We start from the raw sequence: 71,211 nt of genomic DNA, 5'->3' as shown, positions 1-71,211 counted from the left end.
ACTGACAATAGATCTATCCTCAAAGCTGATTATTTCTAATGCTCAGGAAGATGATGAAGGACTATATACATGTCATTTAACTGAATCTTCAGGGTCAACGACTTATCGGTGGAATTTAACCGTGTCTGACAAACCTGAAGGTAAGTAGAGCTCAAAGCTGGTCTCCTCACTTAAATAAAAGTCATAATGAATGTGTAAGCTCTGATGACCTGCAACATAAAGTCATTCACATCTGATTTTACACAGAGGAGAAGCCATCGGGGTATTTCCTATACATACTCACAGCTGGGATCGGAGTGGTACTGTGTTGCATCATTTCAGCCACATGCCTCTGTAGGTGAGTAAAACGTTCTCTTTCTAAGCCTGTGAGTAAATTAGTTTTCTTCTTTCTGCTGCTTTGTTTCAGAATTAATTGATGTGGTTCTAAACACAGACATCCTTTTTCTGCTGTACACATTTAAACATGTCACTTCATTTCAGTTACAGATGTGATCACTCTGACTCTGACCCCTTTGTGGTCTCTTGCCATGTTGTAAATCTTAGTTTAAAACATGCAAGTTATCGGGGCGTGCTGGTGGTGCAGTGGTAGGGCGCGCGTCCCATGTATTGAGACTCTCGTCTCGAGCGGTAGGCCCGGGCTTGCCTCCACCCGTGGCCCCCCTCCGCATGTCATTCCCCGCTCTCTCTCCCTGGTTTCAGACTCTATCCACTGTCCTCTCTCTCCCTGGTTTCAGACTCTATCCACTGTCCTCTCTCTCTCTGGTTTCAGACTCTATCCACTGTCCTCTCTCTCTCTGGTTTCAGACTCTATCCACTGTCCTCTCTCTCCCTGGTTTCAGACTCTATCCACTGTCCTCTCTCTCCCTGGTTTCAGACTCTATCCACTGTCATCTCTCTCTCTGGTTTCTGACTCTATCCACTGTCCTCTCTCTCTCTGGTTTCAGACTCTATCCACTGTCCTCTCTCTCTCTGGTTTCTGACTCTATCCACTGTCCTCTCTCTCTCTGGTTTCAGACTCTATCCACTGTCCTCTCTCTCTCTGGTTTCAGACTCTATCCACTGTCCTCTCTCTCTCTGGTTTCAGACTCTATCCACTGTCCTCTCTCTCTCTGGTTTCTGACTCTATCCACTGTCCTCTCTCTCTCTGGTTTCAGACTCTATCCACTGTCCTCTCTCTCTCTGGTTTCAGACTCTATCCACTGTCCTCTCTCTCTGGTTTCAGACTCTATCCACTGTCCTCTCTCTCTCTCTGGTTTCTGACTCTATCCACTGTCCTCTCTCTCTCTCTCTCTGGTTTCAGACTCTATCCACTGTCCTCTCTCTGCATTAAAGGCACGAAAAGCCCAAAATAAATCTTTAAAAAAAACAAAAAAACATGCAGGTTATTGCAGATAAAAAGTCAAGTCAAAGTCAAAGTCAACTTTATTTTCAATTTTAAAATATGCCAGACATACAGTGGAATCGAAAGCAGTGTTACTTCATGCTCTTCGTGTTAAAATTGGAGTCAGGATGCAATAGTTTGTCTAAATTCAGTGATTCAATATTTACATTAAAAATGTTTATGGATCATTTGAATGCACAAGACGTTCTCATAGTCCACTGCACAGCTTCTACATTACACCTTTTGTGTTTTTTATATTTAATATTTTACATTTTTAAATCCTATTTTATATATTGTAATATCTTCTTATTCTGTATTATTTAAGTTGTTGTTAGTTCTGCTTTATTTCCTTGTTAATTGTTTAGCACCAATACACCAAGTCAGATTCCTTGTATGTGTAAATGTACTTGGCAATAAACCCAGATTCTGATTCTGATTCTGATTCTGATTCTGATTCTGATTCTGATTCTGACATATCTTGTGAGTGGAAAACGACATGTTCTTTGCCACCTGTAATTGAAACAGTTTAAGTTCATTGGATCTGGGGAGAGAGGAGTTTGTGGAGTTAATTGGGTTTAGTTGAGACTAGCAGAGAGTGAAGCCACACGTTCGACCTCTCTCTGTTTCTCTCTTGTTTATCATTTGGATAATTCTGTATCTGTTTTTGTTTATTTTTTTGTCAAAGTAAACACTTAAACTTTTATCTAATGGTCCTGTGGATGTTTTGGATGTGGATTACAGAAGAGGGGATTTTTTGTAGCATCAATCTATACGGCTTCATTCAGTGGAAACCTACAGTAACAAACTAGTTATAAGTGGACTAACTCAGAGGTGCCTTTAAAACAGATAAACTAATCCAAAGTGTACTAATAATACCAATAAAACATTTGAAACAACAGAAAGGTACAATAAGGTGGATTTTCATTATTGCAACTGTTTTAATTTCTGCAGGAAATGTAAGGCCAAGACAGCAGACCAGAACCCAGTCCAGGACCAGTTTCAGCAGCAGTCAGCTGGAGAGGTCAGAAGAACTGTCATCTGTTAAGAAACAACTTTTCTCTTTTTTATCACGCTTAAAAAACACTCAACTTTGTTTTATTTTTTTTCCAAAAAAAAAAACCCATGCAGATCCCTCAACAGCAAAGTGGTACAGACAGGAGGACAAATAACAAGCGGAAGAGCGAGTACATGGAGAGGCTCAACTCAATCTATGATGCCTACTGAGCTGTCTTTCAAATGAAAGACAAACAAGTGACACATGTAATTCATTTTTACAGTTTTAAACCAGGTGCTTACAAGTTTTATATATATAAATATAGATTTAAAGTTGATGTGCAATAGGCCTACGTGAATTAATAAAAAGTAGCCTATGTTAACATTAAAAAAAGAAAACATTTTGCCGCCTATGTGATGACGATTGTGACGTCAAGTCGGCAAAACGAGCTCCTCCTTCTTTTCCGAGTTTCCGAGTTGTTGTTCCGACTTGAGCAGGTGTTCATGTGCATTTTACAACTCGGGTATCGTTTTTCCGATGTGCCTGACACCCTGAATGCACCAACGGCCAAACGTGCCGTTCGATGACGTAACCACTGTTATTAGCCAATAGGAGCAGCCTCACCAAAAACAAACCGGAAGCTGCAAACTAGTAAACACGACCGAAAGGAGAAGGAACGTGCAGCTCCTGAAATAACTGAATTACAACAGGGCTATCTCAAAGTGCAGTTATCCCCAAACTTTTAAACACATTTCCATAAACTGTCACCCAATTTCTCAACACCTCAGAGACAAAAAAAAGAGTGAACTACTTTGTGAAAACTCTACAAATGTCTTACAAAGTGAAACAAAGCTAAAAACCATGTCCCCTCTTCTCTAAACTGATTCATTTAACCAAAACAATACACACTGATGTGAACAATTCAAAACACTACCATCAAAAGTGTTCATGTGTGTTTTGGATGAGAAGCAAAAGAAAAAAAAAAACCTTCATGTGCAAGCACCTAGTAAGAGAGAGTACCCTGCTGATGAATGTAGACACAGAGGGGTTTTCAAGTGGGCACTCTCCTTCCTCAGTGTTTTTGTTGTTGAGCTGACGACGTCTCAGGAGGGCTCAACAGCGCCCTCTGGTGTCCCAGAAAACATCCCCTATATGTCAACCTGGACTGCTACTTTGGGTCCCAGCAGAGGTCTTGCATCTTCATCCATAGCCATTGGCTGTTTCTCTCTGCAGCTTTGGTCGCTTCCTGCAGTTTCTGGCCTCCTAGGTCTCTAAGCAGCTTCAAACCTAAGGCAAGGTGAGTTTATTTATGTAGCACATTTCAACAACAAGGTAATTCAAAGTGATTCACACAAGACATCAAAAAGCATCATGACAGAGGAAAGAAAAGAAACATTAAAATAGAACATTTAAAAATCACTGAAATTATTAAATCTGAAAATATGTTCAAATAAAAATAATTCAAATGAAATTAATTGAAATAAAAAAAGTAAAAATATAAAAAGAGTTAAACGTTACAGAGCAGAGTTAAAGTTTAAAATCTTATTAAAGCTGTTTAATGAAAGGCAGCTGTAAACAGGTGAGTCTTCAACCTGGATTTAAAAGAGCTGAGAGTTTTCTGGGAGTTTGTTCCAGATATAAGGAGCATAGAAGCTGAACACTGCTTCTCCATGTTTGGTTCTGACTCTGGGGACAGAGAGCAGACCTGTCCCAGACCACCTGAGCGGTCTGGATGGTTCAGAATAATCAGGAGGTCACTGATGCTCAGGTTTCTTCTTCTGCAAAACTGATTCTCAAGTGCTACTTGAGTGACATCAATGGAGTTGTACTTTGAGTTTAGCAGATTGAATTCATGTTTGTGATACATGAGCTTCATCTTTTCAGGTTGGTGTGTATAGTTAATCTGTTTTGTGTATAAAAAAGTTAAATGTATTTGATAATAGGTTTTTCTTGTGTTTCTTTTTGTTGGCTATCCTTAATCTTTGCTGCTGTAACACTGAACATTTCTCCGATATGAGTAAAGGATTATCTTATCTTATTGAAAGCTTTTGAAAGTCTTTTTTTCATGTTACATTGACTTACTCTAGAATTTTAAATAATTCCTCCAGTGGTTAAAACTGGGTTTTGTTGTAAAATATCTACATTTATGAGAAAAACAACTTTCCTATTAAAATCATATTATTGAGAACAAAGTCTTAAGTTTCCAATTGTCAACAAAAATACCAGACTTCAAATTTTTTCACTTTCAAAGGCGGCTGCTGAACCTGAATCTGAATCTGCTGAAAATTTGAGTCAGGTCAGCTCGACGTGTTTTCATGACAATTTGTGTCAGATGTTTTTGTTTTGATGACAAAATGATTTTACCCCCCCCCCCCCCCCTCCCCCCCCCCTCAAATTTTGGTGTAAAAATGTTGAGCAACGACCTGACTCAAATTTTCAGCAGATTCAGGTTCAGCAGCCGCCTTTGAACGTGAAAAAATTGAAGTACAGTATTTTTGTTGAAAATTGGAAACTTAAGACTTTGTTCTCAATAATATTATTTTTATAGTAATAGAATTTTTTTATCAAGAAAATGTTGAAACCCCCAACCCCCTTGCTCCCTATCCCTCTTCCTGCATCTTATCCCATCTCTCCCCCTTTCCCTTTCCAAGCCCGGCGCAGTCTAGGCCTGTGAAGGCTGTTTCATCATGAGCTGGAGATCCGGTCTGAAGATTTCTGCCTTTTAATAAGAACGTTTTTTCTTACCACTGTAACTTTTGCTGCTTTGCTAAAGTGCTCATGATGGATAGACCGGATCTTTGTAACATAACAATGAGTAAGTCTTTTACCTGCTTTTTGTAAAGTGTCTCAAGATAACACTTGTTATGAGTCGAAGCTATACAAATAAAAATTGATTGATTGAATTGACCCCCGACCTGACTCACATTTTGATGAAAAAATGATGATCCATGTGCCTGACTTGATTTTGTTTTAGCAATAAAACATGTTGAGGATCTCTTTAGAGAGAGAGAGAGAGAGAGAGAGAGAGGGAGAGAGAGAGAGGGGGGGGGGGGGGGCATTTGTAAATGTTAGGTCACAGAAGTGTTTCCTTTAAAAAAATAATAATTTCTTTCACTCATTAAAACACTAAATAATTCTAGAAGCTGTCTGCTCCTCTTGGTAAATGCACCAGGTCATTTAACAAAGCTATGATTTCACTTTTTTAATCTCATAAACTTTGAGAACTTTTCACATTCTCACACTATTGAAAGACGTTAGCCATGACCTCTGTGGTTCACAGCTGACGTGACACATCATTTCCTTCAAAACAACAACCCACTTCCTCTTCGCCCGACTCTTTCACAGAAATATTTATTGGTGATGAACTGTCAGTCTGTCTTTTTCTCTGGCTTATGGTCATCATGTTTCATCCAAACCAAGCAGCTCTGCTCTCCTTATTATTTATGCACGGGGTCTTTGCAGGTAGAGTACAACTTTTGTGTTTTTTGCAATGCATGCTTTTCTCAAGGCTAAGTTTTGTATCTGTTGCATATGTATTAATTGTTTTTTCATTCTTTGATTTAAGCGGATCAAAAAGTCGTCCACACGGATGAAGAGGTGTCCAGGGGAGGCTCTGTCATTTTTATTTGCAACACATCAAGAGAAAATACAAAACAAATCAACTGGAGCAAAGGCAGATTTCGTTTTTTTCATTCAATGGAAGGAAATGTGACTGTTTCAAATTTAACCTCTGACAGACTGACAATAGATCTATCCTCAAAGCTGATTATTTCTAATGCTCAGGAAGATGATGAAGGACTATATACATGTCATTTAACTGAATCTTCAGGGTCAACGACTTATCGGTGGAATTTAACCGTGTCTGACAGACCTGAAGGTAAGTAGAGCTCAAAGCTGGTCTCCTCACTTAAATAAAAGTCATAATGAATGTGTAAGCTCTGATGACCTGCAACATAAAGTCATTCACATCTGATTTTACACAGAGGAGAAGTCATTGTGGTATTTCCCATACATACTCATAGCTGGGATCGGAGTGGTACTGTGTTGCATCATTTCAGCCACATGCCACATCCTTCTATGTGGCATCCCTCCAGCTGTTTATCTCTGCATGTAAGTTATAACTTGACTGTGTGACAATTTCTGCCAAATAAACAAGCTTTAGTTCATCTTGGCTCACAGTGACCATCTCACACCTGCACCATGTGTTGCTATAGTCTGAGCTCGTTGCAATTTTTTAGACATTTCTGTTTCATTTTGCTGCTTTTATATATATATATATATATATATATATATACACGTCATGCAATTAATACAACAGGATATTTGAATGTGTCAACTTGAGGGTTCTTAAGTTGATGTTTTTCGGGGTATTTGCTAAAATCTCATTTTCTCTAAAGGGCTATCAATCCATCAAAATAAATAAATAAAAAAGCAGATTAATCAATGATAAATATAATTTACCCGATACCCATTCTGTTTTACATAATAGCCTAGATGTTTCTTTTCTTTCTTTAAGTACATTTGGCAGATAATCTCCCTTTTACATTTGATCAAGAAGAGTTCAAAATGTGTCACATTGTTACATTTATGAGTTAGTTCAGTAAAGATTCTAAGACTTTCCTAACAATGTATTGGAGACAGTTGAAATGTGCCATGGAGTAATATTATTGGTTATAAATCCCTACAGGGAAAGCAAGAGCTGGGCCTCAAACCAGGACTTAACCTGCAGCAGAACCCTGATCTATGCCGTGGTTCAAGTCCCGTTTGGAGGAGGAGAGGTCAGAAGAACTTTACTCAAACTAGTGTGCTCTAAAATCTCTCAAACATTTTGTCCTGTGAGTTTATTTCCACATTTTTCCGCTGCAGGTGCCTCTGAATCTGCCCCAAAGCTGTGTGGAATACAAGATGATAAACACTTGAAGGGACTCGACTTCAATATTTTTCATTGAGTTCAGATTAAAACTGAGTAACCAGACAGCTGCTCGAATGGAATAATGACGGAACACATCTCTATGACATATATATATTTATATATATATATATATATATATATATATATATATACAATTTATATATAAAAAAACAAAACATTTCAGCAGGAAAATTGATGCCCTCAGTTTTCACCTCTTAAAGGGAACACATTTGCAACCCTACTTCTTTGAAATCAGAACATTTTTTTGGCATGCCTTTGCCTTTTATTAGAGGGCCCTGTAGCAGGAATGTAATTTCTAAATCCCGTCATATCATCTTATTATCTAATTCAATTTTCTTTTTACATTGCTGTACTCTATTTTTTCAGAATTATGAACTCTTCTTAAATGTTTTGTTCTATTTTATTGTGGTTCTTGTGGCTAACCCTTTTGCACCAATACACCAAGACAAATTCCTTGTATGTGTAAATGTACTTGGAAATAAAAAACAATTCTGATTCTGATTCTATTACCCTTTAAATTTGATTAAAAGAACTTTGGATCGACTTGTTTTTTAAATGTATGTATTGGTATGACAATAATAATAATAATAATAGCTAGGCAAATTGGTTTTGAAACCCAAATATTTATTAAGTTTAAAAATTAAATGCTGTTTTTATTATAATTATCATTTATTATTAATAATTAATTATTTTGGAGCAAAAAGTTGTATTTCATGATGAAACACCAAGTCAGCAGACATTATGGAGCAATGGAAACTTGGCTTTCAAGGAGAAAAAAAAGAAAAGATAGTTGCTGTTGCACACCTGACCACAAGAGGGACTGCGTTAAAGGTGAAATAATTCATGGAACATGGATAGTGGAAATTCCGATCCCCCCTAAAAGCAGCAGGATCCCTTTTTGTCACGTGCTCTACTTGTACTGGTATACTGGTATTTTAACTTCCAAATAAATGAGGAAACACTAAAGACACACAGAGAAGAATGTAACAATACACACTAGAACAAAAAGAAACACAAGCATAATATAAGAAATGACATAATGAAACAGAACAATAAATCTAAACTCTGAAATACACAAAATACAAAACTAATCAACTCCACATCATGAACACTTGCAAACATTGTTAATGTTGTTACACCGACTATTTTGTCATTATTAAAAACCAGTTACTGTATAGACATTTGAAAAAAAAATGTGTGTTGTCCCAAATACCGTGTTGGTCCGATTATAAGACGACCCTGATTATCAGACGACCCCCGTTTTTCTACACTCATTATAGAAAAAAAAGATTTGCAGACCAGATCTTGTTTTTATAAAGAATTTTTTTTAAAGAACTTCATTTTATTTGAAAATAACAATATTAAAAACACATTGAATTAAACACCTGTTGTATTAATAATTATAATAATAATTAACTTACCGTATTTATCGGTATAGGCCTACGGCACTTTTCAAAACAAAGTGTTTCACAAGGGCGAACTATGAACAGTATGATTCAACATTAAAATCGATTAACAATCAAACAATATTATCAACATGTTTTTAACATTTTGAAATAACAGAAGAAATACAGGCAACGTTTTTAACTAAACTACCGCTAAACTAAAGCTTGCCAAACTTCTCCTCCGATGTCTCCTATTCCTCACACACACACACACACACACACACACACACACTCACACACACACACACACACACACACACACACACACACACACACACACACACACACACACACACACACACACACACACACACACACACACACTCTGCCACATCACTCCCCTGCTCCTCCCAGAGCGCGTCATGTGTGTTGATATTTAAAGGGACAGGTGAACAATTAGAGCTGCGCTCTGAATACTAGACCCCGAATATAAGACGACCCGACTTTTTCAGACCTATTTCGATGGGGAAAAAGGCTGTCTTATATTCGGACCAATACGGTAAATGCTTTATAATGAAATCAACTGGTTGGGACAGCCTCACTACAGGAATACTAAAACATGTAACTGTATAGTTTAATACAAAAACAACAGATACAGATGCAAATAGCCCAGAGAGAATATAATGCAGTAAGAGGTCACTAAAATACTAAAGGAAATGTAGCTCTTTGGATAGTGAACATCTCTTCTATGTAACAACAGCACTTTCAAAGTCAGTCACAAGAGCTCTAAAAGACCTTTGTTTTATTAACAGTATTTGTAGATCATGTGTGAATGTAGAAAAGTTTTTCTGTAAATGTATTGAATGTATGAACAACCCAAAAAAGGGACTGAAAGATTACTTGGATCGTGTAAATTCCGAGTCCTCCTGAACGCATCCCGTGAGTGTCTGGTTTCGTCTCGTCCTCCTGTTTTGTCTCGGAGCAGAGGAAAGATGCTGGTATAAAGAAGCTGCACACATGGATGGATGGATATGAATAATTTGGACGTAAACTATGGATAGGCCTGTGTTTGGGTTTAAGGAGCACCACTATGCTTTTACTGGTGTTAACGTTGATGGTTCCCACAGTCACAAACGGTATGTTGGCTCAGTTCTAATGAGAAAGTACCTGTCACGGTGTTACCGTTTTCTAGGCCATTTCATGGTAAATAGATAACTTATTAGGCCACTAACAGAAATGTATACAGAACTGAATTATTAAAAACCTCGAAAGAGTTGACTGTGTGTAAAACCTTTTCTTTAAAAAGAGATCTTGTAAAACATATTTCTGTTATCCTACTTATAATAAGTTTAACTTCATCCTTCAACCTTTCAGACGGCAAATTATAAATTCAGACACAAATGTTCCCTTTATAGCCTACTAATCCTCAAAATGTTTTTATTAGTAATTTTGATATGATTTAAAAGCTGGTATCTATTTTGTGGGGAATTGTTAATGCAGACCTAAATAAACTAAAGGCCCACCATGAGGTTTGTAGGCTACTTTGTACCTTTCTCTTATGGACACAAAAGAAATACATGTGTTTTTTTGTATTTTCTTTAATTATTTCAATCAATCAATCATTTTTTATTTGTATAAAATGTATAATGGGGGGTGGGGGTTGTTCTGGCAGGCCGCCAACCAACGATCTTGAGGAGCCTAAGAGAGCTCAAGAGCTCTCAGGAAAGTAGGTGGTTAGTGACTGAGATTTACAGGTAGATACATGCAGTAATATGATATACTGTAGAAAGAGAGAGATAGAGAGAGAGAGAGAGAGAGGATAGCTCAAGGTGCCAGTTCCCCCAGTAGTCTAAGCCTATAGCAGCAAAACTAAGAGCTGGTCTACACCAGCACCAGCCCTAACTATAAGATTTATCAAAAAGGAAAGTTTTAAGTCTATTCTTAAAAATACAGACTGTGTCTGGAAGGCGGTTCCAGAGGAGAGGAGCCCGATATCTGAAGGCTTTACCCCCCATAGTACACTTAGAGACTGTAGGTACCACTAGCAGGCCTGCATTCTGGGACCGTAATGTTCTCGAGGGGCAGTAGTAGCTCCTTAAGATAAGATGGTGCCTGGCCATTTAGAGCTTTGTAAGTGAGAAGAAGGATCTTGAATTCTATTCTAGACTGTATAGAGAGCCAGTGCAGAGAAGCCAACACAGGAGTAATGTGGTCCCTTTTCCTAGTTCTGGTCAGTACACGAGCTGCAGCGTTCTGGACCAGTTGAAGAGTCTTTAGAGACTTACCAGAGCACCCTGACAAAAGAGAATTACAATAATCCAATCTGGAGGTAACAAATGCATGAACTAGTTTTTCTGCATCATTTTGTGACAGGATATTCCTGATCTTGGATATATTACGGAGGTGAAAATAGGCTGTTCTTGAAATTTGCCTGATGTGAGAGCTAAAAGACATATCTTGATCAAATAGAACTCCTAAATTCCTAACAGTGGTGCTAGAACAGTGGTGCAGGCTGATGTCATTAAGGACAGTCAAATCACTAGAAAAAGTCTCTCTGAGGTTCTTAGGGCCTAGCACAATAACTTCAGTCTTGTCTGAGTTAAGTAGCAAAAAATTTCTGGTCATCCAGGTCCTAACGTCCTTAAGGCACGTTTCTAGCTGACATAACTGACTGGTGCCATCGGGCTTCATTGATACATAAAGCTGAGTATCATCTGCATAACAATGAAACTGTGTGGAGTGTTTCCTCATAATATTTCCCAGAGGAAGCATATATAATGTAAAGAGAATTGGTCCAAGCACTGAACCTTGTGGCACTCCATGGCAAACTTTAGTGTGCATAGAGTACTTATCATTAACATGTACAAACTGAGATCGGCCTGATAAGTAAGATTCAAACCAACTTAAAGCAGTCCCTGTAATTCCAAGTGAATGTTCTAGTCTGTATAATAGGATCTGATGGTCAATGGTGTCAAAAGCAGCACTAAGATCTAACAAGACGAGCGCAGAGAGAAGTCCCCTGTCTGAAGCTAGAAGTAGATCATTTGTAACTTTAACTAGTGCAGTCTCAGTGCTATGGCGGACTCTAAATCCTGACTGAAACTCCTCAAATAAACAGTTGTCATGGAGAAAGTCACACAGCTGATTAGCTACCACCTTCTCCAGGATCTTTGAGATAAAAGGAAGGTTGGATATAGGCCTATAGTTAGCTTGAGTTTGTGAATCTAGAGTAGGTTTTTTGAGTAGAGGTTTGATTACCGCTACTTTAAATGACTGTGGTACATAGCCTGCCAGCAAAGACATATTGATCATATCTAATATAGAGTTGCTAACTAAGGGAAAGACTTCCTTAAACAGCTTGGTTGGGATTGGGTCCAAAAGACAGGTTGATGGTTTCGACGCAGAAATAATTGAATTTAGCTCTGAAAGGTCGATTGGAGAAAAACAGTCTAGACTAATATCTGGTCCTGGAACTGTCTCTGCCGTATCAGACGTATTCGCACCAGGTAAGGGCAGGAGGTTACTTGAGGTTAATTTTGTCTCTGATGTCTAGAATTTTGTTTGTTGAATAAGCTCAGGAAATCATTACTGCTGAGGGCTAAATGAATACAAGGCTCAATGGAGCTATGACTCTCTGTCAGCCTGGCTACAGTGCTGAAAAGGTATCTAGGATTGCTTTTGTTTGCTTCGATTAGAGAGGAGTAGTAGGCAGCTCGAGCGTGATGTAGAGCCTTCATATATCTTCTATGACTATCCTGCCAGAATAAACGAGATTCTACCGTTTTGGTCGAGCGCCATATTCTTTCAAAATTTTGCAACGATTGTTTTAGAGTACAGGTTTCTGAGTTGAACCATGGAGCTATTCTCTGCCGTTTGATAACCTTCTGTTTTAGGGGAGCAATCGAATCCAGAGTAACTCTCAGTGGTTCCACTGCACTATCAACAAACTGATCTAGCTGAGAGGGACTAAAGCTATCATAAGAGTTTCCAACTGGGTTGAAACACGGTACTGAATCAAAAGCAGCTGAAATAGCTTCCTTAAATCTAGCTACAGCACTATCAGACAAACTTCTAGAGAGCACATTTTTATTAAGCAGAGATAATTCTGGTCGGACAAAGTCGAAAGTAATAAGGAAATGGTCTGATAGAAGAGAATTTTCTAGGAAAACTGTAAGGTTTTGGATTTCAATGCCATAAGCTAAAACAAGATCCAGGGTGTGGTTGAAACGATGAGTAGGTTTGTTTACACTCTGGGTGAAACCAATAGAGTCTAATAATGACATGAAAGCTGTGCTAAGGCTATCAATATCAACATCCACATATTGAAGTCACCTACAACAACTAGTCTTTTACTGCTAAGGACTAAATCTGATAGAAATTCAGAATATAGGCCAGGAGGGCGGTAAACTACAACAACTAGAACTGGCTGAAAGGTTCTTGAGACTGGATGTGAAAGACTAAGAACAAGGCTTTCAAAAGAAGAAAAATTCTGTTATTTCTATTCCAGTGAACATTTATCTTGTGCATCTTTACAGCTCTGGAGGTCATTGGAGGAAGAACGACAATGGTGCAGGGAGGAGCAGCTGTCCTCCCCTGTAAACTCATTGGTACCACAGAGACCCTCACACAGATTTCATGGCAGAGATTGACCAGAGGAAAACCTCGGACGGACAATTTCTATACAATCTCGTCCGACGGACCAAACTATATCAATGGCCATGATGATCGGTTTAGGTTCATTGGGAGTTTTACAGATAAAAATGGTACTCTCCAGTTATCGAATGTCACACTGATGGATGAAGGCACCTACACATGTGTGTTCACTTTGTTCCCCAGCGGGATCCATGAGACAGCGATACCTCTTAAAGTTCATGGTATGATACATTCAAAATGCTGCTCATGTTGTGTTTGTATGTGTGAGTCATGAACATCTTAAAGGGATACTTCACCCGTTGAAACATGTCCTCTATTTCAGAATCAGAAATACTTTATTAATCCCAGAGGGAAATTCCATTGTTACAAAATATACAGTATAGCAGTAAAATATATATTAATAAAAACATTTACAGACATATTTACTTAAACACATGAGACCGTTTCCTCAACTGATTCCGAGATTTCTTTCAGAATTGATCTTGTAAATTCCTGTCAGAAAACAGACTCTATGTCTGTGGTCATAGACAAACAGTGAGAGCACCAACACTACCAGTCCGCCCCAGCTCCAGCCGGCCCGGCTCCTCGTCCTCCCTGCCGCCGACAGGCGTCCAGCAATATAGCCGCGAGACGGTCGCGGCGGCCCCGGTGGCCAGCAGCTGTCTTGCGTTATATTTCTATTTTTTCTCCATTATCAGCTTTCTCCATAGAGCCTGTTAGCATAGCTTCCAAGCAATATGACGGACGTTAAGTTTCGATTCTGGGAGTGAGTTCCCACCCACTGATCTGTGATTGGTCTGTAGCTTCAGTGGTCGAAAATATGAGGAACTAGCATTGTAGTTTCACCACGCTAACTGCAACAGCTTCCAATGATGCAAAAATCGTCATTTTGCATCACTGGAAGCTCCTTTTCAGACTCAGAAATACAAAGAGTTTACATCTCGGGGGAAAATGAGGGCGGGATGCACGACCATTCAAAAATACTACCAGGTTTCTAATGATACAAAGATTAATGCTAATGGGTGAAGTGTCCCTTTAAGAGTGTGTGTGTTAACTTTGTTGTTGACTGTCGCTCTCTTAGTGCCTCCGGTCACAAGCCTGAAGGATGCTCATCCTGCTTTGGGTAACGACGAGGTCCCTCTTATTACCTGCACGGCTGCTGGTTCCAAACCTCCTGCAGAGGTGAGGTGGCTCACTGGTACTCTGGGAGAGAAAGTGAGGCCGTCAACCAACTCCAGCCTTCATGCTAACGGTACGACTACCACAGTCAGCTGGCTGTTTGGAGTGCCTACCAGAGAACTCAACGATCGTTCAGTCCAGTGTGTCATCACCAGTCCTGCTCTAGAGAGAGAAGAAACCCTGACCTCCACCATACATATCCACTGTGGGTATATAAATACACTCTCCTACATCAGTTGTTTTATCTGTGGTTAATGAACTGTGTTTTTCAGAACATTTTTGAAGCTTCTGTGAGTGAATGGACACTGGTCATGTTTTATTCCTCCTCGTCATCCTCTTCTTTTTTTGGTTTTCATCGTTGTGTAAGACGAGCCTTCACCAGTGACCAATGGCTTAGCTAACTTTTTGTTTTTGTTTTTCAAATAGCCTGACATGTGATGCTCATAAGATTCACTTCTTTAAATTTTGCAGGATGGTCTTTGTAAACATTTATTTCCAAAAGAGAGATTTTTACTAAAAAAAAAAAAAAAAAAGGGAAAATGCCATGTAAATATTCCTGCTTCTTCTAAAGTTGTTTCTTTGGTTTTGCACGACCGCAGGGTTGATTTTATTTTTTTTCACAAAGGAGAATCTTTGATGTGGATATATTTCATATCATTCATACTTGTACAATATAAGCGACCTTCAACAAGTCTGTGAAATGTTTTCCAAATATTTTCACTCAGACACGCCCCTGATATGTTTTTCCACATACTCACATCAATCAGCTGTAATAATAAAGTTTGATTTGCTTTAACTTGCTCTTAACTGGGAAACGATGACATCAGGGCACATTTGAGTAACACATAAACATAAACAAATCAGTTTTTTGGGAGTTGCATCCTGATCATTTTGGGTCTTTTACCCGCTCTTTTTAAAGTGTCTTGGCGCTATACAAATAAAGATTGATTGATTTTACTAAATTAAACTCATATGTATTGAGTTTATATTAAATCATGGGAGTCCTCTCCTGGTCTTTGGAAACAGTGATAAAGGTTGCAGATACAGTAGGAGGGTCACACACTTACTGTTGTTGCTTTTGGCTATTAACTGCATCACGGGAGCCTGAATCAGCTGACCTAAAACATAATTTAATAACCAAAGCATGAAAGTCACAGACAGCCAGTCTCATATCATGTGAACGTATCATCAGGCCTGTTTCTTAATCCATTGGCCAGATTGAGGGGATTTTCTTTTCACAGTGGGCTTCTCTCCAAAAATGTTTAGAAATCAAGTACGATGAAATTTATTTTTCATTTATTTTGATGAAATAATTTTTAAAGGACTATTTTTCTTTTTTTTTAAGGTTTATTTTGGGGCTTTTTGGGCCTTTATTTGAGAGATAGGACAGTGGATGGAGTCAGAAATTGGGGAGAGAGAGGGTAGGGAAGGGAGCCACAGCTGGGATTTGAACCTGGGCCACCCGCTTGGAGGACCACAGCCTCCATACATGGGACGTGCGCACTAACCACTGCGCCACCAGCGGCCCTTAAAAGGACTATTGAGTTAGATTATTTGTCAACAAGGCCGATATAAACTGATAGTAATGGCTTTTTGGGATTTATTTTTTTTAATCGAGAAAAAAAAAATTAGAAATGAGATTTCAGCCAATTTGACATCATCTAAATAGCGTAGGTAACAAAACTTTGCTTTGTACGGATTTTGTTTCTTCCTCTCAGTCTGCAGGAACAGTTACGTCTCTTGTTTCTGATGGAATTCCCCCAGAAGCCCTCATGTGACACATACTGAAATGCTCCACCTAACTAATAACAAAAAGTCACAGCATTATCTGCAGGTTCTGGTTACACGTTCATTTATCTGTTTTCAGGCTTTATTTAACCTTCCAGTGGGAATGTTTGACCTTAAGTTCTCATCGTCCTGACAAACAACAGCCTCGATCTGAACAACAACATTTTTTTTTACTTACTGCTGATGTAGAGTGTGGTGTCCTGCTCTCACAAGTTTTAATCATCCCAGCTGAATAGGATCCAAAGATGATCTGTGTGTGTGTGTATATATAATTCACGTTTTAGAGAGAGTAATAACACACCTCATTCTGTCTTCCTGTTTGTTGCAGCTCCTCCTCTGGAAGTGAATATCACTGAAAGGTCGGCACACTCCTTTGAATGTCTCACAGAGGCATATCCAGCTGCGAGCTTTACTTGGACGAGGTACAGACATTTAAATAATCTGATTCCAGAGCAAAACATTTTTAAAATAACATTATTATTTCTGTTTTTTAACTTTGGAAGCATTTCAGACGCTTACAGAATTTGTTTAACGGTGAATCACTCGTGCTCAGTACCCAAATCAGTTGGATTGGTTTGTCTTGTTTGTGAAGCATAAATAAGATTGTAGTGGCTATTTGTCCAAAAAAAGAAAACTGATATCAAACATAATCAAATGAGCACTGATGCACCATGGGAATGAGATGTAAGCAGGCAAAATAAATCCAAGAGATCTGCAGTTTATTTGGTTCAAAAGAAAGGAAACAAAAGAACAAAGATAATCATGTCTCCTGCTGCCTCTCATGCTCTGGTAAAAAACCATAGGCCCACCCAGGTGCATGCTGGTCCTCTACCTGCTTCTGCCACAGTTCTACCAACCGTTTTAACACTAGAAAGACCAAGGCAGTCATTTTGACTGTTTTTTAATTTTGCAATGTAATAACTTACTTAAAATAAAACCTATGTAACTACAGGACCATGACTTTTCCTAAATGTGTCTATATTTTATTCTAGCATTGTTATTTTATCAAAAACACAAAACACAAAAGAGTTTTGAGTATTTCTACCTTGAAAGTCCATAGCGGGCATATTGACTGCATGCATTATAGCCAGTGTATCATTTCGGTATTCCCTACTTTTTCCCACTCTTGAAGATAGAGGTGGGCGATATGGGAAAAATATCATATCACGATTTTTTTTTGGGCAAAATCACGATCATGATTTTATCACTTTTTTTTTATCATTTTATCTATACTGTTTAGACAAATTTGTAAGTTGCTGACCAGTTCAACCAAACTTATTTCCCTGTATAATGTTTTTTAAATGCACAAAAACTGCACAGACAAGTTTAATCTGTTTGAAAAACATCTTTGTAGGAGGTCTGGAGGTCTCTCACCCAGAACATCTTTAGCAACAGAAATGTCTTTCCCTCAATTTGATCAATATTTATGCACAATTTGAAGGTTTTCCTCACCACTTTGAAATGATGATTTAGTTATGTGTCCTCTTTTTATGTTCATCAGGAACATTTTCACACAGTGATGCATTCACTTAAAAACATAGACTTCGTAGACTTCAAGTTCTTGTGTTTCTGTTCTGTTTTAGCCCTGCAGAGTTCCTCCAGCTGGAGCTTCATACAGGCTCTGCAGACTTTGTTGTTTTTTATGACATCATTGAACTAACTTTAGTTTAGTTTATATATAATCAAACATAATACAGAATGTGTTCATTCTGTGACACATGATCAAAGTAAGTTTTACTGACAGAAGAGTTTAATTCATAGAGGGGGCGGGACATCGTTGATTGATAGACAGACAGTCACCATGGTTACTCACTTTTACCTGCCTGCTGCTTTGTAACGTCATTTAGTGTAATCCCTATAGGTTCAGTCATCACAACAGGTGAGCTTCAGGTGGAGAGGATGATAGTAACTTTAAAAACCAAGAGAGAGCGGAAAACACCGACAGCAACATTTGAAACACCGGGGTTATATCTCCCCTCACTGTCTGTCTGAGCTCCGCCCTGTCTGTCTCTGACTGTTAACGTCTCTCTGTGTCGCTGTCTGTAGATGTAGACTAATCTTAACTGTGCACACTATGCAGATAATCGTTAACTGTTGCTCACAGCGTGTCGGTTTGGAAAAATATCAGAACAGTTGCATAAACCCGAGATGGAGTTGTTTTTACGGACTTTACTTTTAAGTTTCGTTTTCACTGCTGCGGAGCAGAAGAGGGGGGGGGGGGGGGGGAGATGTGTCTGTGTCGCAGCATAAACTGCAGCATGAGAGAATAAACACATCAGCCCGGTTCTACGATCTCTCTGCTTTGGCAGATCGTCAGCATGTTAAAGTCCTTCACGATCTAAGATCGTTATATCGCCCACCACTACTTGAAGGTGCACATCGCTGTTGTCTATCAACTATTGTTTATAACGCTCGAGCCAAGGAGGAAAGAAAGCTTACCCGCCTAAAACCATATAGAAAGAATAGGAGAGATACATTTGAATGAATCAACATTGAAAAGGCAGAATAGAGTAAATTAGGATCTGATTTAGAACAGAATAGAATGAAATGTCAGGAAGGAGGAGGATTGCTGCCACAGAGGCTCCAGAGCCTTGATGAGGCAGAGTCTGATGGAGGTGCAGGTTCGGATACAGAAAGTGATGTCTCCTGGTCTCTCTTCATCTGACACCGGCTCTGAGATTGAACCTGAGAATGATACAGAGATCATTCCCATTTGCAAAAAACGCCGGCTGCTGTTTCCGTGGTTGTCGATAAACTACTCAAATTTCAAATTCATTAGAATTTAATGTTTGTGTCCTTAAGTTTATTACCTTTCACAACATTACAGATCCATTTATTCTTATATTTGATACTGATTATTGAAATGATATGCAAATAATTCGTAAACAGTCAAAATGACCGCTATGGTCTTTCTAGTAGTGATAGAATGCCGATCGTTCTACTGTAAATAGATCAATAGAACACTGAGAAACATGTTAACTACCCTCTTATGTCACTATGGACAAAAATGTCCACTTCCAAAAAACTGCTATAAAAATAGAATACTTTTCTACTTTTTTCTGCATAAATCTCTTAAACAACTTCAGCCCTGCTCAAAACTACCAAACATTCAATCATTTTAAAGAATTTAACCCTTTAAATGCCAGTTTGATTACTTGATGTCACTGTTGTTATTTATGAAAAAACCCACAAAAATTAGTTATTTTCTATGTAACAAATATTTGGTGGCTGGGGGATTTTTTAAAAATCAGTCTTGGATATGTCAAAGATTATCCATCCATTATTAAGAGATGTATGCAGAAAAAAGTAGAAAAAATATCAATCTGTTCTATTTTATATCAGTTTTTTGGAAGTGGACATTTTTGTCCTTAGTGACTTAAGAGGGTCGTAAATTAATCTGATGCCTGAGGGTTAAGGGAGCTATCATCAAGTTCATATGACACTTTCATGATTCAGAAGGTTCTTCATCAGTAGCAGCCATTTTTTGCTCTTAATGAAAAGTCTCATCGGTGTCCGTATGGGAGAGATCAAATGCATCTACTGGAGCATGTAAAGCATTTGTTGAGTTTGCATAGTGGTGAGCTCCCAGCCTATATACTCTTTCACTGCACTATAACTTCACTTATCTGCACTATATCTATATATATATTTCTTTACCTAATCAGTCACTGCACAATAATAACTGTGTATATTCTTTCAGTCACCACAACTGTCTATTTATTATTATAATTATAATTATAATAATAATTATTATTATTATTATTATTATTGTTATTGTTATTATTATTATTGTTATTATTATTATTATTATTATTATTATTATTATTATTATCATTATTATTATTGTTATTATTATTATTATTATCATTATTATTATTATTGTTATTGTTATTATTATTATTATTATTATTATTATTATTATTATTATTATTCATTCACTGAACAGCAGTTGGCCACTCTGGCCACTTTTCACAAACATATTTGTCTTCATATTACCACAAATATATTTTTGTTTTTGTAAACGCTGCTGTATAGGATTGCTGCTAACAAAGTTTTCTTGTGTCCTTGTATACAATGATAATAAAGATTCTATCTTTCTATCTATGCCTTTAGAAAGGATTAAATAGTTTGTATTTGATTTCATGTCTTTGCAAAACTTTCGACAGATGGTGACCCTTTTTGGTTTTTGGGGCTGGAAGTCTTTGTTAAGCTCAGCATTGTTCTAACTTTCAGATCTGACCGGTCGTGGCCTCAGTCCGGGGTCCGAGTTGATGGTTCAACGCTGCAGTTTCTGAGCATCACCTCCGAGCTGAACGGCCTCTACCAGTGCGAGGCGTCGAACTCGTATGGGAGTAAACGTGCTTACCTCCGTGTGCATTTCACCTCAGGTGAGATCCCTTTTGACTCGCCTCCAGTTATTTCAGCAGCCAAATGAGTTTATTATAGCACGTTGTTCCCGTGGAATCCTTAAGGACATGGTGAGAGTTGAAATGCTGGATATACTTGATTAGGATTCCTCTGAGACTCCTCCATGCCGAGAATATTGAGATTTTTAAACGCAGTCTGAAAACTCATTTATTCAGTCTGGCTTTTATATAGCGCTTTATATAAATTCAAATCTTAACATTATTGTTTTGTCTTTTTTAATCCTACTACAATTTTAAATATTCCTCTCCTATGTACTAATTTTAATATCTTATTGCTTTTATGTATTGTTTTTATATATATATTAGTCTGTCAGTGATTTTATAAACTACTTTTTCGTCAATAACTTTTCTGCACTCTTGTAAAGCACTTTGAACTGCAATTTAATTTGTCTGAAAAGTGCTATATAAATAAAGTTTGATTGATGTGTGTAGATATTTCAGCTGTGTCCAACTGTAAGAAGAGGGTCCAGGATACCCTGGTTACGCAACAATAGCTCCTGCACATGGCACAGGAATGCCTTTAAAGTTGCTTTAGCCTCCCTCTCTGAGCCGCCCTTTGAAAAAAAAGGCTTTAATAACCGACAGTGAACACCAGCTCATGTTTGCAAAACAATTGACCTATTATGGTCAAACATTCCAACATGTGAGGATGAAGCTTGTTTCACAGCTGTTCTCTCTTGAGTTTTGCAGCAGCTGTGTGATTGAAAATATAACTGTTACTGTAGATCTGTTGTCTTTTAGGGCATCTGTACTGAAGATACTATCAAACCTGAAACCAACAGGGATCAGTATCATTTAAAAACACTTTGTTAAAGTATCAGAGTGTTAAAAACGCTGACATCCCACAATAAAGATAACTTGTTATGTTTAGTATGTTATTCACAGAATGCTATTTAGTCATTAACCATTAGCAGCTGATTTAATGCCTGGCTGGATGGCAGCTGTCAGCAAATTGTTAACATAACTGAGCTGGGTAGTTTTTTGTTTTTTCTGCCTGAAGCTCCCAGTGTTACCTGATCTGTCTGGATCTGATCTTAGTGCTGAAGGAAAAGGAGCTGAGACATTTAATGAGCTTCAAAGTGTGATTCACTGCAGGCCAGTTGTACTAATTCAGATTCAGACAACTTTATTAATCCCAGAAGGGCAATTCAGTTTCACAGCCTACTGAGTCTTGTAAAGAAAAAACAAAGACAATAAACAAAACGAGAAGCCAGAGCTAGCAAATCTAGAAATTCCAGATATGTATCTAATAAACAGATACATTCTACAATTCACTTATCAGACTCTTTTATCCAAAGCGACGTACATCAGAGAGTAAGAACAACACAAGCAAGGATCTAGAAAAAAGGGAACAATGTGAGTAAGAGCAAACGATCAGCTTTGAGTCTGATTGGACACACAGGTGCTGACAGGAAGTGACCAGAGGCAAAGCACAACATTGAGGGCAGTTCTTGAGAGCTCTAATCAGTATAGAAACCATCTTATAAGTCATCGTTATCAAACAAAAACCATCGTCATTACCATCATCATCATCAATAATATGGAGACCATCATCATTAAGTTAGTAGGTATTCATGAAAGAGCTGGGTCTTTAGCTTTTTCTTAAAGGTGCAGAGGGACTCTGCAGATCACATGGAGTTTGGAAGTTCATTCCACCACCGGGGGGCGACAGAGGAGAAGAGTCTAGTCAGCGTCTTAGGACCCTGTTGTGAAGGTTGGATCAGACGCCTTTCATTGGAAGAGCGTAGTGGGGGGGGGGGGGGGGGGGAGTGTAGACCTGGATCAGAGAGTTAAAGTAAGGAGGAGACGTTTTTGTCGCTGTTTTGTAATCGAGCAGCAGAGTTTTAAATTTGATGCGAGCAGTAACTGGGAGCCAGTGTAAGGAGGTGAACAGCTCTTTTACATAAATGAATGGACCTCACAGGTCACCTAAGGGTGCAGTAACAGTCCATTCAGTACTGGACTGCATTGGATTAAATTAACTGGTCGTGCAAATCTGTACTTCCTGTTACTTCTTCATGTTCTCCTCTGTCCTGTCTCTCTACAGGATCCTGCACTGCCAGTTGGACCCTCTTTGTTCTTCTGCTCGTCCTCGTTGTTGCTGCTGTCTTGTGTTGCTTCTATAAACGTATGGAAATTGCAAGGTACGAAATATGAAAGTATCTCAAACACTACAGTGAACTATTCAATTCTACTATTAAATATAAAAGCTTATACGGTTACATACTGTGACTACTAACTTTTACTTTTTTTATTACCTTGTAGATTCATACTACGGGAAGAAGGCGGCACACGAGGCAAGAGGCAAAAGGTTCCAACGACTTCCAGCTCACCTGAAGGCCATGACAGAGTAGAAGAAGATGGAGGGGAAACAGAGGTAAGACATTTGTTACATGGTAGGTATTCAGGGAAAGGTGAAATTCCATTGGTCATGTGACGATGACATCATCAGCTTCATGTTGCACTAACACCTCCAACATCTTCACCTGCATATACCTGCTGCTGTCTGTTTTCAACCAGTGCAGTTTGACCTGAGAGACAGAAGCTCCTGAATGCATCACAAAAAGGCCTTTTCCAATGTAGTGACTTAACAACCTAAGAACTCCCAATGGGTTTCCTTTTTCAAGTTATTCCAAGATTTATATAAAATTAAAAAAAGACTATTTGCAGACTGAGTGGAAATAAATCAAGTTTTAATGAAATGTTTTTGCCTTCTCTTCCTCAGGGAGAGCTTTGAAATCAGTCGAAGCAACAGAAGAGGATCACAGCTGGACTGAAGGTGATTTGCAGACTTCCAACACTATTCATTCCTGACGCAGCCGTTAGTGAAAATAGGCAGTATTCCTGGTGCTTTACATTTTGTTGATGTCATTGACATTGGTTTTAAAAATAGCCAATTTCTCAATTCAGATATTTAAAGTTATTGTTTCCAAATATTACAACTGAACAGCTAGTAGTATTATCAAAAAAAGAATGTCAAAAATGAACCTGAAGGTTAAGAGCTTTTCTGAAGAGTCACCAAAATATGAAAGTCAGCTACAATGTTGATGTAGAACTAACAAGGCAAAATTGGAAGAAGTCAAAAAGGAAGGAAACCGTTTAACTGTCACCAGTTTTTAAACATGAAGGCCTGTGGCTTTAACCGTCAGCCACCAGGAAGGTACTCTGTTTTCCCACCAACAGTATTAACTGCTGGTCACAGCAAATGAGTATGAAGCATGTGTACATGCACACAGAACAGAACAGGTTTTGAAAGGAAAGTAGGAAAGAAGATTTTGAGATTTGTTTTTGTGTCTTTGTGCCAATCTAAGTAGTGCCTATAAACGAGGTGATCCTTACAGGAAAAGTTGAAGCACTAACAAGCCTTACCCAGCATTTTGTAGTCAGGCTATCAGTCTGCTGCTGTGACTTTTCACAGAGTTAAACAACTGAAATACACATTCAAGCACCTAAATTATGTTGTTTACAGGTCATTAGCACTTCAGTTACAAAGCTGCTAAGAGGAGCTTTCATTTTGTGTTCAATTTGACTACTACCCCCTGGTGGCTGAAATGGGTACCGATTTGTGTGAAGATGTTTTTTTTTTATCTTTCCATGGCTATTTAAGATCGTAACTGTGATAACAAAATGCAGTTATTCATTATGTTATGTTATGTTATGTTATGTTATGGGGGCGGCTGTGGCTCAGTTTGTAGAGTCATCACCTCTCAACCGGAAGGTCGAGGGTTCGATCCCCAGCTGTGCAACATGTCCGATGTGTCCTTGGGCAAGACACTTAACCCCGCATTGCTCCTGCTGCTTCAGTGGCGGTGTATGAATGGATTAGTTTTGTACTTACTCTCTGATGTATGTCTTGTGTCTGCTAAGTAAATTGTTACATTGTAACATGTTTTGATGACAATAAGCTATCATCAATGTGTAATCAGTAGAGTGTTCTTTTAGACTGATAGCTGCAGTGTGTTTTTTTTTATTAAAGTCCTGTAAAGCCTTGCTTATCTTTTTTTACTGATGATGTTTTCTACATTTTCCCTTCATGCACTAAGCCTTATTTTATCTTACTTTGTTCTGCTGTGCATTTTATTGTTATTCTTTTTGGAAAGTTAAATCTAGATAACCAATGATGCTTTAACCACACTTTGCTGTAAGACACTTTTTGTTTTTTCTTTTTTAGCGGTAAAACATTTCACTTCCTGCTCTATGGTTATCTGTTCGCTTTATTTAGCATTTTATTTGAACTGTTAATTTATTAAAGCTTGTAGAAAAACATCACAAATTCTTCAATCCCATGTCGTTCATTTGTGTGTCTTCCTCACATACCATCCCTTATCTGTGGTTAGCTAGGGATCGTTTTTCTTCATGGGTTGGACTATGACACCTTTTTTTTACCACAAAACAAATACCCACAGTGAGGGCAAAGAAAGAGACCAAAGCTTGTCTTCATGACTGAATCAATGGAAACAGCACCTGACAGGAAGCTGGGCTGAAGGAAACAAAAGTCCCTTCTTCGTTGTGAGACAGGAATGAATGACTTGTTAAATGGGCTGTATTTCTGTATTTCTGCTATATTACAAAGACCCGGTCTATCCATCATGAGCACTTTAGCAAAGCAGCAAAAGTTACAGTGGTAAGAAAAAACCTTCTTATTAAAAGGCAGAAATCTTCAGCTGGATCCCCGGCTCATGATGAAACAGCCTTCACAGGCCTAGACTGCGCCGGGCTTGGAAAGGGATAGGGGGAGAGATGGGATAAAATGCAGGAAGAGGGATAGGGAGCAAGGGGGTGATGACGATTGATGACGATTCTGACGTCAAGTCGGCAAGACGAGCACCTCCTTCTTTTCCGAGTTTCCGACTTGTTGTTCCAACTTGAGCAGGTGTTCATGTGCATTTTACAACTCGGGCATCGTTTTTCCGATGTGCCTGACACCCTGAATGCACCATTTGCCAATTGTGCCGTTCGATGATGTTACCACTGTTATTAGCCAATAGTTTATCTGTTTATCTGGAACAGTGAATTTAGTTAACACATGCTTTGGAGAACGATCTAATTACTGTCTTCAGAGAAAAAGTTATGCAAGTACACAAAACACAAATGTGGTCAATTTTGTCCTGCAACCTCGTGGTGCCAATACATTAATGGACTAAATAGTAGGCTGCTGGCATGTACAACAGAAGAGGTCCACCGAGAGTGGATTGTTTTTAATTCTGCCAAATGTGCTTTCCTCCATCATTCATTTTGCCACTTGTTAAACTCTCAGGACCAGATTTACTGAGCTCCCAAGTAAAGAGTACTAAATTGCGCGTTCACTCCAAAAGTTTGCACGTTTGGTTGGTGGGCGTTTTGCGGGAGATCTACTAAGAAAATTTGCGTGAATGACACCAGGTGCAAACCTTGTGGAGGCGGAGCTATTTAAGTTAGGTTTTTGCGTGTTCTACTGGTTTACATCACGGAGAGTTTGGACAGAAAGCCAGATGACTGCAAGCGCAAAATAGGTATCAGTGAGAGAGGCAAATAAACGCACAATACTTTCGAGTTATAGAAGATAAATCTGAATATTACAAAGAAACTTTTGGTTATAAGAAAACCTCGGCGTTAAACAGGGCCTCTCTTTTCTTCATCTTAAGAATGAAGTGTCATACATTGAGCAGGAGGTGTGAGCTGTGTCCTCTGTGGACCGGACGCTCTACACTCCCTGTTGTTGCGCAGCAGACAGCTGGCCAGCGCTGTGTCTGATCGGACATAAATGCCCTGGAAAAAGGTATCGAAGACGGGGGTACAAACAGTGGTGAGGTCCCCTAATCCAAGCGTCCTACGGAGTAGCAGCAGCTTTAGAGGGAGGAGACGAGCGCATTATGGAGAGGAGCGCACCGGAGGGGGCGAGCTGGGGGAGAGACGCGCAACCCGAGAAAAAGGAAATCCCCAGTTTAAAATGTAATGTTGGTGAAAAGAGAGAAATAGGATGACATAAATGTCAATGTTGAAATTCTATAGAATTCAGAGGCTGTGAATGTTCAGTTTTGTTTGGCTAGATGGCAACAACAGACTGTAGTTTAATCACGTTGTTTATCTTTCTTAACAATTAGAATATTGAATCAAATTAAAAAATAAAAGCATGCCATTTATTTTTCTGTCATTTGAAAGATGGAAACACTGTGATGTTGCGGCCTTCTTTACCAGGTTTGTAGGTAAAATGTTCTCTGAATTTCCATGGCAAAAATACATTTTTGTCCTCCTCCTGGTCGTTTGTCTCATCCTCTGCCATTGTCATTGTGTGGAAAGTGCTCTCGCGCATTGACTTGCAGCGTACCTGCGCACATAGAGCCACCTGCTACCTGCGTGTAGTGCCGTAAAGTAATCCCTATAAGTAATCCTTTTTTGAGAAAGTAACTGTATTCAGAATACACCAATTTAAACTGTAACTATAACGGAATACAGTTATTCTTATTTTGTATTTTAAATACGTAACGCCGTTACATGTAATCCGTTACTTCCCAACCCTGCGTTTCAGACAGGGAATCTAAAGGCCAATATGACACAACAACTATAAAATAAAAAGGACAAGAAAGCCAAAAACAATAAATTCATCAATTAAATTAATTAAGAAAGAAATATTAACAATAATGCAATTATATTTCAACTTTTGTTTAGGTTTAGATTAAGTGAAATACTAAGGCATACATAAGGTGTAAGACATAAAAAGATCTTATACATCTCAAAGTATTTAGGAAGTCAAATAACTTAATTTAAAAATTCTGAATTTCCCCCACAGAGGGGATGAATCAAATATTGACTTATCTATCTAATATAGGGTAACAAGATATCTATCTATGAAATTTGTTAATCTTGAGATAAGCTTAAATAATTTAAATTTCTGTAAAAAAATACTTGGCAAGTGTAATCAAGTTATTTAATGATCAAGTTATTGCATTTTTTTTCTATAATCCAGGTAGAGACAGGCCCTTTAAAAATCAGGACATTTCCAGTCATACTCCTCAGGTTGAGTACATAAACAGGTACACAATGAGAGACGTTCAAATAAAAAGAGCCGTAAATAACTGAAAGCACAAAATATAACAAAGTGAAATAACTGAATTACAACAGGGCTATCTCAAAGTGCAGTTATCCCCAAACTTTTAAACACATTTCCATAAACTGTCACCCAATTTCTCAACACCTCAGAGACAAAAAAAAGAGTGAACTACTTTGTGAAAACTCTACAAATGTCTTACAAAGTGAAACAAAGCTAAAAACCATGTCCCCTCTTCTCTAAACTGATTCATTTAACCAAAACAATACACACTGATGTGAACAATTCAAAACACTACCATCAAAAGTGTTCATGTATGTTTTGGATGAGAAGCAAAAGAAAAAAAAAAAACCTTCATGTGCAAGCACCTAGTAAGAGAGAGTACCCTGCTGATGAATGTAGACACAGAGGGGTTTTCAAGTGGGCACTCTCCTTCCTCAGTGTTTTTGTTGTTGAGCTGACGACGTCTCAGGAGGGCTCAACAGCGCCCTCTGGTGTCCCAGAAAACATCCCCTATATGTCAACCTGGACTGCTACTTTGGGTCCCAGCAGAGGTCTTGCATCTTCATCCATAGCCATTGGCTGTTTCTCTCTGCAGCTTTGGTCGCTTCCTGCAGTTTCTGGCCTCCTAGGTCTCTAAGCAGCTTCAAACCTAAGGCAAGGTGAGTTTATTTATGTAGCACATTTCAACAACAAGGTAATTCAAAGTGATTCACACAAGACATCAAAAAGCATCATGACAGAGGAAAGAAAAGAAACATTAAAATAGAACATTTAAAAAATCACTGAAATTATTAAATCTGAAAATATGTTCAAATAAAAATAATTCAAATGAAATTAATTGAAATTAAAAAAAGTAAAAATATAAAAAGAGTTAAAAGTTACAGAGCAGAGTTAAAGTTTAAAATCTTATTAAAGCTGTTTAATGAAAGGCTGTAAACAGGTGAGTCTTCAACCTGGATTTAAAAGAGCTGAGAGTTTTCTGGGAGTTTGTTCCAGATATAAGGAGCATAGAAACTGAACGCTGCTTCTCCATGTTTGGTTCTGACTCTGGGGACAGAGAGCAGACCTGTCCCAGACCACCTGAGCGGTCTGGATGGTTCAGAATAATCAGGAGGTCACTGATGCTCAGGTGTCTTCTTCTGCAAAACTGATTCTCGAGTGCTACTTGAGTGACATCAATGGAGTTGTACTTTGAGTTTAGCAGATTGAATTCATGTTTGTGATACATGAGCTTCATCTTTTCAGGTTGGTGTGTATAGTTAATTTGTTTTGTGTATAAAAAAGTTAAATGTATTTGATAATAGGTTTTTCTTGTGTTTCTTTTTGTTGGCTATCCTTGCTCTTTGCTGCTGTAACACTGAACATTTCTCCGATATGAGTAAAGGATTATCTTATCTTATTGAAAGCTTTTGAAAGTCTTTTTTTCATGTTACATTGACTTACTCTAGAATTTTAAATAATTCCTCCAGTGGTTAAAACTGGGTTTTGTTGTAAAATATCTACATTTATGAGAAAAACAACTTTCCTATTAAAATCATATTATTGAGAACAAAGTCTTAAGTTTCCAATTGTCAACAAAAATACCAGACTTCAAATTTTTTCACTTTCAAAGGCGGCTGCTGAACCTGAATCTGAATCTGCTGAAAATTTGAGTCAGGTCAGCTCGACGTGTTTTCATGACAATTTGTGTCAGATGTTTTTGTTTTGATGACAAAATGATTTTACCCCCCCCCCCCCCCCCCCCTCAAATTTTGGTGTAAAAATGTTGAGCAACGACCTGACTCAAATTTTCAGCAGATTCAGGTTCAGCAGCCGCCTTTGAACGTGAAAAAATTGAAGTACAGTATTTTTTTTGAAAATTGGAAACTTAAGACCTTGTTCTCAATAATATTATTTTTATAGTAATAGAATTTTTTTATCAAGAAAATGTTGAAACCCCCGACCCCCTTGCTCCCTATCCCTCTTCCTGCATCTTATCCCATCTCTCCCCCTTTCCCTTTCCAAGCCCGGCGCAGTCTAGACCTGTGAAGGCTGTTTCATCATGAGCTGGAGATCCGGTCTGAAGATTTCTGCCTTTTAATAAGAACGTTTTTTCTTTCCACTGTAACTTTTGCTGCTTTGCTAAAGTGCTCATGATGGATAGACCGGATCTTTGTAACATAACAATGAGTAAGGTCTTTTACCTGCTTTTTGTAAAGTGTCTCAAGATAACACTTGTTATGAGTCGAAGCTATACAAATAAAAATTGATTGATTGAATTGACCCCCGACCTGACTCACATTTTGATGAAAAAATGATGATCCATGTGCCTGACTCGATTTTGTTTTAGCAATAAAACATGTTGAGGATCTCTTTAGAGAGAGAGAGAGAGAGAGAGAGAGAGAGAGAGGGGGGGGGGGGGCATTTGTAAATGTTAGGTCACAGAAGTGTTTCCTTTAAAAAAAAACATAATTTCTTTCACTCATTAAAACACTAAATAATTCTAGAAGCTGTCTGCTCCTCTTGGTAAATGCACCAGGTCATTTAACAAAGCTATGATTTCACTTTTTTAATCTCATAAACTTTGAGAACTTTTCACATTCTCACACTATTGAAAGACGTTAGCCATGACCTCTGTGGTTCACAGCTGACGTGACACATCATTTCCTTCAAAACAACAACCCACTTCCTCTTCGCCCGACTCTTTCACAGAAATATTTATTGGTGATGAACTGTCAGTCTGTCTTTTTCTCTGGCTTATGGTCATCATGTTTCATCCAAACCAAGCAGCTCTGCTCTCCTTATTATTTATGCACGGGGTCTTTGCAGGTAGAGTACAACTTTTGTGTTTTTTGCAATGCATGCTTTTCTCAAGGCTAAGTTTTGTATCTGTTGCATATGTATTAATTGTTTTTTCATTCTTTGATTTAAGCGGATCAAAAAGTCGTCCACACGGATGAAGAGGTGTCCAGGGGAGGCTCTGTCATTTTTATTTGCAACACATCAAGAGAAAATACAAAACAAATCAACTGGAGCAAAGGCAGATTTCGTTTTTCTCATTCAATGAAAGGAAATGTGACTGTTTCAAATTTCACCTCTGACAGACTGACAATAGATCTATCCTCAAAGCTGATTATTTCTAATGCTCAGGAAGATGATGAAGGACTATATACATGTCATTTAACTGAATCTTCAGGGTCAACGACTTATCGGTGGAATTTAACCGTGTCTGACAAACCTGAAGGTAAGTAGAGCTCAAAGCTGGTCTCCTCACTTAAATAAAAGTCATAATGAATGTGTAAGCTCTGATGACCTGCAACATAAAGTCATTCACATCTGATTTTACACAGAGGAGAAGTCATCGGGGTATTTCCTATACATACTCACAGCTGGGATTGGATTCCTTCTATGTGGCATCCCTCCAGCTGTTTATCTCTGCATGTAAGTTATAACTTGACTGTGTGACAATTTCTGCCAAATAAACAAGCTTTAGTTCATCTTGGCTTACAGTGACCATCTCACACCTGCACCATGTGTTGCTATAGTCTGAGCTCGTTGCAATTTTTTTTTAATACAACAGGATATTTGAATGTGTCAACTTGAGGGTTCTTAAGTTGATGTTTTTCGGGGTATTTGCTAAAATCTCATTGTCTCTAAAGGGCTATCAATCCATGAAAAAAATAAATTAAAAAAGCAGATTAATCAATGATAAATATAATTTACCCGATACCCATTCTGTTTTACATAATAGCCTAGATGTTTCTTTTCTTTCTTTAAGTACATTTGGCAGATAATCTCCCTTTTACATTTGATCAAGAAGAGTTCAAAATGTGTCACATTGTCACATTTATGAATTAGTTCAGTAAAGATTCTAAGACTTTCCTAACAATGTATTGGAGACAGTTGAAATGTGCCATGGAGTAATATTATTGGTTATAAATCCGTACAGGGAAAGCAAGAGCTGGGCCTCAAACCAGGACTTAACCTGCAGCAGAACCCTGATCTATGCCGTGGTTCAAGTCCCGTTTGGAGGAGGAGAGGTCAGAAGAACTTTACTCAAACTAGTGTGCTCTAAAATCTCTCAAACATTTTGTCCTGTGAGTTTATTTCCATATTTTTCCGCTGCAGGTGCCTCTGAATCTGCCCCAAAGCTGTGTGGAATACAAGATGATGAACACTTGAAGGGACTCGACTTCAATATTTTGCATTGAGTTCAAATTAAAACTGAGTAACCAGAGAGCTGCTCGAATGGAATAATGACAGAACACATTTTTATGATATATATATATATATATATATATATATATATATATATATATACAATTTATATATAAAAAAACAACTTTTCAGCAGGCAAATTGATGCCCTCAGTTTTCACCTCTTAAAGGGAACACATTTGCAACCCTACTTCTTTGAAATCAGAACATTTTTTTGGCATGCCTTTGCCTTTTATTAGAGGGCCCTGTAGCAGGAATGTAATTTCTAAATCCCATCATATCATCTTATTATCTAATTTAATTTTTTTTTTACATTACTACTCTAGGCCTACTCTATTTTTTCAGAATTATGAACTCTTCTTAAATGTTTTGTTCTATTTTATTGTGGTTCTTGTGGCTAACCCTTTTGCACCAATACACCAAGACAAATTCCTTGTATGTGTAAATGTACTTGGAAATAAAAAACAATTCTGATTCTGATTCTATTGCCCTTTAAATTTGATAAAAAGAACTTTGGATCGACTTGTTTTTTAAATGTATGTATTGGTATGACAATAATAATAATAATAATAAAAGGAAAAAAAAGAAAAGATAGTTGCTGTTCCACACCTGACCACAAGAGGGACTGCGTTAAAGGTGAAATAATTCATGGAACATGGATAGTGGAAATTCCAATCCCCCCTAAAAGCAGCAGGATCCCTTTTTGTCACGTGCTCTACTTGTACTGGTATACTGGTATTTTAACTTCCAAATAAATGAGGAAACACTAAAGACACACAGAGAAGAATGTAACAATACACACTAGAACAAAGAGAAACACAAGCATAATATAAGAAATGACATAATGAAACAGAACAATAAATCTAAACTCTGAAATACACAAAATACAAAACTAATAAACTCCACATCATGAACACTTGCAAACATTGTTAATGATGTTACACCAACTATTTTGTCATTATTAAAAACAAGTTACTGTATAGATGTAACAGAGTTAAAATGCACTTTATTTTTGAGTACAGTTTACAATTTATACTTGAGATTTCATTTATAATTTATTTCTTTTAAGTATTTGTGAATTTTATCTTAACGAGTTATGTATATTTACTGTTATTTTATCAAATTTATGTTTCCTTTGAGAATGACCTTTTTGGCACTTTGCGGTTTCTGTACCTCCTGGGTTACCGTAGCTCCTTCCATCTGTCCCTCACGGTGCCGTTTGGCATTGCTGAGGGTGAGTTGTATGTAAAGACGTTGCTGCATCATTACTTTATTTACTGTGGAAAATAAGTGATTTAAGTTGTAATGTTCCGTTTATTTTATAAACTGATAGTAATACGATGTTAATCAGTCATTTTGTTTAGGTTTTGAGAGTTTTATATCACTTTGGAGACTGTTTTAATGTAGCGGTTTTGGCGCGAATTGTGTGATATCCTACAGCGCCTGTGTCACGTGATTGACGTGCCGCAGATATTCTCAGTTAAAATAATATTTATTTAGCATGTTTAGGAGCAGAGGTGCAAAAAACAAATGTCCAGAAGGCACATTGAATGTTCTTTTGTCTTCTGCAGGTATGTTTTTCCTTGTATTTTCATACTTTCTGTTTTGTTTTACAGCCGCATGTTGTTGTTTATTTTGTCCACTAGGTGTCACTGTTTTACCATTTGGTAACTGTTTCTCATGTTTCTTTAATGAGATTTATTGTTAATATACACTGTAAAACCGAAGTTTTTCAGCCATTTGTACAGCTCTTTGTTATAAATATTTACATATAGTTAAAATAATGAAGTAATGATTGTAATATATTTCTATGTAATATAAATGTGTTTTGAGCTCACACAGTGCCGTGAGACTCTTTGGATAGTGAACATCTCTTCTATGTAACAACAGCAGGAAATGTTGAGGCTGGTTATTATAGCGATACTCACATCAAACAATTATATTAAGTTATTCACTTGTTTTTAATCAACAACCCAAAAAAGGGACTGAAAGATTACTTGGATCGTGTAAATTCCGAGTCCTCCTGAACGCATCCCGTGAGTGTCTGGTTTCGTGTCGTCCTCCTGTTTTGTCTCGGAGCAGAGGAAAGATGCTGGTATAAAGAAACTGCACACATGGATGGATGGATATGAATAATTTGGACGTAAACTATGGATAGGCCTGTGTTTGGGTTTAAGGAGCACCACTATGCTTTTACTGGTGTTAACGTTGATGGTTCCCACAGTCACAAACGGTATGTTGGCTCAGTTCTAATGAGAAAACAGCCTCCATGTCATGGCGTTATCATTTTCTAGGCCATTTCATGGTAAACAGATAACTTATTAGGCCACTAACAGAAATATATACAGAACTGAATTATTAAAAACCTCTAAAGAATTGACTGTGTGTAAAACCTTTTCTTTAAAAAGAGATCTTGTAAAACATATTCCTGTAGGGTACGTTATTTACGTTTAGCTTCGTCCTTCAAACTTTCAGACGGAAAAGTACAAGTCTTTGTTTTATAGGCTAGACTACTAATCCCCAAAATGTTTAATTATTAATATTGATAGGGTGAATTAGCCTAATGTGGGACAATTTTGGCATTTCAGACTTCTGAGATATATTGCAACATGAAGCTATAGGCCTACATTAAATAATCCACACCCAGTACCACTCTGAAATCCCCAGGATGTCCCCTAATCAAACCCACACTCAGACATATCAGTAGTCTTAGTGCCAAATTGTTTGGACAATCTGCATTTCTTAATGTGGGACAGTGCTGTTCTAAATGTGGGACACTGAAAAGTCATGTTAAAAAGTCTAAATCACCTTAATTCAGGTATAAAAACCTGTCACACTCAAGTCTAAAATGTGCAATACCATATTCTGTAATTTTACCACTTACAATGTTATTGGTGTTACAAAACACTACAAATGGAATATAATAGTTTTGATGCATTTTGTAGAAAGACAATAGGCTATTAAATGATCATATTTGACATACAGAGAAAGCAGAATGTTGTGAACATGTTATGAATGAATTTATTTAAAGAAATGCAATGTTAAAATGTTAAAATGTTTTCTATTCCATACGTCTGTCCTGAACAAAAGAAATTCTTAGCCAACTAACACCAATACTATTTTGTTGACTAAATGATTAATTGATAGACAAATCTTTAAAACTGTGTTTTTCAGAGAAATATGCAAAACAACTTATTTAATCATATCTTTACCAGAGATGTACTTAGGGTTCTTAAAAAAACACAACAGGCATATTTGAATGCAAAAAACTGTCTCGCTTTAGGAAACACAAAGGAACTTTTAATTTAAAATAACAATTATAGAATTTATTTAAAACATAATATAATATTTTTTGATGAACAAACATATCATAAAAACATCCAGATAAAAAAAAGTAGGATTGTTTTATTTATAAGAAATGTATATCCTTAACATTAAGTTTGTCTAAACAGTATGTCCCTGACCTTTGGGTGGTCTTCATGCTGTGTACTTCATGTTTGAAGCTTGTATCATTCTAATCTCTGATTGGACATTTGAGAAGTCATGTTATTTTGATCACATGACATCACAACTTGTGTTAACCCTTAGTTTTATTGACTTTCATTTGTTGTAGGAAGACCTACACCCACTTGAGCTGAGGCGTCCCACATTTGGCTAATTCACCCTACAATTTAAAAGCGTGTATTTATTTTGGGGGGAGTCGTTAATGCAGACCTAAATAAACTAAAGGCCCATCATAAGTAGCCTACATTGTAGCTTTTCTCATATGGACGCAAAGGAAATGCTTGTTTTTTTGTATTTTCTAAATTATTTGTATTCCAGTGAACGTTATCTTGTGCATCTTTACAGCTCTGGAGGTCATTGGAGGAAGAACGACAACGGTGCAGGGAGGAGCAGCTGTCCTCCACTGTAAACTCATTGGTACCACAGAGACCCTCACACAGATTTCATGGCAGAGATTGACCAGAGGAAAACCTCGGACGGACAATTTCTATACAATCTCGTCCGACGGACCAAACTATATCAATGGCCATGATGATCGGTTTAGGTTCATTGGGAGTTTTACAGATAAAAATGGTACTCTCCAGTTATCGAATGTCACACTGATGGATGAAGGCACCTACACATGTGTGTTCACTTTGTTCCCCAGCGGGATCCATGAGACAGCGATACCTCTTATAGTTCCTGGTATGATACATTCAAAATGCTGCTCATGTTGTGTTTGTATGTGTGAGTCATGAACATCTTAAGAGTGTGTGTGTTAACTTTGTTGTTGACTGTCGCTCTCTTAGTGCCTCCGGTCACAAGCCTGAAGGATGCTCATCCTGCTTTGGGTAACGACGAGGTCCCTCTTATTACCTGCACGGCTGCTGGTTCCAGACCTCCTGCAGAGGTGAGGTGGCTCACTGGTACTCTGGGAGAGAAAGTGAGGCCGTCAACCAACTCCAGCCTTCATGCTAACGGTACGACTACCACAGTCAGCTGGCTGTTTGGAGTGCCTACCAGAGAACTCAACGATCGTTCAGTCCAGTGTGTCATCACCAGTCCTGCTCTAGAGAGAGAAGAAACCCTGACCTCCACCATACATATCCACTGTGGGTATATAAATACACTCTCCTACATCAGTTGTTTTATCTGTGGTTAATGAACTGTGTTTTTCAGAACATTTTTGAAGCTTCTGTGAGTGAATGGACACTGGTCATGTTTTATTCCTCCTCGTCATCCTCTTCTTTTTTTGGTTTTCATTGTTGTATAAGATGAGCCTTCACCACTGACCAATGGCACACAGTTATCAAAGTGTTCATCAGCCAGCAGACTTGTTTAAAGCTGAATCTGCTAACTTTTTTGTTTTTGTTTTTCAAATAGCCTGACATGTGATTCTCATAAGATTCACTTCTTTAAATTCTGCAGGATGGTCTTTTATTGAGCTGGTCTTTTTTATTCCATAAAAGAGAGATTTTTACTAAAAAAAAGGGAACATGCCATGTTAATATTCCTGCTTCTTTAGGAATATTTTAAAAGTTGTGGATTTCATTTTCCAGTGGGATTGTGACATTTACTCTTCTGCTAGTCCCTCTCCCCCTGTTCTCTGTGTTTCTCCATTAGTGTGACTTAGTGTGATTAGTGTGACTTCACTGTTGTTTCTCTAATGGGCCTTGAAAAAAGCACATTCATCACAATCAAGTAAAAGTGCATGGCCATGCCAGAAAGGCAGTGTAGGCAGTATGATAAGCATGCTTGGTCTAGTTAGCTCTAAAGCCAGCCAGCTGTACAGTAGCACAATCTTTTAGTGTTGCAGCAGCAGATCATGTTGCTTCTACATTGGACCCCTTCTTTCGATTCCCTGCGGTTGAGCAAGACGCTGTTTTTTTTCCATAAAGTTGTTTCTTTGGTTTTGCACGACTGCAGGGTTGATTTTATTTTTTTTCACAAAGGAGAATCTTTGATGTGGATATATTTCATATCATTCATACTTGTACAATATAAGCGACCTTCAACAAGTCTGTGAAATGTTTTCCAAATATTTTCACTCAGACACGCCCCTGATATGTTTTTCCACATACTCACATCAATCAGCTGTAATAATAAAGTTTGATTTGCTTTAACTTGCTCTTAACTGGGAAACGATGACATCAGGGCACATTTGAGTAACACATAAACATAAACAAATCAGTTTTTTGGGAGTTGCATCCTGATCATTTTGGGTCTTTTACCCGCTCTTTTTAAAGTGTCTTGGCGCTATACAAATAAAGATTGATTGATTTTACTAAATTAAACTCATATGTATTGAGTTTATATTAAATCATGGGAGTCCTCTCCTGGTCTTTGGAAACAGTGATAAAGGTTGCAGATACAGTAGGAGGGTCACACACTTACTGTTGTTGCTTTTGGCTATTAACTGCATCACGGGAGCCTGAATCAGCTGACCTAAAACATAATTTAATAACCAAAGCATGAAAGTCACAGACAGCCAGTCTCATATCATGTGAACGTATCATCAGGCCTGTTTCTTAATCCATTGGCCAGATTGAGGGGATTTTTTTTTTCACAGTGGGCTTCTCTCCAAAAATGTTTAGAAATCAAGTACGATGAAATTTATTTTTCATTTGTTTTGATGAAATCTGTCATATCATTTTTTTTTAAGGTTTATTTTGGGGCTTTTTGGGCCTTTATTTGAGAGATAGGACAGTGGATGGAGTCAGAAATTGGGGAGAGAGAGGGTAGGGAAGGGAGCCACAGCTGGGATTTGAACCTGGGCCACCCGCTTGGAGGACCACAGCCTCCATACATGGGACGTGCGCACTAACCACTGCGCCACCAGTGGCCCTTAAAAGGACTATTGAGTTAGATTATTTGTCAACAAGGCCGATATAAACTGATAGTAATGGCTTTTTGGGATTTATTTTTTTTAATCGAGAAAAAAAAAATTAGAAATGAGATTTCAGCCAATTTGACATCATCTAAATAGCGTAGGTAACAAAACTTTGCTTTGTACGGATTTTGTTTCTTCCTCTCAGTCTGCAGGAACAGTTACGTCTCTTGTTTCTGATGGAATTCCCCCAGAAGCCCTCATGTGACACATACTGAAATGCTCCACCTAACTAATAACAAAAAGTCACAGCATTATCTGCAGGTTCTGGTTACACGTTCATTTATCTGTTTTCAGGCTTTATTTAACCTTCCAGTGGGAATGTTTGACCTTAAGTTCTCATCGTCCTGACAAACAACAGCCTCGATCTGAACAACAACATTTTTTTTTACTTACTGCTGATGTAGAGTGTGGTGTCCTGCTCTCACAAGTTTTAATCATCCCAGCTGAATAGGATCCAAAGATGATCTGTGTGTGTGTATATATAATTCACGTTTTAGAGAGAGTAATAACACACCTCATTCTGTCTTCCTGTTTGTTGCAGCTCCTCCTCTGGAAGTGAATATCACTGAAAGGTCGGCACACTCCTTTGAATGTCTCACAGAGGCATATCCAGCTGCGAGCTTTACTTGGACGAGGTACAGACATTTAAATAATCTGATTCCAGAGCAAAACATTTTTACAGAAAGCAAACAAAAGAACAAAGATAATCGTGTCTCCTGCTGCCTCTCATAGGCCCACCCAGGTGCATGCTGGTCCTCTACCTGCCTCTTACTTAAATAACCTCTGGTGCCCACAGTGTTACCAAATACCTAACAAAAATATTAATGCAAAGCTAAATTTACTAAACAAACAACTAGCAAAAAGAAAACATTACCCAAAATGTAGAATAATTAAATAAACAACAACACCCAAATATTAATAAACTAAACACCAAAACTAATTCTAACAACAATTAAATAGCTCCAACAAAAACAAAAAATGTGTTTTAATGGAGTTGAAAGTAAATTTGAAGAAAAAAGAAAACATATTAATTGACAATCAACACTGAGAATTAGAGGCAGCAAACTAAGTGTCTGCTTATCCAACACTGTAACAACACAGGGAACTGTAGAGAAAAATAAGATAGAACTTTATCAGAACCAGATAGAGACAGGAACTCAAAAGCAGACTCACACGTGGCTGAGTTCAGGAACAGGCAGAGTTTAATTACAGTCCAGGTCAGTACACAGGAAGGCAAATCTTCAAGGCAAACAAATCCAAAGGGAGCAAGTCTAACACGGGGATGTATACACACAGACAATCAGGGCAGGAAAACATGAGGAGGAGGATCTGAAAAACATGACACTAGGTAACTTTATGGATCCTGTCAAACTTAAGAATTCATATAATTCCATAAAATGAATTAGCCTGGAACCAATCAGTTGATTTTGCAGGACCTTGTTTAAAGGTCCCATATTCTTCTTTTGCTGGTTTTATTTGCTCTTTAGTGTGTTTTCCAAGTGTCCTGTACATGTTTAGGCACATCTATGTGCAAAAATTCAAAGTCTGCGGAAACGCAGCTTCTCCTACGTCCTCCTGTTAGCTGTAGCATTAGCTGCATGTAACGCTCGGCTCTAGCCCCCCTCGATAAAAATGTGTCAGTCTGACGTCATTGTCGGTGTGAGATCACTGATCTAAGCCCATTGGCTCGTAGTGGCAAGCCCAGCAGCTCATGTTGAGATTTCCGAGACGCGTGCTGAGCAACTGACCAATAACGACGGAGCGGATCTGCAGACCAATCAGAGCAGACTTGGCCCACTTGGGGTCTAACAGTGTGGGCTCAACAGAGTGTAGCTGACGGACTCAGAGTGTAGAGGGAGCAAGGAGGAGCAGTACATGAAAACAGACACTTTTTTAGAACTTTATCTATTGTGAACGTACAAAAGTAGGAACATAGATTAAATATATGAACCCCAAAAGGGGCAGTATATGACCTCTTAAAGAGATTTATGCAGAAAAAATATCAATCTGTTCTATTTTATATCAGTTTTTTGGAAGTGGACATTTTTGTCCTTAGTGACTTAAGAGGGTCGTAAATTAATCTGATGCCTGAGGGTTAAGGGAGCTATCATCAAGTTCATATGACACTTTCATGATTCAGAAGGTTCTTCATCAGTAGCAGCCATGTTTTTGCTCTTAATGAAAAGTCTCATCGGTGTCTGTATGGGAGAGATCAAATGCATCTACTGGAGCATGTAAAGCATTTGTTGAGTTTGCATAGTGGTGAGCTCCCAGCCAACTGTAACCAGGCACCATGTCTCCTAGCAACCAAAGGTCATTGGTCCTCCTTCATAAGGTTTTAATGACACAGTGCAGATGTTGCAAACAAAAAAAGATGCACATGTTAAATATGATGCGAAGCAACGACTGCAACCACGTCTTCACTGTTGAACATTAAGAACGCTCCAGTGATCCCTTAAACTGTGTCAAAGTCTATTCATGCTGTTTATTTCAGTGTAAAAAAACAGACCAAGACTGTTAAAGCCCACTAACAGCAGAGGAGCAAGGTGTTTCTATATATAACTGAGGACATGATGATGGGATTGTTTGATGTATGGTTTGTTGAGGGAACTGTCAATAGTAATAGTGAAAAGTGATTGCTCCAATAATAATTGATAAAATGTATAATTTTAAAAAATGTCAAAGGAAAAGCTCCTTGTAATTTAAAGAAGTGTTATAGTCATAATGATGCAGAAAAAAATGTGAATTTATTGGTATCTAAAGCTCAGTCTAAAAGGCACATACTGTGCAAAATACACTCACCCAAATTAGTCCATCTTCTCTTTCTTCTGCCTGCTCCACTTTCAGAAAACGTGTGCTCAAACAGGCCGTTTGGAGATTTTCCCTTTGTGACATCACAGGAGGAAATAACTCTTCCAAATGGGTGGGTGACACTCCCACAGTCCGCCTTCTCACCCTAAGTAGTTGGGCATGGTGCAAGAATCGGGCGGCAGTAGCTCAGTCTGTAGGGACTTGGGCTTCCTGATCACTGCCGAGGTGCCCTTGAGCAAGGCACCGAACCCCAAAACTGCTCTGGAGCACTCGCTGTGAGATCTCTCTATTAATGCATGTCCACAGGATCCTGTTTGTGCATGTGTGTGTAGCATGTTCATTAAACAGAGTGTAAATAAAGGATTAATAAAGGATAAATTATAAATTAATAAGGCCCAAGCTCTTCTAGAGGGACGGGTGGAAAAACACAGCTCATTTACATATTTAAAAGTACAGACACAGAAACAGCCTGTTCTGAGCAGGGCTGAAATAGAGGGGTTTATAAAATACAGGATCAGAGTAAACTAAACTAAACTGAAAACAACAACAGTGGAACAGCTTCCCTCTGTTTTGGTAGTGGAGTGGTCTCTGAAGTGGTTACAGGCACACAGTAGAGTACTGCACTGTTTACATTTAATAGGGCGCTGCTCCTTTAAAAATAAACAATAAAATACAAATAAATGGATACCGTTGTCAGATATATATATATATATTTTTTTTTTTATGCAGCTACAGCATGAAATAGTTTAGCTTAGCTTAGCTTAGAAGATAAAAAACTGTGGGAAACACACAGCATTGTTCCAAGTGAAGTTTCTGTCACTTTGGGATATTGTTCAGATTAAACAGACGATATCTTTGGTTATCAGGTGAGACAGACTAAGAAACAGCTTCTTTCCCAGAGCTGTGGAAAAACTCCTCAACCCATAACCTCCCCCCCCCCCCCCCAAACAAGACGGGAATACAATGTGCAATAATTACCTAACCTCTGCTAACTGTTCAATATTACTTGTGCAATAACTTTATAATTCACTGCTTTATAATTGTTTATTTATTTACTCAGTCACTGCACAATAACAACTCTATATACTCTTTCACTGCACTATAACTTCACTTATCTGCACTATCTCTCTATATATATTTATTTGTTTACCTAATCAGTTACTGCACAATTATAACTGTATATATTCTTTCAGTCACCACAACTGTCTATTTATTATTATTATTATTATTATTATTATTGTTATTATTATTGTTATTGTTATTATTATTATTATTATTATTATTATTATTATTATTATTATTATTCATTCACTGAACAGCAGTTGGCCACTCTGGCCACTTTTCACAAACATATTTGTCTTCATATTACCACAAATATATTTTTGTTTTTGTAAACGCTGCTGTATAGGATTGCTGCTAACAAAGTTTTCTTGTGTCCTTGTATACAATGATAATAAAGATTCTATCTTTCTATCTATGCCTTTAGAAAGGATTAAATAGTTTGTATTTGATTTCATGTCTTTGCAAAACTTTCGACAGATGGTGACCCTTTTTTGTTTTTGGGGCTGGAAGTCTTTGTTAAGCTCAGCATTGTTCTAACTTTCAGATCTGACCGGTCGTGGCCTCAGTCCGGGGTCCGAGTTGATGGTTCAACGCTGCAGTTTCTGAGCATCACCTCCGAGCTGAACGGCCTCTACCAGTGCGAGGCGTCGAACTCGTATGGGAGTAAACGTGCTTACCTCCGTGTGCATTTCACCTCAGGTGAGATCCCTTTTGACTTGCCTCCAGTTATTTCAGCAGCCAAATGAGTTTATTATAGCACGTTGTTCCCGTGGAATCCTTAAGGACATGGTGAGAGTTGAAATGCTGGATATACTTGATTAGGATTCCTCTGAGACTCCTCCATGCCGAGAATATTGAGATTTTTAAACGCAGTCTGAAAACTCATTTATTCAGTCTGGCTTTTATATAGCACTTTATATAAATTCAAATCTTAACATTATTGTTTTGTCTTTTTTAATCCTACTACAATTTTAAATATTCCTCTCCTATGTACTAATTTTAATATCTTATTGCTTTTATGTATTGTTTTTATATATATATTAGTCTGTCAGTGATTTTATAAACTACTTTTTCGTCAATAACTTTTCTGCACTCTTGTAAAGCACTTTGAACTGCAATTTAATTTGTCTGAAAAGTGCTATATAAATAAAGTTTGATTGATGTGTGTAGATATTTCAGCTGTGTCCAACTGTAAGAAGAGGGTCCAGGATACCCTGGTTACACAACAATAGCTCCTGCACATGGCACAGGAATGCCTTTAAAGTTGCTTTAGCCTCCCTCTCTGAGCCGCCCTTTGAAAAAAAAGGCTTTAAAAGCCGACAGTGAACACCAGCTCATGTTTGCAAAACAATTGACCTATTATGGTCAAACATTCCAACATGTGAGGATGAAGCTTGTTTCACAGCTGTTCTCTCTTGAGTTTTGCAGCAGCTGTGTGATTGAAAATATAACTGTTACTGTAGATCTGTTGTCTTTTAGGGCATCTGTATGGAAGATACTATCAAACCTGAAACCAACAGGGATCAGTATCATTTAAAAACACTTTGTTAAAGTATCAGAGTGTTAAAAACGCTGACATCCCACAATAAAGATAACTTGTTATGTTTAGTATGTTATTCACAGAATGCTATTTAATCATTAACCATTAGCAGCTGATTTAATGCCTGGCTGGATGGCAGCTGTCAGCAAATTGTTAACATAACTGAGCTGGGTAGTTTTTTGTTTTTTTCTGCCTGAAGCTCCCAGTGTTACCTGATCTGTCTGGATCTGATCTTAGTGCTGAAGGAAAAGGAGCTGAGACATTTAATAAGCTTCAGAGTGTGATTCACTGCAGGCCAGTTGTACTAATTCAGATTCAGACAACTTTATTAATCCCAGAAGGGCAATTCAGTTTCACAGCCTACTGAGTCTTGTAAAGAAAAAACAAAGACAATAAACAAAATGAGAAGCCAGAGCTAGCAAATCTAGAAATTCCAGATATGTATCTAATAAACAGATACATTCTACAATTCACTTAGCAGACTCTTTTATCCAAAGCGACGTACATCAGAGAGTAAGAACAACACAAGCAAGGATCTAGAAAAAAGGGAACAATGTGAGTAAGAGCAAACGATCAGCTTTGAGTCTGATTGGACACACAGGTGCTGACAGGAAGTGACCAGAGGCAAAGCACAACATTGAGGGCAGTTCTTGAGAGCTCTAATCAGTATAGAAACCATCTTATAAGTCGTCGTTATCAAACAAAAACCATCGTCATACCATCATCATCATCAATAATATGGAGACCATCATCATTAAGTTAGTAGGTATTCATGAAAGAGCTGGGTCTTTAGCTTTTTCTTAAAGGTACAGAGGGACTCTGCAGATCACATGGAGTTTGGAAGTTCATAGGGAGTGTAGACCTGGATCAGAGAGTTAAAGTAAGGAGGAGATGTTTTTGTCGCTGTTTTGTAATCGAGCAGCAGAGTTTTAAATTTGATGCGAGCAGTAACTGGGAGCCAGTGTAAGGAGGTGAACAGCTCTTTTACATAAATGAATGGACCTCACAGGTCACCTAAGGGTGCAGTAACAGTCCATTCAGTACTGGGCTGCATTGGATTAAATTAACTGGTCGTGCAAATCTGTACTTCCTGTTACTTCTTCATGTTCTCCTCTGTCCTGTCTCTCTACAGGATCCTGCACTGCCAGTTGGACCCTCTTTGTTCTTCTGCTCGTCCTCGTTGTTGCTGCTGTCTTGTGTTGCTTCTATAAACGTATGGAAATTGCAAGGTACGAAATATGAAAGTATCTCAAACACTACAGTGAACTATTCAATTCTACTATTAAATATAAAAGCTTATACGGTTACATACTGTGACTACTAACTTTTACTTTTTTTATTACCTTGTAGATTCATACTACGGGAAGAAGGCGGCACACGAGGCAAGAGGCAAAAGGTTCCAACGACTTCCAGCTCACCTGAAGGCCATGACAGAGTAGAAGAAGATGGAGGGGAAACAGAGGTAAGATATTTGTTACATGGTAGGTATTCAGGGAAAGGTGAAATTCCATTGGTCATGTGACAATGACATCATCAGCTTCATGTTGCACTAACACCTCCAACATCTTCACCTGCATATACCTGCTGCTGTCTGTTTTCAACCAGTGCAGTTTGACCTGAGAGACAGAAGCTCCTGAATGCATCACAAAAAGGCCTTTTCCAATGTAGTGACTTAACAACCTAAGAACTCCCAATGGGTTTCCTTTTTCAAGTTATTCCAAGATTTATATAAAATTAAAAAAAGACTATTTGCAGACTGAGTGGAAATAAATCAAGTTTTAATGAAATGTTTTTGCCTTCTCTTCCTCAGGGAGAGCTTTGAAATCAGTCGAAGCAACAGAAGAGGATCACAGCTGGACTGAAGGTGATTTGCAGACTTCCAACACTATTCATTCCTGACGCAGTCGTTAGTGAAAATAGGCAGTATTCCTGGTGCTTTACATTTTGTTGATGTCATTGACATTGGTTTTAAAAATAGCCAATTTCTCAATTCAGATATTTAAAGTTATTGTTTCCAAATATTACAACTGAACAGCTAGTAGTATTATCAAAAAAAGAATGTCAAAAATGAACCTGAAGGTTAAGAGCTTTTCTGAAGAGTCACCAAAATATGAAAGTCAGCTACAATGTTGATGTAGAACTAACAAGGCAAAATTGGAAGAAGTCAAAAAGGAAGGAGACCGTTTAACTGTCACCACAAATGCAAAGCAGTTTTTAAACATGAAGGCCTGTGGCTTTAACCGTCAGCCACCAGGAAGGTACTCTGTTTTCCCACCAACAGTATTAACTGCTGGTCACAGCAAATGAGTATGAAGCATGTGTACATGCACACAGAACAGAACAGGTTTTGAAAGGAAAGTAGGAAAGAAGATTTTGAGATTTGTTTTTGTGTCTTTGTGCCAATCTAAGTAGTGCCTATAAACGAGGTGATCCTTACAGGAAAAGTTGAAGCACTAACAAGCCTTACCCAGCATTTTGTAGTCAGGCTATCAGTCTGCTGCTGTGACTTTTCACAGAGTTAAACAACTGAAATACACATTCAAGCACCTAAATTATGTTGTTTACAGGTCATTAGCACTTCAGTTACAGAGCTGCTAAGAGGAGCTTTCATTTCGTGTTCAATTTGACTACTACCCCCTGGTGGCTGAAATGGGTACAGATTTGTGTGAAGATGTTTTTTTTATCTTTCCATGGCTATTTAAGATCGTATCTGTGATAACAAAATGCAGTTATTCATTATGTTATGTTATGGGGGCGGCAGTGAGTACAGTATGTTATTCTTCTTTTCTCTAGTCCCTCAATTAAACAACTTTTATACACGAGGGGAGGAGTCAGCCGGCCGTCCCGACGATGTAAACAAACTGAAGATAGGACTCTGAAAACTCTGAAAACATCACAGACAGTGGGACTCGGGTGTTACACCCATTGTAGACAGTCATGACTCACAGAGTTATTTTCAGAGGAGATACTTGATTTATATTATATTTAAGTGTGAAAAATCACATAGAAAGACTTTAACACTAAATGCCAAATTTTTTCAGTGACTTTTTTTTCCAGTTTTTTATACCGAACTGATTGAAGGGAGAAACACCATTCCATTTCTAGACCATGACTCACTCCCAGCTTGAAATAGCAGATCCACTTGTGGTTAGAGGCTTGACAAAAAAACAACCTTTAAATTACATCTCAAGTCTTTGACTGACGTGTTAACTGTTGAAGAGAATGCAGCATGTTGAGGCTGAGAATGTTTTTTAGTAACATGGTGCTAATCAGTAGAGTGTTCTTTTAGACTGATAGCTGCAGTGTGTTTTTTTTTTATTAAAGTCCTGTAAAGCCTTGCTTATCTTTTTTTACTGATGATGTTTTCTACATTTTCCCTTCATGCACTAAGCCTTATTTTATCTTACTTTGTTCTGCTGTGCATTTTATTGTTATTCTTTTTGGAAAGTTAAATCTAGATAACCAATGATGCTTTAACCACACTTTACTGTAAGACACTTTTTGTTTTTTCTTTTTTAGCGGTAAAACATTTCACTTCCTGCTCTATGGTTATCTGTTTGCTTTATTTAGCATTTTATTTAAACTGTTAATTTATTAAAGCTTGTAGAAAAACATCACAAATTCTTCAATCCCATGTCGTTCATTTGTGTGTCCTCCTCACATACCATCCCTTACGTGTAACCTGTGGTTAGCTCGGAATTGTTTTTCTTCATGGGTTGGACTGTGACACCTTTTTTTACCACAAAACAAATACCCACAGTGAGGGCAAAGAAAGAGACCAAAGCTTGTCTTCATGACTGAATCAATGGAAACAGCACCTGACAGGAAGCTGGGCTGAAGGAAACAAAAGTCCCTTCTTCGTTGTGAGACAGGAATGAATGACTTGTTAAATGGGCTGTATTTCTGGAATCAGATAAGTACTTCTTTTGTAAAGACTTGCACGACTAAAGTGAAAAACACTTTTATATCTTTACAGTTTTATTATTCATTTTTGATCACTACACTTTTTTCTTTTATCTGCCACATCGTTTCGCTCGATTTAAGAATAAGTTTCTTTAATACTGAAAAAGTTGTCTGGTAAAAACATCAACAGTAACACTGACTGGAAAACTTCCCCCTATCCTTTAAAGCTGCACTTTTTCTTAGTGCAGTTAGAGGCTGTTTGAACCCCGGTTTTTTTTCTGGCCTGGCAGTCACTGTCCTTTAAATAATCTGTTTGACGGGAAGTAGGTATCAAAAAAAGCCACAGATCTAAAAAAAAAAAAAAACCCAGCTCAGAAACAAATTCCAGAAAGACTTAGTTAGTAACTTGTAGGTCGACACAGTGGAACATGTGTCGACCTACACACTAAAGGAGTAGAAAATATCAACAAGAGGAAGAAGAGTCATACTGGTTATACTGGGCAGAAAATGTTTCTATGCAGCTTTAAGTAAAGATTATTTTCTTTGTTACATATAGTAGATTTATTGAGTGAGCAGTGAAGAATTATGTAAAAAAAAAAAAAAAAAAAAAAAAGGAAATATAAAATAAAGTCCAAACTAATAATCTTAAATAAAAGCAATGCAAACAAGTTTGTTTTTGCTGCACACCAGAAATAACCATGATTGAGGTCCAGGTGTGTATTTCCGCTTTCGTGCACGGTTTCACACGTCTTCCTATTACTTCTCATTTTACATTCCTCTTGTCCTTTACATTTCCGGGCAGTGCTTTGAATCAGTTAGCCCTGGTTTTGCTACGGCTCTCGAAGCAATTTTCATAGATATCCTCTGTTTGCTCATGCTGAAAAACAAACAAACAAACAAATAGAACAAAGATCAGATATTTGCATACTGCAGCTCAGTCGGATGTCAGTGTGTCCACAAAGCCTTCTGAATCTACAGACTGTATAAAAAGATCACATTGTTTTATATTTACCATGTCTGCAGGGAGAGAGTGAACACAAGTGCTGTGAAAGACAGACATGGTGTTAATACTTTTGTGGCATTAGCATTAGCATGGTATTAGCATTAAAGATGTATATGAGCATATAGTCACATGTTCAAAAGGACGAAGGCGACTTACTCTGAACCCTTTCTGCAGACTTTCAGCATAATGATCAACGCTATTATAAAGATCAGGCCACACACACAAAGCACAGTGGCTGCCAAAGCGATCGCAAGCTTATTCCAGTATTTAACTTCCACAGGGTCTGTGGAGAAAAGAAGCGTTTAATGATCACTTTACGTGGATAAATTGTTCTTTAACTCATGTTTGACTTTTGTGTGTATAAAATCTAAGCAGCATTTAATGCAACATTTTTTTTAAACTAAAGCTCAAAGTTATGCATTAATGAGGGCATTGCAACTTTGAGTGCTGGGGGCGCGAGCTAACTTGTCAACATTAGCTAATTTGCTTTAGTTTTATTAGCTACCAGCTTATTTTATTTTGAAATGTTATGAGAATCAGTGTCTGTGCTCACTGTACCCAGCTTGTTCGCTTGTCAACTTAAAAAAGGCATAGCGTCCAATTTTTTTAATTTTTTACTTACTGGAATACTTTCCACTGTTTGTGATTATTATTTATTTTCTGTCTGTTTTTTTATGTTCACCTTTTGTCTTATGTTACATGTTCAAAATAAACAAATCAAATCAAACTTGCCAACTAATTCCAAATCTGCTCCGCTCTAGCTCCAAAGAAGAAAAAAATAACACTAGAGCTGTGCTTCCCAAAGTGTGGGCGGCGGCCCCTGGTGGGCCGAGTGGGTACTGCAGGTGGGCTGCGAAAAGCCCTCCAAGTTTAAAGATAAAATAAATATAACAATAATGATGATTAACCATGAGTCAACCCTTTGAGTGATTAGTAAGGCGTGTCATGACTATTCATGGACATAATGTTCAGTAAACTTTCCTGTCTATCTTGTCATAATATCATGTTGTCATGTCCAATAATTTACCCGAACTGAAAGTGAGAGCTGTAGTCAAAACTTTTATTTTATAACGAGCCCCGGAGTCATTTTGTATTTCAAAGTGGGTGCAGAAAGGCTGCACTAGAGATACCACTTAGCCGTGGCTTTAATGTTAAATTACAGCCTTTAAAACCGATGGTAGGAACGTCATCATGCTGGCTGTAATGCACTATTTTTATAAAATAGTGAGATCACTGTTTCATGAGGTCGTTTGGTCTTTTAAAGTTCGTCAGGCTTTAACACTAAGAGCCACTATACCTCAGCTCAGACTATTTGAAGCTATTTGGTAAACCAGCGTGTTAATGATGCTCCTATTTTTATCAAAGAGAATAATAAATCTGACAAAGTAACTCCATTGAGTATTGTTCATTTACTGAGGAGAATGAAGGAGTCAGAACCCACACCTCCATGGCTGTGAAGCTCTTTTGTGTGCGTGTCTTTGAGGATTGATGAATTTGTTGTACTCACCTGTGTTTATTCTGCACTGTTAGTGTAGGCCTGCTTATGCAAATATCAACTGTGTTATCTGTTCAGACCCAACTGTCGCTCTGTCTCCCTGCTCCTACTGCCCTGTTGAAACAGGTTTTTCCTGTTTCCTGTTCCTGATGTGTCTAATCTTATAAAAAAAAAAAAAAAAAAAAAGGATTGAATAGCACACCTGTAATGATCAGTTCCCACTTCTGTTCCCAAACTCCCGTCGGTGTGGTGGTCATGCAGGTGTAGTTTCCTGTGTGAGACGTCTGGGCTCTCTCTATGATCAGTCCGTACAGCTGGCTCTCTGAATCTGACATGTTCATGTTCAGGATCTGAGCTTCAGGAGTCATGTGGAACTGTTGCTTTGGGATGAAACTGAACAGGAGCTGAGTCTCGTTCATCATCCATGTTAGCTGTGTGGGACGGCCGATTGACTTGTTGTTACACGGCAGGTTCACTGACCGGCCAGCCTCAGCAAAAACCAACTTTCCTTCTGTAAGGGAAACAGGAATTTCAGTAGATTCTCTTTTAACTTTAAAGTCTTTATTTGTGATTTTTCACTCTTGAATGTAGAAATTAAGTTTATCCTCTGAAAATAACTCTGTGAGTCATGACTGTCTACAATGGGTGTAACACCCGAGTCCCACTGTCTGTGATGTTTTCCGAGTTTTCAGAGTCCTATCTTCACTTTGTTTACATCGCCAGGACGGCCGGCTGACTCCTCCCCTCGTGTATAAAAGTTGTTTAATTGAGGGACTAGAGAAAAGAAGAATAACATACTGTACTCACTGCTTAACTGTGTTTCTAGATCACGCTCATTTCAGGTAAATTTACATGCAGTGTGAAGATACCAGCATAATAAAGATCGCTAGCATTAGCATGCTAACACAACAATGCAGTACGAGTTGTTTTGGTTTCATGCTGGTGCTCAAGGGCGACATCTGCTGGATCAAAACATCACATATAAAGCCTTTAAACATATTTCATCATTAAACTATACTCCAGTTAAAACAATACTTTAGAAATATTTCCTTGCAGAGAATGCAATGTGAGGATCAATGAGACTCTATCAGTGTAATGACAATAAAGTTGAATCTCATCTCATCTCATCAGATTTGAAGCTTAAGCCAGCAAGCTGTTTAGCTTAGCTTAGTTTAGCAATGGAAACAGTGGGAAACTGTTAGTCGTGGCTTTTGCGTGGGTTCAAAGAAATCCCCCTTACAATCTCTTTCTCAGCTCACTTCCTAACACCTTACTTATTCCTTTTTTTTGTTCCATATAATAAAAAAGTATAAAACCATCATTTAACATTTTATGTTTGCATGAGAGTGTTGTCTAGACTCTCTCTCGTTCATCTCTCCCCAAGAAGGATTCTTTTTTCACAATGACCAGTACACACAGTCGTTTTTTACCTGCTTGTGAGGAAATCCAGACCATGTAAAATATCAGGGAAAAGGTCTTCCTGATGCCTGTGTGTTTGTAGAAATTCTCCATCACACCTTAAAAACAGAAATGATATTGTAAAGCTCGTGTGTGTCTGGAAAACTGGGCATGTGATTTGCTCAAATGAGAAATTGTTACCATGATTTTGTTATGAAATCACATTATTGTACTGGAATGTGCGCATTTAGAATTCATATTTAAACTTCAAAGAGAGCCTTACGGGGAAGAGCGTCCTGTCCAAGTAATGCGTTAATGACTAACTATTCATCTGTGATGTTATTTATAACTTCAGATCAAATGAGAACACAAACAATTCAGAACATCAAAATATTACTGATGTTGAGGATTTGTTTTTTTCAAACTGCTGTAAAATCAAACGAATGCTCACAATATTTATAAAGAAGATCGCAGCCTCTCCTAACCCAGATATATGATGCTCAAAATCACTACCTGTACTCACCCGTAGAGAGAATCTGCATCTGCTGATCAGATATGTTTGAATGTTTTTAAAGGCAACAAAACGGTACGTTTTAATGTATAAGGTGAAGATAAATGAAAAGTAAAATACCTGTTATTGGTAGAGTAGCTCACATGCATTTGAAGTCTTAAGAGGAAACCTGCCCAGACTGCCCACTCAGTGTTTCCTCACAGGAAGTAGATGCTGTGATGGGTTTTGGTTAGCTGTAGCGTGCTCTGTATGTGTGTCTGTTCTCAGCCTTTACTCAGAATGCAGTTGAGATGTGTTGATGAGTTGGAACTAAAACTCTTTTGTGATGGGCTACTTTTCTGCACAAAATGCCCGGGCCCGTATATTTACAAACATCCTGAGAATCCTCTCAGAGAGTCTTAGCCTATAGGAATGATTTAGGAACATTCTCAGAGCGACTCTGAGCGAGGAGGGGACAGAAACTTTTATCTTCGTGAGGAGGCGTGGTGGACCCTCATTGCTAGGTATGACACATTCGTTTTCAGAAGCTGTGATTGGTTAATCCAAACAACATTTATAACGAGAGTCAAACATAGAATCTATTCAGACATCGTGTAATTATGAACACTTTGAAGTTAGCGTCTGTGTGATCATTTGTAAGATGTACTTTATAAGTATATAGCCTTTCTTTTTTTAACTTTTATTCACCAAAACATGCACACACACACTCACACAATAATAAAAAAAGAGATACAAACAAGAGGGGAACTGTGGTACGATCCAGTTTTGCAAGCAGATTTAGACAAAAAACAAACAAACAAACAAACAAAACAAAAGGAATCACATGATGATTGCCAAATACTGACTGTTTGTAAATTATATTAAAATTGTTGTGCTAATGTCCTCTCTCCTCCTCGTTTACCAGCATACAAGATGTTTGAAAATCAGACGCTCACTTGTGCCGCAGCTTCTTCACATGCTGATCGTTACATCAGCAGGTAAAGAGTCTTAATCAGTGATTGGATGCAGCTGTGGAGGTGAACACACGTAGAAAAACTCAACATGCATGTCTCACTTTGTACTGAAAAAAGTCATAGATGGATTTAAATGTCTGCACAAATCATTTTTGTCTGTTCAGCCCAACTGTTAGTCAAAAATATTCTTCATGTCGTGTTTGGAGAACATTTCTCTGTTTCCTCCTCAGCTTGAGAAACTCTTCATCCTGTTAAAAGTCCTCCTCACGAATCCTCACAGTTTGACACCTCAGGAGCTCTCTGAAGGGCTAAGACGCTTTGTGAATAACTTTCATCTTTACAACGATCTAGTCTGAACTTTGAGGGGAAATTCTTAGAAAATGTCTTGATTCTAAGAATTTTCTTAGAATTTTGTTCATTAGGATCAACTTTTAGGATTTAGGAGGCTTCGTGAATTTGGCCCCTGTTGTGCAGGAGGCCTTGGATTACATAAATTGTTAAAGTCCTTCAGTGGGCTATCAAGTGTAAAGGTAAAAATGAAAGTGAATGAAAAATGAACCTTGCATCTTTATTTTGGCAGACTCTGAAACCCCAAAAATGAAAATACAAACTGAGCTCATATCAAATGATGATTGACAATGGCAGCTTTGTCTAGTGAGGCAAACCCATCAGCAGTGTAGAGCCTGAGGCTGAAACAACCTATTGCATTGCAACGTCTGGAATTCTGCTCTGACTCCGCTCACGTGGGTGTGGTCAACCAGTCGAGGACACCAGAGAGCTCAAACACAGCTGCACTGTTCTCACCACACATGCAGACACACCCCATTCCACAATATCCGGTTGTAAACCCTCTTTTTACTTACAGACACTCAAAGACTGCAGCCTCCTCCACAAAACTCCCAAAGCCACTTGGAATTTAGCCCTTTCATCTTAAAGACTGCTCAGTTATCTGTGTAACCTCAGGCTTTCCTATTTCTCCAGCCGGCATTGAAAGCATCATGAGCTAAAAAAAAGGGAGGGAGGGACTTTAATGCTGAACTACATTAAGCTCCCCCTGCAATGGAAAACATTCATGACATAACACGTTTTTTTTATACAAATGAAGCAGTTAAGTCGGGCTCTGTATATTTAGAATATAAATATCAGATTGTTGACGTGTTGCAAACTGTGGGTTTCTGTGTTGTGTAGTGATAGTTTTAAATGGTGCTGTGACACCAGGATTATTTTTTTAAGACGATTTATAGTCGATGAAAGGGAACCGTATGAGCAGCACAGCAATATAACATTAAATATAATTTAAAAAAATATATATATAGGTCTGTGTGTTTTTGTAGTGCACGTTTAGCCGTTATAATGTTACTAATAAAAACATGACTATTTCTTTGTGACTTTCTAATCAGATGAAAGCATCGACAGTCAGTAAAAAAAAAACACAACGACATGGTTAGAAATGAAATATGAACACAAAAGAAGCTAAATAATGAGACGGATGAAGATAATGAATGAGCTTTATAAAATAACACCCACAGGGGAAGTGTGCAAAAGTGTACGAGGGAAGGAGGCAACACAAATATGGAAATAACCACAGAAGAAGAAAACAGGGGTAGGAGGGGCTGCATACTACAACATGAGACCCTTTCCGAATAGTCACAGTTCAGTAATCAGTACTATTCAGTAGGAGTTTCAGTAGACTGAACCCTCGTGGTCATTCAGTGGTTATTTATTGGGTCCACCTCAGTATACTGAACATTTCAGTATGGATACTAACTTCCTGGTTTCATGCAGTATGGATCAGATGCGTGCTTTCAAGAAATGAATTGTGTTTTACCCACAATGCAGTGCGAAATCAAACGTAAATCGTCACGTCACGTCTGCCTCCAAATCAAAACAAACGAGCGTGGATTAATTGAATCAATTTTTAATCTAGAGTTCAAGTCCCGACTGAAATCACTACTTTAAATAAACAACAGAAAATATAACAAATATCTGCATTATTATAAAACCTTTCCCCCTCTATTTAAATAATGATTTCACTATTTAAATAATGATTTCACTATTTAAATAATGATTTCACTATTTAAATGTGTCTTTATTGGTTTATTTTATATTCTGTATATTACTGTCTTTCATTTGTTCTTTATGTACTGTATGTTATTTAGTTATTTAATATTTTACTTGATTTACGAGATTTAAGAAGAAGCCTATTGTGTGTGCATACTGAAGAGTAGGTACTAACAGTATGCAGCACGGATAGTACGTACTGCATACTGCATACTGAAAGATTCAGTATGTACTTGGCAATTCGGATACGGCCCATCATGGAGTCTCGAGGTCCTCTCATTCAGAGCACTAAGCTAGAGCCACATTAGAGATTGTGTTGTTGTTGAGATTCTAAGATGAGAAGTCTTAACATTATGAGAGTTAAGTCGTAATATTACAACATTAGAGTTGTGGTATTACAAAAATAAAGTTGTGATGAATGTTCCGTTTAAATCCAAATATCTTGCCGTGTCTTGACGCATCATTAAAATTAATTTAACACTAGATATAAACTGGGGAAATGTATTTATCATTTCAGGTGGATTCTATCCACTTTCAAAAGCATTTCAAGGAGCTTTGAGTTTCATGGGCAATTTACAAAATCCTTCAATATATGGAGGTTTATTCTGAATGTCCATTTTTACATGTACATGTATTTTTACAAGGTATTGTCATTCCGACAGATTACCTAAACGTTCAATTTATTAAACTATTTTCAGAAGCTGTGATTGGTTAATCCAAAAAAATGATAACGAGAGTCAAACATAGACTCTATTCAGACATTGTGTAATTATGAACACTTTGAAATTAGCGTCTGTGTGATAATCTGTAAAACGTACTTTATAAGTATATAGCCTACAAGATGTTTAAAATCACATTCTCACTTGTGCAGCAGCTTCTTCACATGCTGATCGTTACGTCAGAAGGTAAAGAGTCTTAATCAGTGATTGGATGCACCTGTGGAGGTGAACACACGTAGAAAAACTCAGCATGCATGCATGCATAACCCTCACAGTTTGACACTTCAGGAGCTCTCTTAAGGGCCAAGACGCTTTGTGAATAACTTTCATCTTTACAACGATCTAGTCTGAACTTTGAGGGGAAATTCTTAGAAAATGTCTTGATTCTAAGAACTCAAAGCTCCTTGAAATGCTTTTTGAAAGTGGAAAGAATCCACCTGATTTAAAGTCATCAAGCATCATGTACTCAGTAACATGTAAAACATTACATACCATTATCATTCTGGTCACACATGTTCATCCTGTGTGCACTTAGTTGCACCAAAGCTCTGAATATTAAGCTGCCTTTGTGGTCATAGCAATGCATCAGTCTTCTTGCACAATCTTTTCCTGATACTTGTGAAAATGTGTTGCTGATGAGCCGAAAGATTAAGAACCTTGTGAAATCTATCTTTAGGTAGGCTATAACGTCACAGGATCTATGCTCTACTTTAAACACAGGAAACTGACGTGGCCTATGTCCCTTCAAAAATACATCTTTAATCTCGCACATTTTCGACACGAGGCTACGATCTCATTTAAAAGGAAACTTCAACATGGCTCTAATACTCAGTTGAACAAACATCTGACAATTTCCAGGAAATGTATTAGCTAATTATATAAATAATGAAAGATGCACTTGCAAACATGAATGTGTTAAGCTGCGTTATCACTTGATGAATGATCTTGTGGGTATGTTGACATTTTTGTCCTTTTGCGCAAATGTTTCCTCTTTATCTGATTATCATTTTTTCTGTGTTAGTGCATGTGGCTCAGAACTACCAAACATTCAATCATTTTTAGGAATTTAACCCTTTAAATGCCAGTTTGATAACATAATTCTGGCATTTAAAGGGTTCAATTCCTGATAATTACTCAATATTTTATATTTTGGAACAGGGCTGGAGTTGTTTAAGAGATTTATGCAAAAAAAAAGTAGAAAAAATATCAATCTGTTCTATTTTTATATCAGTTTTTGTAAATTGAACATTTTTGCCCTCCAATGTCCAAACAGAGAACTACATTTTAAATCTGATGCTACACAAAAACTAACAATGTATCAAAGTCAATATTTTGCATAATCTTTGACATATCCAAGACTGATTTAAATTATAAAATTATTTTATTTTAAAATATTTCCACAGTTGAAAGTTCTTGAAAGCAATTGAAGTTTTTTTTTTTCTTTTTTAAACCCTTTGTAAACTGAAAGTCTAACGGGAAGGCCCATCATGGAAAATAAATAGCTTTTACAATACTGCCCTCTAGTGGTCTCGTAACTGTAATACTCACTCACATCACCGTCACACCCTGAGTCTTTCATTAAAAACCCATTTAATCAAAATGTTTCTTTATAGTTAAACCAGTGAACTGCATGTCAGTCCCAGTGGAACATATCCACTGCAATAGTTCCACATTGTTTTCATTTCATCCCTGCGCTTTTAATTTTTTCTCACACAGTCCAAAGATGGTTTAAAGATAAAAAAAGATTACTCTTGGATATGACTTTAATTGCTGGACATACAAGTAATCACTGATTAAATTCCTATAATATAAAATCATACATTTCTCTCAGACGTGCCATCCTGCAGAATGAGTGTATTTTTTATTTATTAAATTTATCAGGATGTAAATTATTAGGCTTGCACAATATGAGAAATATAAATGAAATACATGATTCAAAATGTAGTAGTGCAAACAACTCACAGTTTTTATCTCTAACTGCCGTTCTTCAAATTTAACACAATACTTAAGTTTGTAACATGTTTCTCCTGAGTCCAAATTATATCAAAGATCAAACCAAACTGGACCAAACTGGCCCAAATGAATCTAAGGGAAGCTGCTGTTTAACATCTGACTGCTTTAAAATGGTGTGAAAGCCATTATACCCAGGCCCCCCATCCTGCGGACCCCAGGAAGATTAGCTTCTCGCTGTGCTGAAGCCAACAGGGCTCCAAATAAACAAACAAACAAACAAACATGAACGCATGCCGAGTGAAAAAGTAAAGTTTTGCCTTTTTCTAAAAATGATAAAAAAATCTTATTCATTGCAATGAATTGAAACTTTTATTATGTTTATTACAAATACTGAAACTCTTTAATGATTAAATTGAGAATAATTGCGCAGCCCTAATGTTAATACTTTTGTTTCTTTTTTTCCTAACCACAGTTTATCTCCCCTTTGGTTCTAAAAAATAAAAAAAAACTCAAAGCCAATTATTTCTGCCTGAAAGAGATTATAGCCAGAGGAGGAACAGCAGTGGAAAGTTTGGACTTTTGCAGACCCTTAGACTTTTGGCCCATCCAGATAAATGTTAGGTTTCTGAAGAGGCCTTGTGTCTTTTTGGGTTTAAAATACAGATAGACTGCAATCACCAATACAACCGAGTTGGTAAGTTTGGTAAGGGTTCAAGACTGCAACCAGATTTTTACTAGTTTAATGTGTTTGTAAAAAATAAAAATAAAACATGTCTATCATTTATCAAAACATAAAATGTTGTAAACCTTGATTTTATTCAGTTTATAAGGTAAAATTATTTTCATATTTTCCAGTCTCTCAACACTTATTAATAGTATTTTATTAATAGTTTTGATCTTTTGCTAATTTAAAAAAATACACATGTTGTATTTGTGGTGAAGTATTCTGAACAGTTTTTGCATTCAGTTGAGATAAGTGTTAACATAGTAGATGACTAAACTCTGTTTATATCTGTGTGTGTGTGTGTGTGTGTGTGTTTGTGTGTGTGTGTGTGTGTGTGTGTGTGTGTGCGAGTGTGTGTGTGGACTCTGCAATGAAACACCTACACAACACTTCTTGACCACGTGTGACTTTTTATTGCGTTGGTTCACATTTCAAAAAGAAGATACTGCCAAACATCTATCAGCAAAGAAGACTACAAGTTAGTAAAAAGAATCTTTTTTTTTCTTTCTTTCAAAAAAAATTAAGGAAGTCTTCTTACAAACATACGGGCAATTTAACAGTCTTAAAAAACAAAAAAAAAATCATACGTTATCCATTTACACAAGGACCAGCATTACGTTTGAATTGTGTCAAAACTGCTAAATGCAAAAAAAAAACTGTGTTCAACAATTTAGATATTTGTTGAAGGCTCTCTTTGTCGGATTCCACAGCATTGGATTATGGGGGCCCGAGGGATGGCTGGGGGTCACAAAGGGGTCAAAGCTGCCTTCTCTCTCAGAGTTTCTCCAGAGCCGTTTGATCATACCCCCAAAACCAACACTGCAAGGTGTGTGTGTGTGTGTGTGTGTGTGTGTGTATGTTTGTGCACACAAAGGCACATATGAGCACAAACCTGCACAATGTGTCTTCATGTCTGCAAACATGCAACATAATACCCTCATATTATTTTTTCAAACATTAATATATAACCATACTTCAAATTCTTTCTTGAGCTACATAACCAAAACATGTTGTGTTTGTGTTTGCTGGTGGGGGTGGGGGTGGCCAAAATGAGAAAGTCTGATTTTTTGTTTTTTTAAAGAGTTAATAAAACATCAAGTTCATGCAGGTCCCAGAGAAATATAAGCATTTGCTACAATCGTAAACATTTGAGAATTTACATTTTACAGATAAGGCACAGAAAATCACACGAGGGTTTTCAATAAACAAAGCCAGAGAATGTGAGTAAAAGAAGATTTGTGATGAACCTAATTGCATACCTTCAGGCGTTATGCGCTTTATGTGAAAAAAAAAAAAATTGCAAAAGATTTGTAAGGAAAATGAATTTTATCCTCGGATAGATTCATTGTTTTGAATTTTTCTCTGTTGGGATTTTTTGGGGTTAAATCACAGTTTGTATTTTATGTGATTTCCTATAGACAATGAAAAAAAAACTGCACATTATGTACATTATCAGACATGAGATTAGGGCGTTATGTACAGCGGGGGGTCGCCCCTGGTTGTTTGTTACCCTATGAATTCAAAAGGCTGTCATGAGTATTGTGTGTTTTTTTCTTGCCGGGTAAGTGACCCACTACGGTTACACAAATTCAAGTCGAAAGATTTTTTTTCACAGCTAGGTTCAAGGATGCTTGTTGTCATTGATGAGCGTTGGTTTTCTTTTATTGTCTCGCCTCAAACAATACTTTGTGCTGATGGTGCATGATCTTTATCGTCCCGGACGCCTGTTTGTACAGCGCGAAAAGAGAGGATTTGGCCTGAGGTCGCTCGGTTGGTCGCTGCTGTAGCTCATTCTCCATTCGGGACCAAAATGAGCCCTGCTCACTCTCTTTTGCATGGACAACTAATATCACAGTACATAGTTCTACTTAAAGCGAATCTACGTCGAAGAGAAGCAGAATCACATTGAAAAAGACATTCAACATGTGGTCTTTTTTTTTTTTGTCTGTTTTTTCCTCACTATCTCAGCTCTGGCTCTGCTACATGGTATATAAACATGAAAAAGGAGAGAAATGCTCTGATAGTGATGCACATCTCTCTTTAACTTGAAATAATCCTTTTGCTAAATGGATGCACAGATGAGTGTGTGTCATGGGGGGTTTAAGGCCTTGCACATTCAGAGTCGTTACCTCTTGAATGTGCAAAATAAAATTAAAGATAAGCTGTTCTCCTGAAACTGGACTTCTCCATTTTCAAAGAGCTCCTTACCTTTAAATGTAACGGCACTTAATCATGCAGTGAGTGTAAAGCGAGATCCCGACCTGCTCCGCTTTGTGCAGCTTTTTTTTTTTTTTTACTGCATATGAAACCTGTGATGAACCTGTCTGAATGGAAATGAAAGTCGGTGCCTAACTACAGTGAAATATCAGGTTTGTAGACACACAATTATAATCTAACTCTCTCTTTCCCCTATCTACTCAAACCCCCATGTAAAAATGTCTAACCCCTCCATTGTGTATGATTAAAACTCTTTCAATAGAAAAAGGTGTTTTTAAAATTAAACATTGATTTTCATCAAGTAAAAACATCCCCCCCCCCCCCCGCCCCCCCGCCCTGCATGTGTCCCTTACACATTTTTAAATATAAGAACACGCTTAATAAAAAAACCTACTCCTCCTGTCTCTACTTTTTGGTATTTTGGTTCGTCACAAACACAAAGATTTTTTATTTTTTTCTTCGATTCGAGTTGTCGCCTGTGTTTTTAAAGCTCTTAATCTCAGCCTGTTTTTACTTTGTTTTTGTTTTTTGACCTGCCTGTTCAACAATGTTGCATTGTCTTGAGCGTGTGTGTGTGTGTGTGTGTGTGTGTGTGTGTGTGTGTGTGTGTGTGTGTGTGTGTGTGTGCTCTCTCTCTTATGTTGAATGATAGCTGAACGCAGGTGTGTGTGTTTCTCCCTCTCACAGGTTCATACGGTGAGATCGTCTGACCTGGCCCTGCTGCTGGCTTTGCTCAGTCGGCTCAGCGGTCTGGTGTCTTCTATTGTATCGGCGGCCTCCGCCGCGGTCACCCCGTCGTCGATCGCCGCCTCCTCTACCTCCACATCCTCGTCCACCCGCTCCGCTTCCTTCTCCGCAGGCTGCTGCACCTCCTCCTCGTGTAATATCACCCCCCCTGTCTCGGTGGTCTGAGCGTAGGAGGGCAGCGCCTCGTCGTACACCTTAGAGAAGTCCTCCATGGGCAGCACCTTCTCCGACTTCTCCTCCAGCCCCCCCTGGAAGGGCGGGGTCCCCCTGCCCGCCTCCATGCCGACTTCAGCCAGCGGGTAGAGGTGAGTCATTTGGGGAACTTTCTCCTCCTCCAGCAGCCTGTAACCTTTGACCCGCTGCAGGGAGGGCACGGCCAGCGGGGGCAGGCTCTTCCCCTGCAGCGGCAGAGGAGGCGCCGAGCCCTCGCCCTGGGCCGGGGCCGGGGCCGGCTTGCGGAAGACAAAGCGGATCTTCTTCAGGCCCAGGTGGCTGATCTCCACAAAGTTGAGGAAGAGCGAGACGCAGGCCACGGCCAACATGAAGATGATGAAGACGGTTTTCTCGGTGGGTCGAGACACAAAACAGTCCACGGTGTTGGGGCAGGGCCAGCGGCTGCACTTGTACAGCGGCAGGATGCGGAAGCCGTACAGGAAGTACTGGCCCACCACGAAGCCCACCTCGAAAAGAGTCTTGAAGATGATGTGGCAGATGTAGGTCCTCAGCAGCGTGCCCTCCAGACGGAACTTCTTGCTCCCCTTTGTGCTCGTCTCCTTGGTGGTGCGAACGCTGCCCTGGTCGGGCGCCAGCGGGAGACGCTCCTCGCTCAGCTCCTGCTGCCGGCTCAGCTCCGCCTCCTCGCGCTCCTTGCGCTTCTCCTCCATGTGGACGTGGTGCACGGCGTGGCCCACGTACACCAGAGACGGCGTGGACACGAAGATGATCTGCAGCACCCACAGGCGGATGTGGGAGATGGGGAAGGCCTCGTCGTAGCACACGTTCTCGCAGCCGGGCTGCTGTGTGTTGCACACATAGTCGGACTGCTCGTCGCCCCACACGAACTCCGCCGCCGTGCCCAGGATGAGGATGCGGAAGATGAAGAGCACCGTGAGCCACACCCGGCCGATCACCGTAGAGTGCTCGTTTACTTCCTCTAAAATATTACCCAGAAAGCTCCAGTCACCCATGATCGGTCCGTAGCACTGAAAAAATGAAGGGTGGGGTGGAAGAGGGGACACAGAGGGTGCAGGGAGAGAGAGAGAGAGAGAGAGAGAGAGAGAGAGAGAGAGAGAGAGAGAGAGAGGGTGGGGTCGTAGGGACGGACAGGGAGGGGTGGGGAGGGGGAGGGGAGGGGAGAAAAGTAAGAAATATAGAAGAGGAAAACTTAAAGATGTCAAAAATGAAGCCTAAGCTTTAATTTCATGCTAGCACTTTGTATTGTAGTCGAAATTTATATGTAGGCCGATTTGAAACGTCAAACGAGGGGCGTTTAAATCAACTTTTCATTAAATAGAAAAAAAATGAATAAAATATTACATTAAAATTCTTAACTTTAGTTTTACCTTTTGACAGGCTGCTCGCTCTGATCCCTTTAACAATGATTAACATTTACCCGTGTAGCAAACCAAATAAAAGTGCCTCTAGCTTCATAAAGAACGCCACAGAATAACCCCCCCCCCTTCATAAAGATTCATAAAAAAGAAGTTCAATCATTAACAAATAGTTCCGTCTTCTTTTAGGGTTTCGATATCTGTTAAATGTTATCAAATGGGCAACTTGCCACAGCTGCGGCTCCGGCAGAAGTTGAGTCCTGTCCCGTTCTCTTGGCACCCGGCGGAGAAAAGTGAACTTTTTTCTGCCCTCTTTCCCGAACTAAAGCCCCGTCCTTGTCGCCCCACTGAGCAGATGTGAATGAATCGGCTCTGATGGTTGGTTTTTAGTTTGCTGCAATATTTAAGCTTGGAGCCAGACAGCCTTTATTTGCCGGGCGACGTGTGGTGACGCGGGAGACAATAGGATCAACAGGGCCAGAGCGGGGATGTATGGGAGCAGGCCTCGGGGCTCCCACACCAACATGGACAACTGTACTGCCGGGGCACCGAGTCCACAGCAGAGCAGCTACAGCTATGTGCATCCCAACATCCTCACACACACACACATATATATATATACTGTATGTAGAAGCACTGATACAGTAGATGGAAAAAAAACACAAACAGCAGCTGATTTATTTCCATCCTGCAGCCATGCCTCAGTGTTAGAGCAGAGAGGCAGGTCAGGGACGACCTATTGGCTCGAGAGCAAATAAAGGGAAAAATTGTCTCCTGATGCGTTAACACTGCACATCATTGTTTATACAATTATTCAGAACGAGCAGCAGCAGGTTCATCTCTGCTCTGGGTAAATATCAGATATGTGCTCTCATGTTGGACTTCATTAAAAAGCTGGTTGTGGCCTTCTCATTTGATTTAAATATCTGAACAATTAGGTTGTTTTAGTGTGTCATACAAACAGCTGGCTTCAGTTGACACAACAGAATCATTTTAAGCCATGCATGCATCTACAAGAATGCATATTCCATTCAGATTTCCAGACCTCAATATCTGCAACAAAATCTATAAAACACTCACAAACTGAGCAAACATCCACATTTTCATCAAGATTTTTGTCATCATTGCCCCAGAAGATTTTTTTTAATATATATTTACAATATTTCAAATCCTGTGGAAGTAAAAACAGCTCATGGTATTCATTCAACGCTATTGCCAAAATCACACCGACCACATATTATATATTCCTCAATTTATGGACATGCTAAATATCAAAAACACCAAAACAAGTTGACCAGATTGTTTTTGTATTTTATTAATAGTTTTGATCTTTTGCTAATTTAAAAAAATACACATGTTGTATTTGTGGTGAAGAATTCTGAACAGTTTAGTCAAGTCAGTTTAGTTAAGTGTTAACATAGTAGATGACTAAACTCTGTTTATATCTGTGTGTGTGTGTGTGTGTGTGTGTGTGTGTGTGTGTGTGTGTGTGTGTGTGTGTGTGTGTGTGTGTGTTTGTGTATCATCATATCCATGTCACTTAGCTGGAATTTGAAGAATGTGGGCCATTGAGTGAAAGGAACATAGTGAAATGTCTCTTAATAGGTTTGTTAGTCGAACTCTCCCGGCTCGGGGAACAAAAACAATAAGTAACAATCTTTGATGTGTGAGTTATTCCACAGATGTTTGAACAGATGAAAAGCTGCTGCAGAGCCCCCACAGAGGCGTGTTATCACTGTCTAAGTATCTCCAAATCCCTTTATGAAATAACCTCCAGGTTTGCACAAATACAATCAATCACCCCAAATAACCTCTCAAATACGATGTATAATTAAATCATTCTTTCATTTGGGCAGAATGAATCCTTCATGATGGGTCACATGGACAGGTTTGGCTAATACATTCAAATAGATTGTTTAGATACATGAATATGTGATGAACACAGAAGAGCAGAAATAAAAGACTGATGCACCTCCTGATTATATGTTTATCAGGAGGAGACTGTAGATTAAGTAATTTATATTTATAATCATCCTAATACAGCAAAGATACAACTCATTTTTTTTTAAAAATGAATTAATTTAATCAAGCCTTTGTGTAAAGTTAAAATGGAGAAGTAAGCTGTATGAAGTAGAAAGTGTGTGTCTTAGATTTTAACATATTTAAATTAATTGCCGTTCCTAATGTAGCTTTGATCAAAAGACATTATCCATGATAACTTTATGTTAATATATACATGTACATTTTTAAATCAAATCAAATACTAACACATTTATCAATACTTAAATATATTGGATAAGTATATTTTACAATAACAAATTATTTTTCTCATTGCTGAACAGGATCTTACTCTTATATAAGTCGTGCACATTGATGCAAAAACATTGATATTTTATTTGAAGTACAGGAAGTTAAGACATCATTATTTGAACTAGTTAAGACACAATCTAACTCCTGGTTGTCGTGGCTTATTTGCTTAAAAACAGGTCATCATTGTGCTCTGTAACGTTTTTTAAGATGAAGAATGACAATGTGTTTCCATGTGCCTGTATCAGCATGTCAGCAGCAGGGTAACAGGATGTTGATGTTCTATACATCATATAATGCTACACATTGTGTTGTAATGCAGAAACTCACAATTCTGAAAAGCCACGATGTATATCAGCAAAACGATTTCTTTGTGCTGGCGATTAGTACATTCATTAAACAGCAAACTTGAACTTTGTCAAAGTTTATTTGAAGAGAGCTTTTTGTTTGTCTTTTTATCTAAACTGTTGAAACTTGTTCTGCTGGTAAACCACTGATGCACCAAATTAAAGGAAAGAATCACATAAATACACAGCTGTTTGCTTACAATCACACAACTCATTTCCCTTTGCACAAGCTCATTTCCAGGTTCCACAATTGTGCTATACTCTTTGGACCCAGTAAAGTTTGAACAAACACATTTTCTGTGAAGTCTGATGTGCCTCACTGCTTGATGTTTTAAAGTTGCATAATTAAAAACGCATACATCATTTATTTATTTATCATAGATGTTGACCAAAAAATGTTTTTTATTTTTTAAAAAAGGTTCAACATTGATGAATTTATGTTGAAGCTTTAAAAAAAAAATTATATATATATATTTTGCATTTAGCTGCTTAATGAATTTGTTCAATTTAACCAAATTCTGTGAAACTGCACTTAAAGACCATTTTTAGTTCAGTGCTGTTTAATCCAGTGAAACAAATAGAAAAATGAAAATGAAAATATTTCGGTCCTGCAAGATCCACTGGACTCATTTCAATGACTTACCTATAAATATATATATATATATATATATATTGACAGTTACAATGAATAATTACAGTGGAGCATCTTCTTTTAATCCTTGTATGAGTGTATTTTCATTTATTTGGACAATGGATTTGACCTTATACGACAGGTCACATGTTAAAATGGTCAAAATGAAAAAAACTATCAATCAACAAAGTCTCCTATTTTGAATGCATCTGCACGTGTTATGGCGGCCAGCCCTAAACTCTCCTCCTGGCCAATGGTGTTTTTAGTTTCAGGTGACATCACTAGGCATGGTGACCTCCAGCCTTCACCTCCTGATGTCTGCTCTCTGACCTGTTGGGTTTGAGCCTCCACACTGAGCTTCACTGATCCCACCGCTTTTAGCAAACAGATGATGTAATCTAAGAGCAGAAACCGGTGTGCGGCACTATCCTGTCATGTTGAATCATTCGTCAAGTTTTTTTTTTCTCTTAATGACACGGCATCCAAGAACTTCAATTTTGATTGTTAGCTGATTGGATAGCTTTAGCTTGTCCCCCATACTGAATATCCAGGAGCATAATGTCTCCACCAAAAATGTGTCCCTCAAAATGCGCTCTCCTCTCTAGGCCTTGAAATGCACATGGGCTTTATCCCGTTGTGTTGGAGAATGGAAGCCATGTTCTGAGCTCTGTGGAGGCATCAGGGTGTATCCACTGAGCTGCTGGACCACAGGACTCCCTTTAAAGACCTGTGTGTTGGTATAGTGGATGCTTGCACGCTAAGCCCCACGGTGGGCCCGTGAATGGCACCGGGATTTCACACAAAGACATGATGTCATGATGCAGGGTGCGGACTCTATTGAGCACGTGCAGTGAGGCATGAGGCCAGATTAGACCTCCGAAGCAGGGCACCAACTGGCCGTTAATCAGAATGCTAACACGCTAACAAACATATCGTGTGTCGATCTGCCTACGGCGCGGCGGTGCCACGCGCTTCCTGCACGCAGGGCCTTTGAAAAGCAGGAAGTGACTGAAATCATACGTCGTACCTCACTTTATCGATGCGATTTTTTCGATTTCGCACATGAATTTCATCTAACAATATGCATTATGTGATTCTGACAAATGTTGGCAGGGGGTTGGTTTGAGTTGGCCTTTTACATAATAAACATCTTCCCCGCCACTCCCTGAAGAAAACACTTTGCAGGGGATGTGTTTTTTGTTTTTACTGATTTCCCATATAATAATCATCAGCCTTCATCTGACAGATGTTTACTAGAAGAAAGGTCCATGGTACTTTCTGATAGCTTTCTGGTTATAAATTCAATTCTCAGCAGGGGCCCGTGTTGCAGCCCATTTTTATCTGTCTTGATCCATGTACTGCCAGTGGGAGTTTTTATTTTATTTATTCATTAGCACACATATAAGAATACATCAAAATAGGATTAACAAAAACATAAACGGTGTGTCAGGAGAGGTCAAGAAGCCAACAGGCCTCACCTCTTAAGAGACAAATAAATCAACTGAGCAAATCGAATTACACAATTTCAAAATAGAATTAAATATTAACACATGTACAGTAACCTGTACACGTATTCATACACACACACTTAGACACATACATACAATAGTAAGTCTGAAAATGTTAACCTCTGTCAGCTAAATGAAACAGACATTCATCTTTTAAAAAGGGAGTGAATGAGTGAGTTGATGGAAAAAAAATAAAAAATGTATATATGCAAAAGTTTGACCTCGTGGATTAAATGTGAAGACAGTTTCCTTTTAAAAATCTCTGTAGATGAAGAGCTGTTAACAACGTGTCTTTTTGGAATTCCATATTTGTACCCCACGATATCTGATGGAAAATTGCAACAAGAACTTCAGCACAGGGTTTTTTTTCAGTATTTCTAATTTACAAGCGAGCAAAGAAACTCAAGAACAGGAATACAAATATGGATTAAGTACAGACGAGAAAAAATAGATAAAAATCAATGAAAAAAACAAGATTTGGTCTACATCCTCTAACTAGGCTCACTGTTAATACCTGCAACTTATTCTGTCACTTAAAAAGTGAGCTGCGCCCTATAAACCAGTGCGACCAATACACCAATAGAAAATCAAGCTGCTCACATTAACCACTACACACACCTTGATGCGATTGAAAATGTATCCCCCTACTTCACTGTGTATTGCAAGCGACCACTTTACAGTTTGGAACATGCTGGGAAACAGAAAAACATGGATTATTTTTGTGGCACTCTACTGTACTATTTTGTGACTCTAAATATTATCAGTTTACTCAACTTCCCCTGCAGAGTTTTAATTTTTTAACAAGCTTTAAATGAACACAAGTTATCTTAATTTTTTTCATAATATCCTATCAGAACAAATGGGATCAAGTGCATCAGATGTGATAATAAAATACTAAGAGGAATTCTGATAACATTTTTGGTTGTGGTCTTTCCTTTGACATTTCTTGGCAATAAGAGAAATGTCTGTCTTAATTTGATAAATAAAGTAGAGCTTCAGTACTTAAAGCTCTACTTTTAGATGTTTTTCAGTGAACGTCTTAAGGGTTTGGCTGTGTGCTTAAAGTGCTGAGTTCATACAAAACTGTCAGCCTTCATGCATTACATACTCTCAGCTTGATATGTGTAATCTATTGAAGCTGATAGGGGGCATCATTTACTCAACAGAGGACTTAGAAGCAGCAGATTTGAGCCTGTCCACTAACACAAAGGAGAACAGACATTTTGAGCAAGAATGAGCAGAGAGTAAATTTAAACTTTAAAGCTTCAGATGACAAGACTAAGATTACTGAAGTAAAAATAATTCCTCGCCTTTCATTTAAGTTTGGATTCACTCCAGGGCAAAAACACAGAGTGCACACTATCACCAGAAACTGACTTTTTCACAAATCAGTGCAAATGATTCATTTAAAGGTTTAATATGTGATTTTTTGATCCAGCATGAAACCAAAACAACTGGCGCTGCATTGTTGTGTTAGCATGCTAATGCTAGCGATCTTTATTATGCTGGTATCTTCACACTGCATGTAAATTTACCTGAAATGAGCGTGATCTAGAAACACAGTTAAGCAGTGAGTACAGTATGTTATTCTTCTTTTCTCTAGTCCCTCAATTAAACAACTTTTATACACGAGGGGAGGAGTCAGCCGGCCGTCCTGGCGATGTAAACAAAGTGAAGATAGGACTCTGAAAACTCTGAAAACATCACAGACAGTGGGACTCGGGTGTTACACCCATTGTAGACAGTCATGACTCACAGAGTTATTTTCAGAGGAGATACTTGATTTATATTTAAGTGAGAAAAATTACATATTAAGCCTTTAATATCACTCTTTACTTTCCCATATATCTAATGCTCTTACTGCATTATAACATGTAAAAATACATGTTTCTGATTTAATGGTTGGGCGGCAGTTACAAATTAAATTCAGTGTTTTTTTGACTTGATATTTAAATATATATTTTGATATATAAACACAAAGATATTTCATTTATTTCAACCCATACTGTAAATGAAATTATACTCAGTTTAGCAAATATTAAAAAAAAAAATGTCTTTACAAATATGTGTAAATTCCAAGCTAATGTTGGTTCTGTTTCTTTTTCTTTACTCTCTGTTTTAATCGCATGAGCTTCACATGAATTGTCTGTGTCATACGTGGGTTCACATACACAGACAGGAGACATTCACAGTGGCTTTAAAGAGATGGTATCAGCGATGCCCTTCACAGATACCACATGACCCGGGGGCAGCGCCGAGTCCCATGACATAGCACAACACTAAGACCTCAATGGCATCAGGCTTATGCTTAAAGACAGAGATTCACTTGTTTCTAAACTCTTGTTTGTTTAGCGTGCAACATAAGTCCATACATATTTTTCACCCATATGTGTGAGTCCCATCAAGTCTCTTTGTCTTCCTGGTGACCTACTGCCTCACTTACAAAGCCTTTTTCTTGTTTTTTCATGAGTCATCTGTTCACAGACATTTCTTTTGTTTTTGAGTCGAGCTAATAGACGCCAAGATACTCACAATTTACCAGCAGGTTTGTTTGTTTTATGTAAACCCATGTCTTTGATTTTCAAGTGTGAACATTCTTCTCCGTCAATTTCTCATTTCCTCTGAGAACCGACAAATCGTTTCTTTCCTGTGGTGGTGAGAAAGTTTTAAACCAGTCACCAAGGCATCCAAAAATCGCTGAGTAAACATCTGTGACACAGCGACCATTCACTTCAGTATCAGTTAACGGAAACGTATGATGAAGGTTGATAAAAAGCTGCAGTTAAGGAGCTAGAACCTGTGATCTGAGGCAAAAAATGGATATTTGTCAGTTAGGATGAGTTATATATGCTTCAATGTACTCTAACAAAAAACACAGAATTGCGAGCATACACTTACACTCAGGTTAAAAAAAAGGTGTCATATCTGGTCATAGGTCATAGGTCATTGTGTCAATGAAGGCAGAGTTCTTGTCGCCCATCAGCTGGACTTGGGTTCCACCATTGTTTTCAGATTTGTTGAATTTGGACCAGGCCAGTGTCTCATGGTGCAGGGTCACTTAGAGCGGGGACGTGCAGAGCCAATTCAATTCAAAAAACTTTATTTGTCCCCGGGGGGCAATTCAAAGACACACAGAGCAGTAAATTAACAACAGTGCAAATAGACGAAACATTTTAAACCTAAAATATAAATTGTCAATTTAAATACAACTTAAAGCTTAAAGTCTTTAAATGTGATTTTTCACACTTAAATATAGAAATCAAGTTTATCCTCTGAAAATAACTCTGTGAGTCATGACTGTCTCCAATGGGTGTAACACCCGAGTCCCACTGTCTGTGATGTTTTCAGAGTTTTCAGAGTCCTATCTTCACTTTGTTTACATCGCCCGGACGGCCGGCTGACTCCTCCCCTCGAGTATAAAAGTTGTTTAAT

General features: G+C 38.2%; 4 protein-coding genes and 2 long non-coding RNA genes across 15 annotated transcripts in view; 4 read left to right on the top strand and 2 right to left on the bottom strand.

The window, feature by feature from the left end:
• Positions 1-4,740, top strand: part of LOC109978462 (uncharacterized) — a 5,276-nt gene extending 536 nt beyond the window's left edge. The window contains exons 2-5 of the long non-coding RNA XR_010667683.1: positions 1-140; positions 247-337; positions 2,333-2,402; positions 2,510-4,740. The exon at positions 1-140 is cut by the window's left edge and continues 172 nt beyond it. This is a non-coding gene — a long non-coding RNA (uncharacterized lncRNA). The remainder of the gene's footprint in view (positions 141-246; positions 338-2,332; positions 2,403-2,509) is intronic.
• Positions 4,741-4,823: 83 nt separating this feature from the next.
• On the top strand, positions 4,824-7,851 carry LOC109975417 (uncharacterized). The gene is made up of 5 exons (XR_010667643.1): positions 4,824-5,837; positions 5,941-6,252; positions 6,359-6,485; positions 7,063-7,153; positions 7,242-7,851. It is a non-coding gene; the product is annotated as an uncharacterized lncRNA (long non-coding RNA).
• Positions 7,852-9,634: 1,783 nt separating this feature from the next.
• LOC114922142 (nectin-4-like) lies at positions 9,635-30,032 on the top strand. 3 transcript variants are annotated; one of them, XM_065962317.1, is made up of 9 exons: positions 9,637-9,829; positions 13,229-13,567; positions 14,428-14,730; positions 16,642-16,735; positions 20,547-20,701; positions 22,788-22,884; positions 23,006-23,117; positions 23,466-23,519; positions 24,429-30,032. In XM_065962317.1, the coding sequence occupies exons 1-8, from the start codon at positions 9,784-9,786 to the stop codon at positions 23,475-23,477; spliced, it is 1,158 nt and encodes a 385-aa protein (XP_065818389.1). In that variant the 5' UTR covers positions 9,637-9,783; the 3' UTR covers positions 23,478-23,519; positions 24,429-30,032. The 3 variants fall into 3 exon arrangements, with proteins under 3 accessions (XP_065818388.1, XP_065818389.1, XP_029138747.2); XM_065962316.1 differs by lacking the exon at positions 23,466-23,519 and having other exon boundaries at positions 9,635-9,829; positions 23,006-23,065; positions 23,547-30,032; XM_029282914.2 differs by having other exon boundaries at positions 9,638-9,829; positions 23,466-30,032.
• Positions 30,033-33,210: 3,178 nt separating this feature from the next.
• Positions 33,211-61,515, top strand: LOC110002057 (nectin-1). Of its 7 annotated transcripts, none has more exons than XM_065962315.1 (9): positions 33,212-33,537; positions 35,816-36,154; positions 36,259-36,561; positions 38,881-38,974; positions 42,757-42,911; positions 44,885-44,981; positions 45,103-45,214; positions 45,563-45,616; positions 61,377-61,515. In XM_065962315.1, the coding sequence occupies exons 1-8, from the start codon at positions 33,468-33,470 to the stop codon at positions 45,572-45,574; spliced, it is 1,182 nt and encodes a 393-aa protein (XP_065818387.1). In that variant the 5' UTR covers positions 33,212-33,467; the 3' UTR covers positions 45,575-45,616; positions 61,377-61,515. The 7 variants fall into 7 exon arrangements, 5 of the variants coding, with proteins under 5 accessions (XP_065818384.1, XP_065818387.1, XP_065818386.1 ...); XM_065962314.1 differs by lacking the exon at positions 61,377-61,515 and adding an exon at positions 46,546-47,381; XR_010667641.1 differs by having other exon boundaries at positions 33,211-33,537; positions 45,103-45,616.
• On the bottom strand, positions 48,229-54,010 carry LOC110002059 (uncharacterized). Of its 2 annotated transcripts, none has more exons than XM_065962318.1 (6): positions 53,879-54,010; positions 51,584-51,670; positions 50,356-50,664; positions 48,815-48,941; positions 48,668-48,698; positions 48,229-48,532 (listed from the first exon to the last, which is right to left on the bottom strand). In XM_065962318.1, exons 2-6 carry the CDS (start codon positions 51,663-51,665, stop codon positions 48,467-48,469), a joined length of 615 nt encoding a protein of 204 aa, XP_065818390.1. In that variant the 5' UTR covers positions 51,666-51,670; positions 53,879-54,010; the 3' UTR covers positions 48,229-48,466. The 2 variants fall into 2 exon arrangements, with proteins under 2 accessions (XP_065818390.1, XP_029137943.2); XM_029282110.2 differs by lacking the exon at positions 53,879-54,010 and adding an exon at positions 52,183-52,499.
• gja8b (gap junction protein alpha 8 paralog b) lies at positions 61,379-63,347 on the bottom strand. Its single transcript, XM_020657681.2, has 2 exons — positions 63,217-63,347; positions 61,379-62,638 (listed from the first exon to the last, which is right to left on the bottom strand). The coding sequence occupies exon 2, from the start codon at positions 62,621-62,623 to the stop codon at positions 61,379-61,381; it is 1,245 nt and encodes a 414-aa protein (XP_020513337.1). The 5' UTR covers positions 62,624-62,638; positions 63,217-63,347.
• Positions 63,348-71,211: the final 7,864 nt, after the last annotated feature.

Source organism: Labrus bergylta, chromosome 13 (assembly GCF_963930695.1).
Source record: "Labrus bergylta chromosome 13, fLabBer1.1, whole genome shotgun sequence".
Lineage (NCBI taxonomy): Eukaryota > Metazoa > Chordata > Actinopteri > Labriformes > Labridae > Labrus > Labrus bergylta.
This window is presented reverse-complemented; position numbering and strand designations above follow the sequence as displayed.

Coding starts and splice junctions, on each gene's coding strand:
- LOC114922142 (XM_065962316.1), top strand. CDS start 9,784: ATGCTTTTACTGGTGTTAACGTTGATGGTTCCCACAGTCACAAACG. Junction 9,830..13,228: donor GGTTCCCACAGTCACAAACG/GTATGTTGGCTC, acceptor GCATCTTTACAG/CTCTGGAGGTCATTGGAGGA. Junction 23,066..23,546: donor CAAAAGGTTCCAACGACTTC/CAGCTCACCTGA, acceptor CCAACACTATTC/ATTCCTGACGCAGCCGTTAG.
- LOC110002057 (XM_065962312.1), top strand. CDS start 33,468: ATGTTTAGGAGCAGAGGTGCAAAAAACAAATGTCCAGAAGGCACATTG. Junction 33,538..35,815: donor TGTTCTTTTGTCTTCTGCAG/GTATGTTTTTCC, acceptor GCATCTTTACAG/CTCTGGAGGTCATTGGAGGA. Junction 38,975..42,756: donor GCGAGCTTTACTTGGACGAG/GTACAGACATTT, acceptor TCTAACTTTCAG/ATCTGACCGGTCGTGGCCTC.
- LOC110002059 (XM_065962318.1), bottom strand. CDS start 51,665: ATGGAGAATTTCTACAAACACACAGGCATCAGGAAGACCTTTTCCCTG. Junction 50,665..51,583: donor CTGGATTTCCTCACAAGCAG/GTAAAAAACGAC, acceptor TTTCCCTTACAG/AAGGAAAGTTGGTTTTTGCT. Junction 48,533..48,667: donor ACTCTCTCCCTGCAGACATG/GTAAATATAAAA, acceptor TTTGTTTTTCAG/CATGAGCAAACAGAGGATAT.
- gja8b (XM_020657681.2), bottom strand. CDS start 62,623: ATGGGTGACTGGAGCTTTCTGGGTAATATTTTAGAGGAAGTAAACGAG.